This window comes from Rhamphochromis longiceps, linkage group LG11 (genome assembly GCF_057381845.1).
Source record: "Rhamphochromis longiceps isolate RC_006_pf linkage group LG11, R_longiceps_female_GT1.1, whole genome shotgun sequence".
Classification (NCBI taxonomy): domain Eukaryota; kingdom Metazoa; phylum Chordata; class Actinopteri; order Cichliformes; family Cichlidae; genus Rhamphochromis; species Rhamphochromis longiceps.
In genome coordinates this window covers 35,037,642-35,098,589 of record NC_140567.1, presented here as the reverse complement: position 1 = coordinate 35,098,589, position 60,948 = coordinate 35,037,642, and the positions used below count along the sequence as shown (strand labels likewise).

Genomic DNA, 60,948 nt, shown 5'->3' with positions numbered 1-60,948 from the left:
CTCATTTACAGTCCCATTTGAAGATACTGACGCCCGAAAATCTCAAAACCAACCTCAACTGAAGAAGGTACACTACCTTTAAGTCAAGTTCAGCTCTTCAAATGACCCCAAACGATACACAAGACTTTGATATGGCTGTATGTGATCACCTTTAAACAACATCACAATTACTTACACTTGCAATACAACAACATGAGGAGAGACCTGGGGACCTAAAAGTTTCACTAATGTGAACTTTACAAGAATTTGAGCAGCTTCAGATTTGTTATTTTCAGCTAAATAACACCAAAGTCCTTCTACAACCCTGCAAAGCTTACAGATTTATCTAAAAGAACATTTTTACCATCAAAATCTCCAGTGTTAAATTAACACTAGAGAGTGTCTATATGGGTCCACTCCTCTGAGTGTTAAATACAACACTGTTGAGTGTTAAATTAACACTTTGACAGTGTTATATGTTTAAAAGTAACTTAGTCAGTTTTGAAGATTAACAAAGACTAACACTGAGCAGTGCTGATTTTCTAACACTGGAATATTTCTAACATTCTGAGTTATTTTCCAGTGTTAGAAAATCAGCACTGCTCAGTGTTAGTCTTTGTTAATCTTCAAAACTGACTAGGTTACTTTTAAACATATAACACTGTCAAAAGTGTTAATTTAACACTCAACAGTGTTGTATTTAACACCCAGAGGAGTGGACCCATATAGACACTCTCTAGTGTTAATTTAACACTGGAGATTTTGCTGTGTACAAGTGCAGGTATAGAATCTGTTCTAAATCTGATGAAAATCTTTCAAACTTAATGAACCCTGAATTTGCCCTCAAATAAGGCGAAATTTGCCCATCTGAATAATACTTCCACTCCAGTCTTTGCTACTTCTCCCACAGATTTCAAGTCCAGGATTCATTGAATTCCACAACTTGCTCTGATAATGTCTCTGATCGTGCCCTGCATTGTTAGTGCACAGCGTGGCCCTGTCTTGGGGACCTTCCCTGTGTCAGTTCAGACTGTGTATGTTTAATTTACCAATGGTGCAATAAACAGCAACCCGGACTCTAACTCTTCCTCGCTTGTGTATTAAACTGCAGATTCTCCAACAATTAATCCCACCCAGCGAGGAGTCGTTAATATTCTGCTCCACTCCACTGGCAGATGTAAAAAGCATTCTCAACTGACACATATAATTACTATGATACATCCCGGAAAGGTTTCCGTGTCTGAGCGCAATTTCAAATAACCAAGTGCTGCGCGGCTAATTATTGATAAATAAAATTAGTTGGGAGAACTTCAGGTGGGCGGGGCCGCGCGCAGGTGTCTGCTGAATGCGTGCGAGCGCGTGTGTGCACAGAGGAGGGAGAGCGCGACGATACAGCGGAGCTGACCTGCAATCACCGAGAACAGCGGGGACTTAATGATGTTTTGGTCTGCTGATCAAATTTCACATTTTCGCACAATCATTTTGGGCACCTGCTCAGAAAACAAAAGCCTGGCTAAAACTGCTGGCCCGTGTGAACAACTCAGAGTGTGTGTGTGTGTGTGTGTGTGTGTGTGTGTGTGTGTGTGTGTGTGTGTGTGTGTGTGCGTGCGTGTGTGTGTGTTGCTGCTGCTTTTTTCTTTTACATGTTCTCTTTTATTGTTTTTATAATAGACTACATGCGGGCAGAGACACACGTAAAGTTTGTTTTCTAGTTCCCTTATTCGACACACACACACACACACACACACACACACACACACACACACACACACACACACACACACACACACACACACACGATAAATGAGTATTTATCTCCCTCTACTGGATCCTATCAGTAAAACCACTTTGCTGCCTTTAAATACCCCCAATGAGTGCCATTCACGCATAGAACTCTTACGCAGATCCAGTCTAGTCTTTCAAAAACAATCTGAATTCAATCTGAAGGACCGACTGTGTAAAATACGGTATAAATATGTAGTCACACATTTTGCCAGAAAATACTGAGCATTATCTGTCTGTGCTCAAATCGGTAATGAATATTATATAAAAAAACAGGAAATAAAATGTAGCAGATCGTTATTGAAAATGTTGCAGAAGTTGAATATGATCATTATATGTACTGTTTAGCATACTAACTTGTAGGATAGCATAGTTCAAGAGTCTAAGACTTCAAAGCAATAAAAACATATTTATAAAAATGTAACAATACTGTAGTGATTGTTCAAAGTAAACAGCAGCAGACCGAGTGCTAGAGTTCTGTGAAAGCGAAGACGAACCCCAGCACAGGCAAGGCCAAACACACACAGTCATTGGGCCTAACTGCTCCGATTGTTAAAATTTCCAACAGTTCTTGAAAGCAGCACTGTTATGTGTACGTCGTTTTCACCATAGGCATTATGGGTACAATATGGGGTGAGTTGCATAAGGTTAGAAGAGGCTGCAGTGTGGATGGAGGCTGTCGCCCCGGTCTGTGGTGGACACGGAGCCTTAACGCTGTGTCCTTCCCGCTCTGATGCAGCGGATCAGCAGCCTCGCCGCATGCCGGGAGTTCGGCGGCCTCGTGGCCTGTACAGCGGGGGTCTGTGCCCGCAAGAACAGCTGCAAGCAGCCGGCTGCGCACCGGCAGTGGGACGGTCCGGTTGTGCGTTCCGTGCGTCTTTACACCGTGGCGCCGGGCCGGAGGCTCGTGTTCGCCGGTGTGAAACACAGACTGTTCTGCTCGCAGCATGGAGCTGACGGGCCCAAGGAGAGCTCCGGCCGCCGGCCCGCTATCTCCGTGGTCGGCATTCCAGACCCGATCACATGGATCAGGTGTAAGGTCATCATGTTTGCACTTGATCTGTACTTTGAGTTAGACGTCAACTCTGAGGAGTTTGAAAGAGGTGTGAAGCAGGTAAATACCGACAGGCCGTTTTACTTTTTCATCAGTACTGTCAATAATAAAAAGCACATTTTTCATGCTTCATATGGACCATTGTTTGAAAGAGTTACCTTTAGTAGTAAATACACGTTTACATCTGATACATCAAGAGGTCATGGATTGGATAACGTAGGTGGGACAACACCACATTAAACTATACCTCGCTAAATAACATTTTGCTCTGTGCTAAAGTTTGCATCACATCACGTGACCTTCATCCGCCTGTTTATCTTCAGCTTTACTTTTTTTAATAGCAGTGTTGTCCCACATGTGCTTGTCCCCCCCCCAAAAAAAAAGCATTCCCCCCATAAACAAATGCTTTCCACCTTCAGTGAATGCACACGCAGCCAGGGATTGAACCACCAACCTTCTGATTAGTGGATGACCTGCTCTTCTATCTGAGCTACAACCACCCCTACTGAATGAACCTGCCAAGGTGAAAACTGGGCAGGTTCATTGTGCTAATGAAGAACACATAACACGACTGAAAGCAGCAGAGCAGTTACAGTTTCAACTAGAGACTTTTAAGATTGTGTATTTATTTATTTTTCTGGTTATTACCCAGCCTGAGGCAACATGGCAGGTTGTAAACCCGTTTTAAAGATGCAAACACACACTTGTACCATCAGGAATCGCGGCTTTTTATTAAATACTGTGGTTAAAGAGAATAAGCCACCTTTTTGTTCCTCATCCATTCCAGGCCTTGGTTCATGTCTCCAACAAGATGTCCAACGGCAGATATCATGAGCTAAAGGGGATAGTGTCCAATGAGGTAACACATCAAAGACATAACAAAGGTGTATTTAAAAAAAGCTGACTTTGTTGAGACGGTCTCACACAGACAGTACAGGACTGTATCAAACTGTTAGTGTTAATAAAATCTAACATTTAGTATTTATGTCAAATTAAGACTTTTTTTTCCCACTTTCAGTCTTTTTTTTAGTAATGATCGTCTTGTTTTTCCTTCCAGATGTTGGAATATGTTGAGAAGAGGTGTGGGTCTCTCACTGATGCTCAGAGGAAGCAGCTCGGTGTCCAAACGGATGATATTGTATTTGTGCTTCCAGAGGACATCTCTGTCGTCTTTGATCAGTATGGTCAGTTTGTGAAATCAGAACATGGGATGAGGAAGTGATATGAACAGCAGGACGGACTCTGATTTCTGTCTTTTTTTCTTGCAGGTAGGAAGTTTTGCTATATCGTCATGAGATTTTGGATCCTGTCATCACATGAAGGACCCGATGACCCTGAGGGTACAAAAATCTTCAAAGTGGGATCCAGTGAAGACGACGGCCCACAGAAGAAAATTGTAACTGCTGTTTATGAGTAAGCACTCATCTCGTCATCTGTCAACATCACAAACAAGCCAATCATCCAGAAGCATGGCTTTGAAACAAATATTTCCTCATTCAGCTCTGGCATGTTAGCAGAGCTGAAGCTATGTCTGCTCTTTCTTTGCTTAAAGAAAACTTTTGATCATTAATTTGCTGAAATGTGCCCAAATCTTTGTTTGTTTTACTTCTCCATATAGGCTATGCTGATGCAAAATTAAAGTGTACAAATATTTGCTTAGAGATAATCTTATGTTGGCAAAAGCTCAAAGCTACCTGCAGGCCTTCCAGCATACAAATCAAATCAAATCAAATCAAATCACTTTTATTGTCACATCACATGTGCAGGCACACTGGCACAGCACATGCGAGTGAAATTCTTGTGTGCGAGCCCCACAAGCAACAGAGATGTGCAAACACAACAACACAAACGAGCAAAATACAAGAATGGCCAACCTGAAACTAATAAATATATGTACAATATATAATAGTGTATGCATTTCTGGATGTGTATACTAAATATTTTCCTACGTGTGTGTGTGTGTGTGTATGCACATTTTTACAAATTAAATAGTTAAAAAAAAATTAAAAAAACAAATAAATAATAATAATAATAATAATAATAATAATAAAATATATAAAATATACAGAGTTGAATATGTGCAAAACAAGTGGCATTTATATACAGTGTGGAGTGCATAATGTTGAAGTTCCAGTAGTGAAGCTGAGGTGTCTATGACGTGTTCAGCAGTCTGATGGCCTGATGGAAAAAGCTGTCTCTCAGTCTGCTGGTACGGGACCGGATGCTGCAGAACCTCCTTCCTGATGGAAGTAGTCTGAACAGTTTATGGCTGGGGTGACTGGAGTCCTTGATGATCCTCCCCGCTTTCCTCAGGCACCGCTTCCTGTAGATGTCTTGGAGGGAGGGAAGCTCACCTCCAATTATCCGTTCAGAGCACCGCACTACTCGCTGGAGAGCTTTGCAGTTGTAGGCGGTGCTGTTGCCATACCAGGTGGTGATGCATCCAGTGAGGATGCTCTCAATGGCACAGTGATAGAAGGTCCTGAGGATGCGGGGGCTCATGCCGAATCTTTTCAGTCTCCTGAGAAAGAAGAGGCGCTGCTGCGCCTTCTTCACTGTTTTGTTTGTGTGTACTGACCACGTAAGATCCTCAGCCAGATGTACTCCAAGGAACCGGAAGCTGCTCACTCTCTCCACAGCAGCGCCGTTGATGGTGATGGGGGTGTGTACTTCTCTGCACCTCCGGAAGTCCACTATCAACTCCTTTGTCTTTGCGACGTTGAGGGTGAGATGGTTGTCTTGACACCAGTGGGTCAGGGCGCTGACCTCCTCCCTGTAAGCTGTCTCATCACTGTTGGTGATAAGACCCACCACTGTAGTGTCGTCCGCAAACTTCACAATGATGTTGGAGCTGTTAGTGGCTGTGCAGTCGTAGGTGTAGAGTGAGTACAGGAGAGGGCTCAGTACACACCCCTGTGGAGCACCAGTGTTCAGTGTGATGGGGGATGAGGTGATGCTGCCCAGTCTGACCACCTGGCGTCTGTCAGACAGGAAGCTAAGGATCCAGCTGCAGAGGGAGCTGCTCAGTCCTAGATCCTGCAGTTTCCTGTCCAGCTTCGAGGGAACGATGGTATTGAATGCTGAGCTGTAATCTACAAACAGCATCCTCACATACGTGTCTCTCTTCTCCAGGTGTGACAGGGCAGTGTGTAGTGTCAGGGCTATGGCATCATCAGTGGACCTGTTGTGGCGGTATGCAAACTGTAGAGGGTCCAGTGAGTCGGGTAGTGCAGAGCAGATGAAGTCCCTGACCAGCTTCTCGAAGCATTTGCTTACGATGGGGGTCAGGGCTACAGGTCGCCAGTCGTTCAATGAGGAGATGGTGGAGGATTTGGGTACAGGGACGATGGTGGCCATTTTGAAGCAGGCTGGGACTACAGACAGAGAGAGGGAAAGGTTGAAGATGTGCGTGAACACTCCAGCCAGCTGAGCCGCGCATGACCTGAGGACGCGGCCGGGAATCCCGTCCGGACCAGTAGCTTTGCGTGCGTTCACCTTCCTGAAGCACTTCCGCACATCCTCCTCAGACACAGTGTGCGCACTGACGTCATCCGCGGTGCGCACACTGTCCGGTCTCATGGTGTTCGCTGTGTCGAATCTAGCGTAGAATACGTTTAGATCCTCACACAGGGAGGCCGTGGTCTGCGGTGTGCTGGTTTTCCCTCTAAAGTCTGTGATCGTGTTTAGTCCCTGCCACATACTCCGAGGGTTGTCAAACTGTTGCTTCACCCTGTCCCTGTACTCACGTTTGGCTGCTTTGATCGTCTTCCGGAGTTGGTAATGTGCGTGTTTGTAGTCCGATGTGTTCGCGGAGGCAAAGGCGGTGTTCCGTGCCACCAGTGCCGCGCGAACATCTCCGTTAATCCAGGGTTTTTGATTTGGGAAGGATTTGACTGTTCTGGATGGGACGACATCTTCCACGCATTTCCTGATAAATCCACAGACTGAGTCTGTGTATTCATCAATGTCTCTGGCGGCCACGTGAAACATTTCCCAGTCCGCGTGATCAAAACAGTCCCGCAGCGCAGACTCCGATTGGTCCGTCCAACAGTGCACCGCCCTCCGGGTTGGAGCTTCCTGTTTCAGCTTCTGCCTGTAGGCGGGCAGGAGCAGGATGGAGCAGTGATCTGATTGGCCGAATGGGGCGCGGGGGAGGGCTTTGTACGCATCCCGGAAAGAGGTGTAACAGTGGTCGAGTAGCCGGTTTCCACGTGTGTTGATGGAGTTTTGGTGAGACTTTCTTCAGGTCTCCCTTATTAAAGTCTCCGGCTGTGATAAACGCTGCCTCTGGGTGTGCGGTTTCCTCGCTGCTGATCGCGCTGTACAGTTCCCTGAGTGCACGGTCAGTGTCGGCTTGTGGGGGAATGTAAACAGCCGTAATAATCACTGCTGTAAATTCCCTCGGTAGCCAGAATGGCCGGCACTTAATCATCAGGTACTCCAGGTCCGGTGAGCAGAAGGATTTGACCGGGTGCACGTTCGCATAATCACACCAGCTGTTGTTGATCATGAAACACACACCACCGCCTCTGCTTTTCCCAGTAAGATCCTGTGACCTGTCCGCGCGGTGCACAGAGAACCCCGGCAGTTGTATTGCGGAGTCCGGTACTTTGTCCGATAGCCAGGTTTCTGTGAGGCATATCACGCAGCAGTCCCGCATCTCTCGCTGGAATGAGATCCGTGCCCGAAGCTCGCACAGCTTGTTCTCCAGAGACTGCATATTAGCCAGTAATAAACTGGGTAACGGTGGTCTGTAAGTGCGCCGTCTCAGTCGAACCAGAACGCCAGATCTTCTCCCTCTGCGTCGGCGTTTGCGGCCTCCAGGGCCAGAGAACAAAGGCGTCTCAGGTGAGATGAATGGGGGGTCTGCAAACGGAGCGTCCGTGTTGCAAAACTTGAACTCCGGAAAGTTATTAGAAAGACCGTCTTTTATGTCCAGTAAGGTTTGTCGGTCGTACACAAGGAGACAAGTGCTGCTCGTGAAAAAATAAAGGAAAAGTAAAATTAAACACAGAAGAAAGCCGTTGCTTGGGGGAGCTCGCGACGAGGCTGCCATACTCGGCGCCATCTTGAATTATTATACAGCAGGTCTGTTTTTGTTGGGAGGGGAGCAGAGCTGCTGGTGGTGAGTTGAAGGTTTTTAAAGTAAATGCAGAAAGAATAACAGTGAAATGTTCAGAAGGATCCCATGGATGAGGGTCTGTGTTGTATTTAATGCCCCTCTTAAGGAAAGTGGCAAAAGTGACATGTATATTTCTACTGCTACTTCAGTCACTTGAAAGTAAGAAACAAAAATAGTACTGGTAGGAAAAAAAGGGTAAAACAATTATTTCTGCTTTCAATTTGCTTTAAAAACTCTTTTTCATTTTTGTTTTTAAAAACTTTTTAGAATTGTGGAATAAGACTATATAACAGATGAACATATTCACTGGGATGTCACCCATGGGTTGGTTGACATATTTTGAAGCCTTTTTGTTACCATTTGGGGGGGGTTAAACCAGAAGTGACCATATTTCATTGAGAAGGTGGAATTTTGCTTACTAGCTGGGTTAGCAGGAATATTTATGTAATATAGTTGTTAATAATATTTGACAGATAGAAGCTTCTTTTGTAGCTCCCTTATGATCGCCATAACAAATGGATCTAAATGTTTGATTTGGCTGATTTTTTTAGGCTGGATGTCCAGGTGTGCTTCCTCCCAGGAATTTGTGTGTGATCTTTCATTCATTAGGTGAATGTGTTAACCACTACACTAAAATCAAACCTGCCCCAAATCACCCACACAGTTAAATTTGAGCTTTACCAGCATCCAGAGATATATGAAATGGTAAAAATGGCCTGCATTTGTATAGCGCTTTACTAGTCCCTAAGGACCCCAAAGTGCTTTACACATCCAGTCATCCACCCATTCACACACCCATTCACACACCCATTCACACACTGTTGATGGCAAGCTACATTGTAGCCACAGCCGCCCTGGGGCGCACTGACAGAAATCTAATATCCCTGGGGTCAAATACCGTATTTCCCGGACTACAGAGCGCACCTGAATATTAGCCGCACAAGCTAAAATCAGGGGAAAATCCTGTTTTGTACATACATTAGCCGCACCTGACTAAAAGCCGCAGGTGTTTCAATGTTAACTTATCATATGTAAGAGAATATGCACAAAGCGAATTGTCAGGAAAGAGACGGCTGTTTGGAGACATCACTTTTATTAATATTTTGAAAAACAAGTTATGGGTACATATTTGCATAACTTTTTAGGGTACATGTACAAGTACCGGTAATTACAAGTACAAAACATGTACTGTGCTTCATAAATGAGTAACAAATGTAGTACATAATAACCTACAGCACACCAGAAAAATAGATTCAGACTACCTTTTAGGCTCAGGTGCAGTGACACGGCTTTATCAAGAAGAAAAGTCAGTCATTCACCATCTTTCTCTTCTTCCTGCGCACTAAAACCACCAAAGTCCTCTTCTCCAGTGTCGGAAACGAACAGGTTCAGGATGGCTTTGTCATCCACTCTCCGCTTCTCTCTTTCATTGTCACTTTCAAAACCAAAGAAATCCTCGTTGTCAGTGTCAGAGTCGAACACCCTCAGAAGGGCCGTGGCGGTGTCCTCCTCTCCATCATGCAGCAGTCCAGCCCTTCGAAATCCGTTGGTGATCGTGGATGTTTTCACACTTTTCCACGCTGTCAGAATCCAACGGTGGAGTTGAGCATAACTTGCTTTTCGCAAGTTTATCACCGCTCATCATCCACGCCTCCAGCTGAACGCGTAGTGCTACTTTGAAGTTTGTTTTTCGCGCTACTTCGTACGGCACTACGTTGCCTGGCGGATGGACATGTGACCAACATACCACTCTTGAACCTCGATCCTTCCGCCAGGCAACGTAGTGCCGTACAACAGCGGAACAAACAAAACAAATCCGCTCATGAACAATCCATAGAAAAGCCGCACCTGACTAAAAGCCGCAGGGTTCAAAGCTTGTGCAAAAAGTAGCGGCTTATAGCCCGACAATTACGGTATCATGTTCTTTTGGAGCCAGCCACAGTGGCCATGTGAGGACCTGAAGTTTATTAAGTTTCTGTGTTGATTCATTTTAGACTCTGAATTTGCAGGTTGGTTTATGACCAACAGCCACACTACTGCGGTGCTTATGGACCTTTAAAACTGAGACTTTTGGAAATGCTGCTAAGCTACTTGGAGTTTGAAAATCTTATCAGCGTATTACGCTCTTTTCACAGTCATCATCTCCTCGTGCTTCTAGTCACTTTATGTAACCATTCTTTAAAATCATGCATCTAGGCAAAGGAATTCATTTATACCATCATGGTTCTTCCTCCCCATCAAGAAATCAAACAGTTTCAGCTTCCTGTTTACGATGGCAGATGCATGTTCAGTGTACTTGAATGGTCATGTGACTGGTTCTGCTATCACACAATGTGTGCAGGGATGATGTGTGAAAAAACAAACTGAGAGGCAGCAACTTTTAGTCCTCTGTCACTGTTGATATATGATGCATTCAGGCACAGTTGTGTCTGTTGGTCAGTGTTTAGAACAACACCCACTACCGTCACATACCTGAAATGAAGCAAATCAATCTTTTTTTTTTTCTTTGAAAGCAACCTGGCTGTGCAGAAATCTGATGCCACATCATAAACCTTTGTTATTCTGTGCTTGATCACTGACTGACTGTAAAAGATAAGCAGTAACTTGTAACTTTATTTTCTATTATTTCACCAAATATCAACAAAGAATTGTGGCTTCTTTTTTTTGCCTTAAAGTGTTAAGAAACGTTGGCATAACTGCAATTCCTTCACTGCAAAGGTCTGCTAACTTCCTGTAGTTTGGAATCCAGCTCTGAGTATGTTAAATTCTTCAATAAAGTTTGCTGGTTAAACAAAAAGACAAATCATTCCACACCCACACAGTGCTAACAGTCAAAGCCTCTTTCTGTTCTCAGCCAGTAATCCAGTTGTTGGACCACAGTGTGTGGCTATTCTACCTAATACCCATCTATCTAGTTAGCCAGATTCTCTGTCCTATTGTTCCAGGTCTTAAAATCCTCTCTGAGAAATCCTGTTACACTTCAAATGTTATCCTGAAGGCTCACATGAAACCGACAGTTTGGCATGAAACAGGCGCCATTTTCAGAATTATATACAATTATTTTCAAGGTGAGACAAGAACCAAAACTTAGTTTGAATGTCAGGGTTAGTCGGTCCATCTTTTCTTTCAGCACTTTCAATAAACTTGTACTACTAATCTAGGATGTGCATGATTAACAGTGTGGGAAGTTTTTAACCATCTTTGCTTCGTGTCGTCGCAGATTCCACCGAGAGCTAACGAGGGGAGCCTCTTCTGACTGGACTGTTACCACTGTTTGGCACTGGCACTGGAAACTAGCTGAATAATCTGACTCAGCTTTGCTCAGATTTGTCATTTTTTGCTTTCGCATGGAAGGCAACCTTCAAAGTGAGAAACTGTACTGATCATTTTCCATTTGGATCACATTAAATGGGACCCAGAGTGCTGGAGCTGTGCAGACACTGAGTACTACTTGATGGTTTTTCTTTGATGCCCCTAAAGCCTTACATGTCAGACTAGAAGTAGTGGTACTGTACAGTCTCTCTGATTCACCTGTCGACCCCCGTCAGGCGTTTTTAAATGAGATTCTGTATATGCTTCACCATTACTGTTCTTATGGTCTGTTGACTATCTCGTTTGTGTTTTCTTATTGAAAATGTTATCCCTTTAATAGACACTCCAAAGACAAAAACAGTATATGAACAGATTGAAGTTATTTTCTGGATCATTGACCAACTTCATGTACATGCTTATTTTTTTGGGACCTGTCAAGTACATGCTTTATTAAATTGAGTTTGGTCATTTGTCATTGTATTACAGCTGTAACCATGATATCTTTTGTCACGTTCCAAAAGTTATTTTTATTAAATCTGAAAAAGAAACTACAAATTATGATGGAGATACACAGGTATTTTTTCTAGAAACTAAGAAGTAATAATGATCTGATTGGTGTCTGAGTACCAGTATGTTCTATCTATAAACTGCATCACCAATTTCTGTCCTTTCCCTGATGAAAATCAGGACCCAACAGATTCCATTTGTTCTACACCAGAGGTGTCAAACTCCAGTCCTCCAGGGCTGATGTCATGAAACTTGTAAATGTCTCCCTGCTGCAACACACCTGAATAAAATTAGTAGGTCATTAGCAAGACTCTACAGAACTTGACTGCATGCTGAGGTGGCAATTCAGTCATTTGATTCATGTTGCAGCAGCTCATGAGTGAATGAGCATGGTGCAATAAAAGTACATTTTTACACTTACATTAGGAGCTGCCACCTCAGCATGCATTCAAGTTCTACAGAGTCTTGCTAAAGACCTGCTACCTTTTTTCAGGTGTTTTGCAGCAGGGACACATTTACAAGTTTGACATGACATCGGCCCTCAAGCACTGGAGTTTGACACCCCTGCTCTACACCAATGGTTGCCTCTGCAGTTTCTTATCCCCACATTAAAAAGCCTTAAAGAAAACCTAAGGGCTTATGCTCCTTACTTCCTGCCTTATATATACTGCTAGAGTGGCCAAAGTTTAAAATAATAAAGTCAGTGTATGTAAAAGTAATCCATGTGAGCTAATAGCTCAGGTTTCACACTGCAGTTCAGTTTAGCATTTCTTTTTCTTTATTCATTTCTGCTTGCAGCTTCATCAGCAACTAGAACAACACATTGAAATCCCACCTGTTAGTGGTTAAATTGTTGCTAAAGTAGGTTTTGAATACTTGTGCAGACATGCAGTGCCAAATTTGTGGAGTACTTTGGTACTTTGTGGAGCACTGCAGAATAGTTTTTCCCACAAGTGACTATTATAAAGGCCAAGAGAAAACTTTGTTAATATTAGATCTGTATTCTGGTATTCAACTAATACCGGAATTCTGTTAGTGATAAAAAAAAAGCATCAGGGAAGAAAATCCACTTTCTGTAGCAAGCAGAAAGGGACATATGTTCTAGTAGATGGCTGCCAGCGACAAAGTTGAAGCCAGTTCTTGATGGGCCAAAGAGAGCATAACACAAATCTTGTACAAAATGAAAATAGTTATAATAGTATCGTTTTGCTCCAAGCAAGAATGACTAATTCTGCCATAAAATTCTCCACCTTAGCTTGTGTTTGTGCCCACAGTCACTGCCAGCAATGTGTCACTTGTCGAAGACATCACATTTGACAGGCTCGTGAATGTTGCGTGTCATCCAATTCTGTTAAAGCTTGCTGCAGTATTATTAATGTTGACAACATATCTGACAAACAGAGAGGATTCTGTCATTAGCGTCCGCTAATTCATGCATAATGAAACACGCTGAGGATTAGTCTAATTTTCCTGCATGGTAATACGCGGGGTCTGCGGAAGTTTGCGTGGGGGGGGGGGATTTTTTATTTTTTTTTTATAGTTCCAGTCAAGCATCTCACCGAGTCATAATGGGATTAAATGAGTGTGGTTAGCTTAGTACGTGTCAATATGCTCATGGATATGGTGAGAGTACATTAAACAATTTAACATGCCTGTGCATCACTCACTTTAATGGAAATTAACAAGAAAACATAAACAAGTGGTGAATATACAAAAGCTAATGTTTTTATTAGTTATTTTATTGTTTTTTTGTATGTTCTGACGTGTGAATCAGTCCAGGCTAGACGCCAACTAGTTCATTAATCTGGTTAGCGAAGCAGATTGCAAACAATTCCTCATGCTTTCTTTAATGTGTATTTGTATGTTTGCATGTGTCCCAGCTCCAGGACGCTTCAGATTCATTGTGCTGTCTCTGTCAGAGTCTCATTATAAGGTTGATTAATAGAATTACGGGATAAATATGTGTGGAAATCAAAGTTAATACTACTTCTAGACAGAAAAAAAAGAGATAAGATTCAGAGAACATACTTAGTATTTACTGACAGCTGCATTTTAATCATAACTGAACACTGCTTCACAGCAGCTTATTATATGCCAACAAAGGATGGCATGTTGTTTCCAATAAACAGAAAATGTTTGCTCAAACAAAGCACGCCTAAAAACACTAAACTTGATTTTCATTCACTTATTCATATACTGCTGCCATTTGAGAGGGTTGGCAACTACTAGGAGCAAGTTGCAATGTAGTAGTCACGTCAGCACATGAAGGGTCCAGGGACTGAAATACTGAAGCACCTGAACACTCTGATCAGTGGATAGAAACATCACTACAAACTTTTGACATAATACTGAAATGCTGACGTGGCAAATGTGCTGTTCCTATTAATGATGGGTGACATCAACTTCATACGAAGCCCAAAACATGATCAGTGTTTTTAAAACAAAAATCAAAACAAATTAATTGAACAATGAAGTATTTTTGATTAAAACTGTTTATGCCACTCAGCATCACAATTTCTCTGATATTCATTTGTGTGTGTGCACTTTTGTTATACTGATACAGACACGATATTCAGGCAAGATAAACAAACTATAGATCAAAACAAGTTTTGAATGGGACCCAAAAATCTGTGATGTTTGGTATGAAAAAGTACACCTGTGTGTGCTCTCTGAGGAAATCTCAAGAGTGCCTAAAGTAAAAAATGTGCTTAATAGCTGTAAAATCTGCTCTGATGCATAAAGGAGATAAGTTGTTTGTTGCTGTTCCCAGTGATGAAAATAGAGCTTCAAAGAACATCTCAGGTCTTCAGCGTAACATTGCATACGACCAATTCAATGACGCAAGAAATAATTCCATATAGTGAAAAAAATAAAATACCACAGCAAGTGCAGTATGTCTCTTCACATAACCTCCTTTTTGAATGGGTGTTCTGCCAGAAACTGTTAAGTGGCTTCCAGCAAATTCATTAAATAACATAAAAGGCAGCAACCTACAAAGCCTTAATCCAAAAAATAGGTCAAGATTTTTAAAAACAGTTTCATTTCTTGCGTCCTTTTTATATATTTTTACATTTTAATTTTAATTCAGGTAAGTAGATCTTTATCCATAAAATATATAACACGCGATTGTGTAGAAGATGCAGTTTTCATCAGCAGTAGTTTTTGTTTTGTTGAAGACTGTAGCAGCACAGAAAGGATTCAAATTTAACTCAGTCTCTTTGGAATATTTTCATATCAATGCAGATCTTTCATAGCTGACTCTGAAATCATTTAAACAGCCTATGCACTGCAAGTTCCCCTGTTGCAAAGACAGAGGAAATGCAAACAGCGTTCTTTCCTGCTCTTAAAAAAGACTTTAGCTGACAATAAGCTGTGAGAATTATGAGAATGGTGGTTTAAAAAAAGCTTTCCTAACAAACTAAAACAAATTTTTGTGAGAAGGACAAACTTCTATGGATGAGGAAAATTGTTAGTGTTAAAAAAAAAAAAAAACCCTTCGGTATTACATTGCTTTTATTTCCCTGAGAACGTTGCGGAAATTCTCCACACAAACCTCCCTGGTCGGTTGCTTCATTGACGCGAGTTCCCAGGCTTCCTCAAACGTCTCCTCCGAAATATTCACACCAGCATTCCTGAAGATTGTTGCAATCTGTAAGAAATATGTCAGTAACAGTAAGAAAGATTCAAGCAATGAAGTCAAGCAGTGAAGCTGCTCAGGCACACTGTTGTCTGCCATTTCTTACTCATCACTGTCATTGCTCTGTTATTCTTTCATAAATGGAGTCTGGCAGCCCCCAACTCTCTATGGTAAAATATTTTTAAATCTGGCAGGCTGATAACAGAAAGACCATAATATGTATAAAAGACTGGACTGGACTATAGACGGTAACTTTGACGGATTGGGGTTGGTATTTTGTTTGTTGAATCTTTGGTTATGTGTTTGGAACCAGAATGGCTCGTAAATGGACAAGAGTGAGGGGGGGCTACGCTATTAGCTAAGGCTACCAACCTGACTTAGTAAGCTGCATCCACAGATTGTTAATTAGTGCTAACATAAAAAATTCTTGCTTCAATTTAACTGAAAACTCATGAGTGGAGACCTCTTGGACAGTCTTGTTCAGTAACTTGAATTAATTGAGGTTAGAAGAGTGTCTTGGCACCTACGTGACACTCAGAGCAGCCATGCGCTTAATTATTCCTACATTTGGCGTTTACAGTTTAAACTAGTTATTTTTAAAAATGTTCTAATAAAGCGGGAAATTAGCTGTGGACACCAAAATGGTTTATATCTGCTCTACTTTAAACATGAGATTCTAGAGGAGCTGACACACTTCTGAAGCCAGCCTTAAGTGGTCTTAGAGGAACTGCACTTTCTGGTACTTCTGTTCTGACTTTATTTTTCAGCTCTCTGGAAGGACTCCTGATTACTTTCACCATTTCATTTGCATTTTATACTGTATTTCTACACCTTCCAGGGCTCTAGACTAACTTGTTGCCACGGTTGTGCTGGTGCGACTTTTCTTAGGCGCACCAGCACAAAATTTAAGAGCACCCAAATTTTTCAACTGCACCGCTTAACACCGCAGTTTTACACTTCGCACTTTTTTGGGGGGAAATTTTCTGTCCATACAGACAATATTGATTTGCAAATGATTAACTAACAATCTTGTCAACACAAAGTTCTTTATTTGGAGCACAGTTCTACAAGAAAGATAAGTTACTGAAAAAGTGCTTGTGCTTAAAATGCTTTGGCAATATTGTAGACAATGTTAAACTTAATCATCACATTGGCCTCCTTTGACGACCTGTTTGCTGCTGCCTGTCACTGAAAGGCAGTGGGGAGAGGGGACACTTGGACAGTGCATTTATCGCAGCATATAATGTGTTTTCTGGATACACTGTGCTTTTTCAGCGTTCAGAGATTGATGACTCCGTGTCAGAGCACTGGCTATGAATTTCAGGCGGATCAGGCCTTAACTTAACAAAAAAGTTATCAATAGTTCTTTTCATCTTTTTTTATTACCCACACCTACATCCACTTCTGTCAGGCCTAGGCTACTCACTAAGGCTGGGCATCGTCACTGATTTCTATAATCCATTCGATTCCGAATTACAAGGTCCCGATTCGATTAGATTAATTTTTACCCAGACAGTCAGAAATATTATAATTCTGATCATTTATCAGTACTGATACATGTGAGGCTTTATCAGAGGTGTAGCATCACAGCAGCAGATGCCTTTGTATCAAAGTAACTGAGGATAAAACACAGAAAAACATGAAGGAGATTTTCCTGGCCTGGCTTTTTCTAGCAGATAACCTTGAAAATATACTGCAGTAGTAATTATGCATATTTTGCATAATTTTAAAAAGTTTAAATTTCTTCAGTATTGAACAGCAGAAATTAAATGACCTCTGATGAGAAAGCCTAAGTAAAAAAAACCCCAAAAAAACAACAACAAACAAACAAACTAAAAACAACAGCGTGATTTTTATCGTGGTGAAAGCAAAACAGCAAAGGTAAGAGGGAATTCATGACGACATTTATTAAATGTGAAGCGTAGTTTGGGTCTTGTTTTGCTGCTGGTTCAGTAAATTTGGTTGGAGAGAGACAAAACCTGCAGCTCAGAATCTAGCACAAAAAAGACGTAAACACAAAGCAGACCGATGCTTCAGAATCAGCGAGCTGTCGGCTTTCAGCCCCGACGGCATGTCCATGCTGTCAGGTGAGAAAGCCGAGAAAGAGAAAGCTGATTCTGATGCGTCGGGTCCAAGCTCTGTGTTTACATCTTTGTGTGGAATCCGTTTACCTGCTCTCATTTACTGTTTGGTGGTTGTTCAAATAGTTTTGTGAGCTTTAACCTGAGATTCTGCCGCAAAATACATTTATATTTAAAACTCGATTCAAGATTTAATGAATTGATATCGCTTTATTCCAGCTACTCACCTCTCTCTATCCACCTGTACTTTCAAATGTACACACGAAATTGAAAAATTTGGTTGCTGGTCGCACTCTAGAGCCCTGCCTTCAGTAATTTCACATTTAGACGTATTTATGCATGTAATTCTTCCACCATTGTGGGGGGACACCAAGTCATTCCTAAGCCAGCCAAGACATGAAATCTCTCCAGCAAAAACTGTCCATAAAAACTGAACAGAATCAGTGACAAAAGGCAGCCCTGGCAGAGGTCAGAGTTCAGCATCCATGAGAAATGAGTTTGACTTACTGCCAGCAAAGATTCTGAATTGATCTTTAAAAAACAAAGAAAAAAGAAAAACTCAGACATAAGCCTTTCTTAGGCAGATACATTATATGGGCCAGACTTTGATGCAGTAAATGAGATTACCCACATCAGTGGTGTTTATTTTATGGAACAGACCCCATTGTTGTGCATCAACTGACCTATAGTGTAATAACTTTTTAAACGCTTATCTCACTTATCCTAACTTCAAAAGCACAATGCTGTAATAACTTTTTTCCTCTGTGTCAGAAAAAAAATGTACAATTGTTTCTGTTGGCAAATAATAATAACAATAATGTTCTTTTTCATACAAATAATAAAAGATGGTGAGATTTGAAAGATAGACAGTGCCACCCCAGTCTCATCTATAGGCTGTACCTCCTCCTTGCTGCGAGGACAGAAGAAATGTTCCTCATAAACACCTTGCAGGGCATGAACTGATGGATGTAGAAGATCTCCAGCTGTGGATGTATCGCCATAATTGTTTTTGTCACTGACTCTTTTAATGCGAGGAGCTGGAAGATCTGAGCGCACAGATGGGATCCCGTATGTACGTCCATCTATTTAAAGAGAGACCAGATGATGTACAGGGAAGGGAGTAAAAAGTAAGCAAACTACGTAAAACATTTCTAAAATACAAAAGGATGTTTTTAAATATGCACAATCTAAAATATCTCATGTATTTGATTTTATTAAAAATGGCTGGTTTTGATGAGTTGGTACGACAGTGATTTGAACTGTGTCATGAGGAAGATCTGTGTTTAAGAAGAAGTGAATGACAGTGGATTCCTGGTATATTCCTTCCTTAATCTTGTCCAAAGCGAGAAGCAGCTTTAATAGCGCAAAACATATTTGTCAGCTTAAAGTCTCCTGACTTACCTGATGGGAAACGACCAGCGCCTGCAGCCCCGATGAGGGAGGAGGTAGTTCTGAAGTGGTCTGGGGCTGCCCTTGTCTGCCTAAGGCTTCTAAGAGTTTTCAGTGAGCTGCCTGGCTCAACAGGCTGCAAGTCCTCAAGATCAACCAACCGACAGGCATGAAGCTGTGCTGTCACTCTTTCTATGTCACCTGGAGCTGAGCTGGTTTGACGCTCTGCAGATAAATTAATCAGACCAAAATGTAAAAACTACTTAAATCTGTCGTCTTTTGGCATTCCATATTGTCGGTGGTATCAGTGCAGTTTTAGTTCTGTGATGAAGCATAAAATCAACCGATAGATTAAATTGCCTTCTTCTTACCATTTGCAATAATGCACTGCTCTCGAATGTTGATGGGCATTTTGTCTTTCCAGTTGAGAAAGTTGGCAAACTCCAGAAAGTTGATAAACCCGTCCTTGTCTGTGTCACAGTAGTCCATCAGGTCATCCAGGACCGACTCACTGACGTTCAGCTGGAACTGATGACACACTGCACGCAGGTCCTCTTTGTCAATCATCCCCTTTCCTTTCTGGTAATTAACATAAAAAACAGATTCATAATCCCTATAAACACATTTTGAACATGTAGAATCTGTAGGCAATGGGCAAAATATTTGGTACTGGTTTCTAGTTTCATAAATAACAACCCTTTGAACCCATACAGACTTCGGTATGTGTTTAGAAGTGTGACACAAGTCTGCAAAATGAGAATTAAAGCTCTATTACTTTGAAAATCATCTTACCACAGAGTCACACATCACTGGCTTTATCTTAAAACCAACAGCTTGACTTCCTTACTACCAGCACTTTGACTTATCAAACACAAGTTGGCAACCTGTTGTGAGTCTATTCATACCTTGTCATAATGTCTGAATGCCTTTAGCAAGGAGGGGAAGTTTTCAAAGTTGACCTTCTTGAGGTGATGCCTCACTGCATTCACCAGGCTGCGCTGTCTGTCTGGGCCTCTCGTGTACTGCCGTGGACCTGTGGAGTAGATCAGCTCTCCAATGCCTGCAAAGGAAGTATTTGTTGTCTTCAACTGAAAAAGCTTTTTCTAAGGACACACCAAATATTCCCGTATGTAAGGCGGGAGAACATTTTTATACAAAATTTACCAAAATCATCCGGTGGTAAGACCATTCCAAACGTGTGATCAGGCAGAACAGGCAACGTTTTTTCTCTCCTGAAGAACATGAAAAGAAATGGGAAAATTAAATAAAATCTTAGTGAGATAATTACAGGTCTCATATGTTTCATTACAGACAGTTTAAAAAAAAAAAAAAAAAAAAAAAAAAAAAAAGTACTTGACGATGGTTTTGCCCATTTGTTGTGCTATCTTCTCTCTGTTCCCAGATCTCTTCCAAGCAGCTGGATTGTAAAACCTAAGAAAAAAATATGAACAATTCGAGTTGGCTTTCACTTTTTAAATTAGAAGGACAAGGAGCAGATATGCAGTGTTAAGGAAAAACAAAAGAATTTGCTGCATGGCCACTTTATTTCGGTGCTTACTTCTGTGATTCACCCAGCCAATGAAGAGTTTTGCCAAGATTACGGCCATCGTTGAAATGAGGTGTGAGGATCCCAAACCTGCTGTCTTTACTGTAACGAGTCCTGTCATAATTTCTATTAATTTGTTCACCTGGAATAAAGTAAGATAATCACACTGTGGTGAAAATGATGAAATGAATTCCAGAAATAGACCGTTAGTGGAAAGAGTAAAGACAGCATCAATAGTATGATTTTCTTCATTCTTACCAACAAAATAGGCATTACGGCTACGGATGTAAGCATCATGTGCCACCTCAGCTTCCCTCTCTACCTCCTGTGCTGTTTTTGCAGGGTTAATAATCTCACGCACACCCAAACCTTGATGAAAGGAACGGGAGATAGTCAGAAAATATATAAAGAAATATAAGAAAAATATATAAATATAAGAAAACTTAGAATGTAAAACAAAAAATGTAAAAGTTTTAAAATGTTTCAATGACAGCACACAACCATTACAAACTTAGCCTCCTGGGACCTGGTGTCCACATATGTGGACATCACATTTTGGGTTGTCTAGAACAAAATACTAAATTTTGCCCTACAAGAGCCCGATATCCACTTACAAGGACATTATACTGCCACTGTTCTATCAAAATTTAAAGTGAATGTCCTCATATGTGGATCACATTTTTCTTAGAAACAAAACTCAGGTAAAAAAATAAAAGAAAATCACGTAATCCTTTGTTTTTACATTCATCAGGTCCCAAATAGCTCAAATAGCAAAGAGAAATTAAAAATGCATGCCATGAGTTTCGGTCTTAGGAGGTTAAACCAACTTTCTTGTTGTTTTATTAGCTTTTGACTTATTTAATGTTATACATACCTTTTACTGTTTTTATGCCAAATGTAGTTTTCTCATTACACAATGGGGGGAGTTCAGAACGTTGGACACATGATCTGCCTAGAGGAGCCTTCTTATTTGAGGCATATACAGATTCACTTAGTTCTTGTAACTTCTGCTGGAACAAGGTCTTTGGGGATGGATTTAGCAAGCTTTCACTCTGTAGGAATGATGTAAAACGATTATTGTCAGTCAGTATTCTAAATGTGTCATTGTATACTTTAAATTTTCTACTCAAAGCAACATTGTGCACCAGCTTCCAAACACGGTGACATCACAAAACAGATGTGAATACAGAGAAAACTCCAGAAAGCAAATAGAAAAACCATCATCAATGTCTGCTTCTTAGGAAAATTCAATTTGAGGGGTAACATAAAATCATGAAAAAAGCAAATGACTTACTTAGGGAAACCACTATAATACAGCAGTACAATAAATGCGTCTGACAGGGGTAGATCGTTTTTACTTCCAACATACAAACGTACAAATACATCCTCTTGCACCGCTTCGCCTCTAATGCCATGTGCACACAGGCAGGTCAGAAAAGAAGGAAAATGGAAGAGAAGGTCCAATATTAGGCTTTTTCATTCTACGACAAAGCCAGTAAGTAGTGAGCCAGTGCTTTTTCAAGTGTTGTTGATCATTTCCTAAGTAATCCTACATTAATATTTTCCATCCCTTATAATTTGTTGATCATTATCAATCTCAGTTGATATGTGCTCAAGTCCAAAAGAGCATCCCAAAACACAGATACTGTATGTGTGTCTGTGAAGGTTCTCAGTCATCCAGGTCATTGTAGTCAAAGGAGCTTGGAAAGAAAAGGGTCTGGACTTCTTTAAGTTGCTTGAAGACGTTTCACCTCTCATCCGAGAAGCTTCTTCAGTTCTAAGGGTCAAATGGTGGAGAGTCCCAGATTTAAACCCAGTGGGAGTTTCCCCCCAAAGAGGGACAAAGGACCCCTGATGATCCTCTACCTAATCACATGAGCCAAGGTGTGAAAGCGGGTGTGGGTCACAATCAACCAGGGTTTCGGGTGAGCTCATTGTGAAACCTGGCCCCACCCTATCATGTGATTTCCTGAGGTCAGATGGCCCAGGATGTGAGTGGGCGTTAAGGCGTCTGGGAAGGGATCTCAAAACTGGATTATAGATGGCAGAGAGTTGGTGTCGTAAACCACCGCCTCTGTTCAAAGATGGTCGCTCACAGGGGACGTAAATGGCTTCTTTCACTCCTCTTTCAAACCATCTGTCCTCTCTGTCCAAAATGTGAACGTTGGCATCCTCGAAAGAGAACGCCCAATTAAGATAACCGCATGTTTTAAGTGCTTCCTTTACATGTGTGTGTTCCTTCTTTTTCCCTTCAGGCTTAGAGGGAACATGTTCTGCCCGGTGGTGTAGGGTCCTAATTACCCCAAGTTTGTGTTCCAGAGGGTGATGGGAATCAAAGAGGAGGTACTGGTCCGTGTGTGTGGGCTTCCGGTAAACTTCAATGTTGAGGTTGCCATTCTCTTCAATGTGCACAGCGCAGTCCTGTATACTGTATGTGTGTGTTTTGAATGTGCACAAAAGTAGCCTTATATCTGATATCTGCACTCTAAAGCTTGTCATAAATCATGAAGAGTACAAACAAAAGTAAATCATACACATTTGAACACAAACTTAACAGGGATAACAAAAACAGAATAAGTGAGAGCCTCACTGTATTTTAATCCAGGATAGTTTGAACTTTTGCCAATGTTTTTGACATTTTTTTAATCATAAATTGATGTACAAAAGGTAAAAATTCACATATGAGCATCCTCCAAATCTTGAAATGAAATCTATTACTACTTTATCAACTGTAAGGTGGTGAGACTTCCTTCCTTCCATACTTAAGTCACTAAAGTCAAAGTCAAAGTCCAACTTAAACAACAGTACAGTTGTACACAGTTACATACAGGATATTATTTGTAGCAAGTGCTAGTTTAAGTGCTAGTTCAAGTGTAACTTTTTATTGTGATTGCACAGTCATACTTTGTAAAATAGTGAAGGAAATTGTAGTACTACCATACATCAAAGATGTACAGCAGTATAAACAAAACAAAATAAATAAATTCCATATATATGGAATAAAAAATATACAGTGTGTCCAGAAAATTTTATATACTATATTATATTTAATTTTCTGCACTGTATAAATGCCATTTCATTTATTGTGTCAATTCCATTTAAGTTATATGAGCCTTAAATCCACTACCAAGCAGAGCAATACATGAGTCATTGGTCATGATCTAAACAAAATATCAACCTATCAAATTTCAGTTTAGTTAAAAACCTTCCCTGTTGTCCCTTTAACAATCACAGGAAGCTCATACTCACAGTGAGGGGTGCTTTGGTGATGACACCATGAACAAGAGTGCTGCCAACATCTGGGTCATTTGCCTTCCCTGTGTGGACTCGGGTAGTTCCTGGTCCGGGCTGGTTGCTATTGCGGAATTTCCTCACCACCGGTGGAGTCGTGGGCTGAAATTTACAGGGAAAGAGTTAACCCACAATTTCACACATTTTGTCTAAAAAAAATAATAAATCTGATTAATAATCCCAACAGATGTAAAACAACTGTTTTAAACTGAGATAATAGATAGAGACGTCCAAAGAGCTTCAAGTGATTTTTCGGGGGGGGTTTCACTTGGAAGTTATACTTTCCAACAATTATCCCCACTTCCGGATGCTCTGAATGCCATGTCTAAACACATAAAAATGAACTCACTCTTTCCACTTCTCGTAAGCAGATTTTGACACTGTCTCCTGGAGGTATTAATTTCCCGGCCTGCATTAAAGAAAAAAAAAAGTTCACTATGGTTAATATTAGAGAAATAAAGGTCTATTTTACTAAAACAATACAATAGCAGTACGATAGCACAGGATAAGCTATCTTAAAATAGACTTACTTTCGGTATATTTCGGATTCTGTCAGTACATTTCACTTCGCTAGACGTGTTAATGTCAGTCATAATGAATTTAGATAGAGCCTTTGTAAAGTTTTTCTCTAACTAGGTATGGGAAGTTTTTAAGGCCAAACGGGTTTCTGTCGTGCTCGGACGCAGAGCTGTGCACCTGTTTAAGTACCGTTGCCTAGCAACATAGTTCAGCAATTCAACTTAATACTCTAGTTTGGTTTAAAATACCTTTCAAGCGAATCAAAGATTGTGATAACCAGTGGGGAGACCATGTGAATGACTAACTTGTCCAAAATAAAACACATTGTCTAATGTATTTATTGCTTTGAGTCAGTGGCATTAACCTTGAACCGCAATCCCTGCTTTTAGCTCACTAGCTTAAAGATAAAAAAAAAAAAATGTAAATACTCTCTTTTGTTATTTTGGAGACAGACATATTTCAATAAATTTGGTATGAATCCTGGCGTGTGATTGGTTGGCCACCCTGATACGCAGGCGGATTGTGAATTCCAGTCATACGATCTGTCATCATCCTTCGTACAATGCGAAAAGGGAAGTTGAAAGAAGTGGGAGAGCGAGATCGCTGAGCCTTATGAAATCTAACGTTTCAGCAGCTGGTTGGATACTCGACACACTGTGAACATACGTTGAAGTACTGCAAATACTGTCCTGGAGATACCTTTACCATTAACTACGCTCCTGTTTTTGATAGGTAAGTAGCTAATATTAGCTTTAGCTGACTAGCTGTAGGCTATCTGGAGGGCTCCTCCCGATGCGGCCGCAGCTGAACAACGTTAGCCTGCCCAGTACCTATTATTTGGCTAGCTAACATTAGCTAGCCGACACTGGAAGGGCCGTACAACTTAGCCTAGTTAACGTTGTTCTGCTGATAAATCTGAAGGTATCATCACGTTTAGATCACCCACACATTAGCATTAATCCACTTTTACTCTCACAAACAGTTGCAGTTCTCTTTCAAACGCTGCTTGATAAGCTACTTCACTAATTCACCGTCACGGAGCTAACGTTAGCTAGCTGTCACTAGCTGTACACACCCAAATCTCCATCATCTGAGTTTGAGCATTTTCAGAACTTATGTAAGTGTCATATTTAGTGCGTATAAGCTTGATTGGTATGCTGCTACCCGCACTCACGCCAGCGTTAATCAAGCGAAATCATGCTTTATAACAAACGCAGATTGGGTTTTGGATTAGGCATTTTGAACTTATGAGCTAGCTATGTTGCTAACGCTAGCAGTTGCTACCAACTAAAACGATCCACTCGGCAACAACACAACAAGTTATTTGTGGTGATCTCTGTGTCGTAACGCGATTTCGACGCTCGAAGTTGACAGCAATTATTTTTGGAGCGATGTTCTGTGTTTAGTTTGATGGTGGAAATGGTTAATGTCTAGGTTACAGAGGTAATCTGTTGTTGTGGCTGTTGTTTGTTTGACTACAAAATCATGAAAGACAAACAACAAAACCACTAAATTGACCCAAATACTTTTTCCCACACATGTGTCCAGACTGGTGGACATGTGTCCTCTTTCTGTCTGCCTCACGTAGTTGAAGCCACACACACACACACACACGTTGTTTGTGTGTGAGTGTTGGGGTTTTCACTGCCAGAACAGTTGTTGAACTTGCCATTTGTAATTGTTGTTGAACTGGTACAGGGTAATAACGTTAGAGGCACAAGTATAAATATATGTATGACATCAGTTTCCGAAACTTTGAACATGCTGTCAGGCAAAGTTTTCTCTCTCTCTCTCTTTAAATCTGGTATTGCTGCTTGTTACTATAGCGGACATCCAACTAATGTTTGTAGCTGAATGAGAGTCCGGTAATTTGAAATTATGTGTAATGTGTCAATTTGTACCAAACTAGAGTAAGTTTCCATTCATGTTTACGGGATTAGCCGTGGCATTTTGCCTTTGGATTTGGACTTCTTATTTTAAAAGAAATATAGTTAAAACAACATTATAAAATTTAACAGATCAAATATCAATTGCCCTGATACGCAGCTCTAGACGCATCTCTATGCATTTAAAAAAGTAGTTTCCAGGAGCTTTTTATGAAGAGTTCTAAAAGCGGTATTTTTAGATTTAGGAATAGTGGTGTGGGTCATTAACCAAAGGCTAAAGCTGAATAATTTAAAACACTGATCAATTGCAGGGTTTGTCCTGGTTCACAATCTGCCTTTTAGGGTTGACAGTTGGTCTGTGTATTGATAAAATGAGCATGTTACATTACTTAACCAGGGGGATGCATTTCCCTTTTTCTTTTTCTTTTTTTGTTTTTATTTTACTTTGGTGGCTTCCAGAGATTTTGTCCTCTCCCCAAAGTGTATTAAATACAGGAAAAACCCTGAACTGGCACTTTGGTTTTTGCAGGGACTAAATGTTTTGCAAAGGCAAAATTACCACATAAATTCTTATTATCTTTCATTTTTGTATCAGTTAATAAGATCTTCTTTTATAATGACACCTTGCTTTATTTTCTTTCTCCTGCTCAGGTGTTTTTCTACAGTTTTTCACATCCCGGGGACAAGACCAGACAGTGTGACATGGCAAGTAGAGGCGGAGCCACGCGACCCAATGGGCCAAACGCAGGCAACAAGATTTGCCAGTTCAAACTCGTGCTTTTAGGAGAGTCCGCGGTGGGAAAGTCAAGCCTTGTACTTCGTTTCGTTAAGGGTCAGTTTCATGAATTCCAAGAGAGCACAATTGGAGGTACGTAATCCTTACGTCATCATAAGTCAGTGTTGGCGTGTTTGTTTTTGCTCTGTGAACAGGCCATCTCTGAGACTTCCAGTAAACCACATAATGGAATATTTACTAAATGTTATGCTAGATAACATAACGGCTACATGCAGATAGCTGTACTAAGAGTCATAGTCCCAGAGCCTAAAGTTCATTTAAGAAGTAAGGCTATAGAATCATCAAGGTGTGTTGGAGTAAAACAGAGAAAGTATCACCAGGGGAAACTGGAACTCCTCAAAAGAGCATGTAGCCAGTATGAGATTCAGTTGGGAAAAGGGGGAATGTGAGGAATTGTCAATATAAAAATGCCTTATTAGAACAGGCAGCTATGCAAATATTTTGGTCCATTAGGTTACTGCGTTTTGGTTATCTTGATAATCTCACCCTCAGCGCCAGGTGACACCTTTACTGTACTCACTACTGAAAATAATCCAATCATCCTGCCATTCCACCACTACTAGTCTGTGTCCAAGGCTGTGTGTTAAGATAAAAAAAAAAGTCCTTTACAGTCAGTGGTCTGCTGGCATTAGCTGATTGGGTAAAAACAACATTTAAGTGTTATTCACAGTTCTCATTTCAGTTAAAACAGAGCATAGTTTTCAAACTAAGGTTTAACATGTGGTTTAAAAGTGCCTTTGAGCAAATCACACCCATTTTGATTTTGGATGTTTAATGTCATCCCCAAAGTCATTCCTTTGGTTTCCAACATTGGGCCATGTCACCTTGACTGAAACACATTTGTGTAGCTCAGTATTTAAAGACCCACTTGTCACTGGTCCGTCTGCTTTGTACCCCTGCAGCTGCCTTCCTGACTCAGACGGTATGTTTGGACGACACAACAGTCAAGTTTGAGATCTGGGACACGGCCGGTCAGGAGCGCTACCACAGTCTGGCTCCCATGTACTACAGGGGTGCACAGGCAGCCATCGTGGTCTATGATATTACAAATGAGGTTGGTCAGATTCCAGGCTTATGTCTGTGTAGCTGTTGGCACACCTGTTTTCATTTACCTTTGCTAGCTCAAACAACTTTGTTGTCGAAGATGAGGAAGTAGTGGGGCTTTCCACCTTAATATTTCTAAGCAGTGGTTAAGCTAAAAACAGAACCTTATTTTGGTATCCTGACACATTAAGAAATGACTCATCACTCAACAGACAATGTTTTGCAGACAGTGCTTAGACCTTAGATGTCTCCCGGGGGCATTGTCAGGGACGCGTTATATGTCAGCATATTTTCATGACAAAGAGAACATATTATTCTCTGTTTAATATGTAGACAGTGTGCAGGTTAACGATTTGTCCTGTTTCCAATGTTTGTCTGCTTCAACAGCCCTAGAGGGAACCTATTATGCTAATTTCCAGCTTCATGCTCCTATTCTTAACTCAGAGTAGCTTTGTGTGATTCATAGTTCCAGATCCTCCTTGTTTACCTTCTGCTGGACATTAGTGGGTGTAACCTCTCAGCTCTTGTCTAGTCTCAGCTGAGACGAGCTCTTTTAACTTGCTTCCTCCGCCCTTTAACAATAAGAACTTAAGTTGTGTAGCACCTGTAAATGCAGAGTTTACAAAGTGCTGTGACAGCCAAGCAAAAGCAGAATACCAAATTCAAACAGAAAGTTGGACATTAGGTGGAAAACGTTAACCTTAAAAATGGAAGAATTCTAACAAAAAATATGGAAGAAAATTAAAAAATGAATCTCAAACAATTCTCAGTCCTTGTAAACAAAACGTTCTAACAGCAGGTGGGTGGAGTTTGTGTTCAGTCAGAGCTGTGGGCCTGATGTGACCATAAGGCTGATTAATACTGACAACATACAGGGCCAAGAGTAGAACAGAGTGGCTGAAAGAGAGTAGCCTGAAGTCTGAGATTTGGGCTCACAGGGATTACTTTCACAAATGTCGATGTCGATTTTTGTGTGTACTGTGGAGATCCAGCATAACAATATCCAATGAGAGAAAAAGGGAAAAGCACGATAGATAGCATTTTAAACAAACTGATAAATAAATGAAACAGCTGCCAGTAAGAGAGCAGCTAATCTAGTTTTATCGTACATATCATATTACCTGAAAGTTGCATTGCTTCCTGGCCTGCATGACTAAAATGTGGATGTAGAGAGATTATTTTTCCTTTCATCTACTGTATGTATGTGGATAGGTGTGAGTCATTCTTGTGTAAAAGCTAATACAAGTCAAATCGAATATAGAACAGAGCAGAGTTTAAAGTCAGCATTATTCTCTCCTGTAGGTTTTACTTTAGTGACAAAGTCAGTAGTCGTTCCCCTTATCTTTTAATAAAAGCAAAGCACAGAAAGCTATAAAGCGCTTTGACATTTCTTTATTATTATTAAAGGTGGTAATCTTTTAAAGCACAGGTGTCGAACTCCAGGCCTCGAGGGCTGGTGTCCTGCAGGTTTTAGATGTGTCCTTGATCCAACACAGCTGATTTAAATGGTTAAATGACCTCCTCAACATGTCTTGAAGTTCTTCAGAGGCCTGGTAATGAACTAATCATTTGATTCAGGTGTGTTGACCCAGGGTGACATCTAAAATCTGCAGGACACTGGCCCTTGAGGCCTGGAGTTGGACATCCCTGTTTTAAAGAGATCGGGCTGAATGCAACATTTGTTTATTGTGCTGCATAAGTCATTGTAGTACAGCCTCTGCACACTGTGATGTTTACTGTAATATCTCATCAAAAGCATCACTATAATGATTGTGTCCCCTGGAACTTTTTTTAAAAGATAGACAAATCGGACATCATGGGAAAGTCTCCCTGTTATCGTCCATCACACAGGCCTTATTGCTATTTTCACTAATTGAGCCCCTCCACTTACCCCTCCCTGATCTGTTTTCCAGGAGTCATTTGTACGGGCAAAGAATTGGGTTAAAGAGCTTCAGAGACAAGCCAGTCCAAATATCGTAATAGCCCTGGCTGGGAACAAGGCTGATCTCGCAAACAAGAGAGCACTGGACTTCCAGGTTTGTCTTCTTAATTAACTTCAAGATGTGCGCAGAGCCGCAAAGTCATCTTCAAATAAAGTAGACTTTGTGGCAGGATTTGTTGAAGCTAACAGTAAATAATTCTTGGAATAATTGTCGTTAATAATCTGCCGAGAGAAAAACATCCTCTGCTTGGAACATGCCTACTTGGCTTTCTCTGCTGCTTCCTTGCTTTGTCAGTTCAAACTATGAAAAACTAATAATTTTGGTGTAACCTTCACAGGATGCACAGTCATACGCAGATGACAACAGCTTGCTTTTCATGGAAACATCAGCGAAGACCTCTATGAATGTGAATGAGATTTTCATGGCCATTGGTAAGTGTCTCCGCCGCAGGACTTCAAATATGAAGTGAAATACTGCTCGTGACCTTCAGAGCCAGTCACTAGCTGTAGTATTTAAGCACACTGAAATGTCTCTGAAGTATCCTTACTAACAGGAAATGATAGTGGCTGTGCACCTGTCGTGTTGTGTAAATAATATTGTAGGATTCATCTCAGGGTGTGCATTTGTATGATAAAGTGCACAAGAGGCTCTTACTGCCTTCATCCAAGTGTGCATTTGAGTGCAGGTTGTGTAATATTAGGCTACCGGAATGCACTACTGGGCAGTCGGTTGGCTTCAATCCATAAACCTGGCAAATATTAAATGAGTGTGTGCAGTATTTATATGCAGGTGATCATCTGTCATTAATGAGCTGGATCAGTGAAAAAAAGCCGCTGCAGAGTGTTAGCAAGAACCGGCGGGTTTTAAAGTGAACTGTGTGGTTTGTTAGCAGCTGCTAAATGACTCGTGTATTCACAGATAAATGGTGGATACTTGTAACGCGGGATGTTTGCAACTAGGTCCATAGCAGTTAATCCATCAGGTTCTGAAATTATATGTTGTATAGTGCTCACTCAGTCGTCCATCTTTATCCCCGATTGTTGAAACTTTGTCAGCAACCTCGAGTAATGTTGCATTTGAACAGATATTGTAATCTGAATCTAGTTTTGGTCTCAGAGAGTTGACGCGCGGCTAAGCTTTCATGTTGCTGAAGGAAGTTTGAGAGATGCAGTCGGGACTGTGATGCAGCTTCTGAAAGCTTAACTATATTTAGTTGAGTTTTGTATTTATTTAGTCTACTCGGTGGAATGTCTTGCAGAATGTGGTGTGCCAGCTGGCACTGTAAAATGCAGTTTGAGGTGTAATCACTGAGGCAGTACACAGTTTGTCCACCAGAGAGCGCTGTCAAGTTATTTTTAAATTGCAAAAGGTCTTGATTAGTTGCTCTCAGTTCTGTGGAAGTGCTTTTTGCTTTTTCATCCAGATGTTTTAACTGATGATGGACACACACTGTGTGAGAAATTCTAAACATTTAATAGGCAAAATAATATATTATCAGAAAGTATTTGAGAAGACTATAAGCGGATCAGTCTTTATAAAAGGGAGGGGGAAAAAATGGAAACCATTTGGCTGTGAGAGCGCCACTGAGGTGTGGGGCCACACCTATCTTCCGACTAAACCTTCATTTTGATCCTAGCCACACTCCTCTAAAGTGTCATGACTAGGTCATGGCAAGTTATGACATCGTGTTGACAAAATCTATCCCTGGACAAATTAACACCCGCCAAAGTACTTAGAGACCTATTGTAAGAACTAGCACAAAGGTGGTTTTCACATGTGGCCATGATGAGACAATGACTCACAGAGTAAAAACAATACCAGTCATGTCTGCATGGCTGGTAAGAGCTGTTAGCTGCATTCCTGCCCTGACATTAGCATTGTTGCAACAGTTGGGGTGTGACTGTTCACACAGACATATAGGCTGTGCCAGAAATCAGTGCTAGATACTTTTCAGGGGTTTTCAAAAATACATTTTAGGGCTCATATTATTTGTAAGTTAATTAATATCTCAAAGCGACTTCTCATAATGGTTCTTCACCCTGACACGCTGCTTTGGGAAGGAAATTTGGACTTTTGTGGAGGGGCAAAAACAGAGAGGGAGGTCGTGACAGCATTATTGCAAAACCGACTCGAACATGAAAGACATTTTATCTCGAATATATCTCTGAAAGCTAAAATTACAACTGGAAAAAATTATTAGGTATTATCTAAAATGTATCAAAAATAATGGGCTTATTTGAAGTTACTCTTCAAATAATTTTTGATGTAATCACCTGTCAGGTTGTGGTCTTTGCTTGTCTAAAATTTCTGTAGGTGCATTACTGATCCGCTGTCTTTCTCACTGCAGCAAAGAAACTACCCAAGAATGAGCCTCAAGTGACCGGAGCCAGCACCGGACGGAACCGGGGAGTGGACCTGACAGAGACTGCTCAGCCCACCAGCCGCCCATGCTGCGCTAACTAACCCAGCTCTTCCTGCTCATGCTCCCCACACAAATGCACTCTCCTCCTTCTGGCTCCTCCCTTCCTTCTCACCTGAACAACATCTGGACATCGGGCTTCTTGGCTTTCTGACGTCAGACCTGACTTCAACCTCACTCCCCTGGAATAGCTAAAAGACTCTGTATAGCTGCATTTCTAATACTTTTTTTTTTTTTTTTGATGTTCTCTCTCTTTTTTCTTTTTTTTTTTAAACTTTTTTTAAGAAGTGTATATCAGTATAATGGATGCATGTATCACTACAACGCCTAAAGGAAAAAAAAAAAGACAAAAAAAGAAAAACACATTTTTATCTCATATTCACTTGGAAGACTAACCCTGGTTAAGAAAGATGAGCGAGCGAAAAACCCGTGAGCGTGTGATTATGTTTTGTATGAGTTTCTGATGAGAAGGTGTTGCCACTTGGCAGGGTCGGCTTCTTGTTGCCCGTGTGTGTGTGTGTGTGTGTGTGTGTGTGTGTGTGTGTGTGTGTGTGTTAATCTTTTCTTTTTGGTTGGGTTTTTTTTTTTTTTTTTTCTGTGCTCACTATTTGGAAAAAAACAAATTGTCCCCATCTTGAGGTGCCTGGATTCTCAGACTGTTTGTTGTGAGCCACTTGGGTGTCTCAGTGGTGCCAGGAAATGATTATCGTGCAAACCAACAACCCTTCCCTCCCTCTTCACATCTGTTACACAAGAAGATGCATCCCTCCAGGACTTCATTTAGGGGAGACTGTGGAAAATAAATTTGGGTACTGTTTGGTGTTTGAATAAATTCTAGCATGAAGAAGAAGAAGGAAAAAAGAAACTGTCTTTATAAACATGTGACTCCTGAGTATGTGCAACCATGCATAGAGCAACGCTTGTCAGATTTCTGTACATCATACCCAACAACAAGCCTTCGTGGTGCCGAAAATGTGGAGTTTGACCTAAAATTTGACCTAAAGAAGGCTCTTATGTTGTCATCACAGTGTCATAGTAAAAACTTGGAGTGACATAGAGAGAGAAATCAACAGGAAACCGTAAGAGTGCCGAACATTCTGTTTTGCAAAGACTTGAATGTATGACTAGCGATATGTTTAAACTTTCAGCTTATCTAACCTGCTCTGTTTCCATTCAGGCCAGTAGTCAACCTGCATCAGTTTGGGTAATGTAGATGAACGGAGGGGCGTGGTTTTAAAAATTCAGACAGCATACAAACAGAAAATTGGACTATCACCCCATGTCACGAGTCTGTGGGGGGGAAAAAACGAAAAACTCTAATGTTGTTATAGGGTGCAATGTCGCAATGTTGTCTTCTTCCTTTAGTACAGCTTGCAGAGCTCGCAAGCTCACCAGGAAATTTATCTAGAGATGCCGAACAATTGTACAGTTCAGTATAGGTCTGCATTTTTTTTCTTCTTTTATTTACATTCTAGACCTTGTCACAAACTGGTCAAATGTTAAGCAGTGGTGGTCTTTTTAGGTATATGTAGTGTTATTAACAAAATCCCTCTCTGGTGTCTTGTTACTTTTCTCAGAAATGGTCCATGGTCGTGTTTGAAAGGAACTTTTATTGCATTGCACAGTGTTGATCATGTTTTAATTATTGATGACTGCCCTTCGATTTTATATGATGGACTGTATTGGACTTGCTAACCTTATGGCTATAAGGAAGTAGCATAATTAACCTAACTGGTGGTCTCTCTTACAGCTCAATGAATTTTAATGATGTAAAAACAGCATTACTAGTGATGGGCTGATCATTTTGAGTGTCTGAATACAACTTAATAAATCCAATAAAGAGGTCTGTTGTACAGCTTTTTGCTCTGAACATGTTGTGATATGCGGAGCAGTCGGACACTGCATGTCAGGCCCATATCCTCGTGAGTATATGATGCAAAATGTCCAATTTGGCCACATGTCACATTGAGTCATAAGGAATCTCAACAAAAATGACTGGATCTATATAAAATACTTAATAACTCATAACGGTCTGTGTAATCCTAATAAACAGGCAAATCAGACCAATCACAATAACCTCTTTGGCCTATCTTAGCTTGATGTCAAACAGAACTGACATTACACCCCTCCCATTGTAGAAGAGTTAGTTAAGGTTGCGTATAATTACCAGGTAATTGTTTTCTAGCATGCCAAATAAACTAAACACAAGCTGTCAAGATTAAAATGATGGGTAGAATATCAACTTTGCAGGTAATTTTGTGAAATTAAAATACTGAATGCTGGATGTTATGGAGACACAAATGTCTGATGTGCCAGAAGACCTGACCAGTGTTCTGCATTATCTAAACCATTTAAAGTCCACACCTCTGTGGCCAAAGCATTTGGCTCCTTGTTTGCATATGCCATCAGCTTTGTTTGGTTTTTGTAGTACAACATGCACATGTGTAAAAATACACCTATATAAACATTACTGACACTAACATTCATATTTTTTCTTATAGACACCATATATACTAAAAAGTACTTTCAGCTGTTCCCTCATTCACAAGGTCAGCGCAGCAAGCAGTGACATATTTGAGGTGGCAGAGTCCTGATGGCCTTCCCGACACACCTTCCAAGGAATTTGCATTTCCTCCCAGGATCAAGTGAGTAAGCTCCTGCTTGTATGAAGTCACTTGTATACTGTACATATTACTCATATAATTATTCTAAATATGCAATAATTATTATTCCGTATAGTGGATATAAATGATTACTATATAAGTTAAAAATTCCTGTGAATTTAGCTGTGCATCTTCCTTCTTTGCAGTGACCCACAAATCACTTGACATAGAAAAGGTAAAATAAATAAATAAATAATGCTGAGATATCCTGGTTTATATATTCTGTAGTACAGGTCAGCATCAAAGTCTCAGTCATTAAAATCACAAATTATTAAACTGATCTTAGTTAGGTTTAATTGCAATTTCAATCTAGCGGCAGAATGACTTGCAGCTTCTTCAGGCTGCAAGTCAAAATGATAAAGTGATACATTTTGATGCGTCATTGCTGTGTGAATGCTGCATCTTTAAAAAGCTTTAAAGTGACTGGTTATGTGTATGTGGCTTTTACTATATGGTTAATATTACCAGGAAAAGTGCTCATGCACTCATCAGTCCATTCATTAGCTACACTTTGCTAATGCCATGCTGGTTCTTCGTTTGCCTTAATTCTTTATAGCATAGATTCAGCAAAGTGTTGGAAACATTCTTCGGAGATTTTGGTCCTTCTTGACATGAGATCATCATACAGTTGTTGCAGATTTGTCAGCTGCACATCCATGAACCCCTGTTCCACCACATCCTAACGGTACTCTTATTAGACTGAGATCTGCTGAATGTGGAAACCATTTGAGTACAGTGAACTCACTGTCATGTTCAAGCACCAAGGTTTGGACGATATGAGCCACCACTGTGTTCATAAAGGCATAGACATGGTCAGCAACAATACTCAGGTAGGTGAAATGATGCTCTTTTGGTACTAAGGGGTTCCAAGTGTGCCAAGAAAATATCCCCAACACGAGCATCCCCAATATTTACACCAAATTCTGATCCTACCATCCAAATGTACATACCTTAGGTTACTTGCTATCAGTTGAAGAAGTCCATGTCTGACCTCTGACATCCACAAGATATTTTCACCCAGAGAACTAACGCACACTGAATATTTTCTCTTTTTTGGGCCATTTTCTGTAAACCCTAGAGATGGTATGCATGGGAAAATCCCAGTAGATCAACATTTTCTGAAATCCTCAGATGAGCCGTCTGGCACCAGAAACTATGCCACTCTAAAAGTCCCTTAAATCACATTTCTACCCCCATCTGATGCCTAGGTTAAACTTGAGCAAGTCTACAGGCCTAAAGGCATTGAATTACTGCCATGTGACTGGCTGATTAGATATCTGCGTCACTAAGCTGTTGAACAGGTGCACCTACTAAAGTGACCGGTGAGTTCAAATGTAGTCTACTGAGGTCAACAGCTTGTTTTGTACACACATATTAAATTTCACACCTCCAATTTGTCACACTTGAGCTTTGAGTTTTGGTCTACACCCATCCATTCACACCACCATCCAACCGAATTTTCTCACTTGAGCTCACTTCTTGTCACTTCCAGGCCCGTGCTTCAGTATATATTCCCATCTTCAGCCTCTTCTCTCAGCATCTTGCTCGATGACATCCTGACACTTCAACAATCTCTATCCTTAAAGTCCACATAGATGAGTCATGTGAACTCTCAGCCTGATCACGTTTGGATAGGACTCAAATTACAGTTCTTAAAACCTTATTAACAGCTTGTTCATCGAGTTCTGCCCACACACTGCAGAGGCACGGAGCGGCAGATAGAGAGAAGAGTGGTAAGGCTGTATAATACAGGGATAAATATCCAATTAAATTGGAGGCTAAAGTGGCAAAAAACCTCTTGGAGAACTTGATGATGCTCCTCAACTTGACAGCGCTGTGATAAGAGGTTGATTGCACAAAATTACAAATCATTCCCTACTGGTACAAAGTCAGTCATTTAAAGATTTCAACTTTCACTACAACATCATGGAGAAAGAGTTTGCTCACAGTATTTCTATAAAGTCTTGTCAGTCCACTGAACTGTCAGACGTTCTCAGAAGCACTGTTTCTCCAATTGTAGTAAAATTTGAAACAATGTATATTTTAAGATACTCCTGCAGGAGGTAGAACAAAGCACAGCCACATTTTTGCATATCCTCAAAGGTGTCTGAAGGAATTTTAAGCAAATTGTCATTTAAAAATATTTTACTGTACAATCAGTTGCATCAACAGATATTAAAAGAAAAGAAAAGAATAATAGATAAATACATAAGTACAAAATAGTGCCAAGCTGTTATGATGTGCTCTGTCTGAACTCATGTTAAAAATGTGGATAAACCAAATGATTCACACTACTTATGTCATTTCTAGCATACTAATTATACACTAGTTATGTATTTTACTTCATGTAGTAAATTATTTACTCAACTAATGTATAAGATAAGTAAGAGGTGGTTCATCTTTCGATTGGCTTTCAGAAGATGGGCAAGAAAGTGACTTGTCCATAGTGTTGGCAGTAGAATTGAGTCCAACAGCGTGGAAAAGTAGAACTTAAAGAATAGACTAGAATCCCAAATACAAAAAAGACATGCAGGCAGACAAGTGGAGGATGCCATCCTGTACCTCCTACATAGAGCCCACTCACACCTGGACAAGGGAAAAGGCACAGTCAGGATCCTGTTTCTTGAATTTTCAAGTGCCTTTAATACCATCCGGCCCTGTCTGCTTCGGGAAAAACTAAACAGGATGCAGGTGGACCCCTGCCTGGTCGCTTGGATCTCAAACTACCTCACCGACAGACCACAGTACGTCAGGCTGTGGTCAGCAGCACAGGAGCACCACAGGGAACTGTGCTGTCCCCTCTTCACCCTGTACACCTCTGACTTCTGCTACAACTCTGAATTATGCCATATTCAGAAGTTTGCAGACGACACAGCCATCATGGGGTGTATCTGGGATGATCAAGAAGAGGAGTACAGGAGTCTGGTGAGGAACTTTGTCACATGGAGTCACACCAACCACCTGCAACTCAACACCTCAAAGACCAAGGAACTGGTTGTGGACTTCGGGAGGTCCAGAGCAGGTCCACTGCAGGTCTTCCAAAACTTGTGCATTCAGATCCAGAACAAGCTCAAATGTCAATTGTTATCGTTACATTTTCATGCAAATCAGTCCTTCAAAAACAACTTTTTTAAACGAACCACTATCAATATTGTAGCAGATGAAACGTGAAGGTGATGTCGGGACTGGTTTTTGTATCTACAGATATAATGCTCACTTCTCTGGCTTCAGTGAGGTACATTTCTTTTTGCCTAAAGACGCCAAAGTTTTTGATTGATTGATTGATTGATTGATTGATTGATTGAATCTTTATTTTGAACATGTTGAAAAAGTACAACAAAATAAAATTAAAAGAGACAAATGAACAAAGCAAAACAAAAGGAAAATGAGCAACCACAACTCCAAATAACTTTCATGTTCAAAAAGGAGCAGGAAGAAGCACAAGCTTATTTAATCCCACCCCTTTCCCACTATCTAGTATCAATAGACTACAGAAATACCTCCTTGCAATTACATTATATGTCATGTGTATTTTTTTTTAATATATATATACATGTATGTTTCTATCTATCCATACATACGTATATACACATACGCACATATACACATTTTCAATAACCCCATTAACACCTCAAGGATACACAACCTACAAATATATATATATATATACCCATACCAACATACCCGTGCACCCGCACACACATGAAAATATTAGACAAGAACACCCTATCAAATCTCTACCTTTTCCCTGTACCCTGTAAAAACCATATCCTTAAACCGCTTTTTAAACTGCGCCATGCTCGGACATTGCTTCATATCTTTACTTAGTCTGTTCCACAGCTTCACTCCACACACAGAGATGCAAAAACCTTTTAATGTTGTACGGATACGAGGATGTTTTAAATTTAATTCCCCCCTCAAATTGTATCCCCGTTCCCTTTTAGAAAACATTTTTAGAATATTGTCAGGAAGCAGGTTATTTATTGCTTTATATATAATTTGTGCAGTGAGAAAATGAACCAGATCTGTGAATTTTAGAATTTTTGATTTTAAGAATAGTGGATTTGTATGATCTCTGTAACCAGTTTTATGGATTATCCTTATGGCCCTTTTTTGTAATATAAAGATTGATGATAGCGAACATTTGTAAGTATTGCCCCAAACCTCTGCACAGTAATTCAAATACGGTGCAATCAGGGAACAATAGAGAATGTGGAGTGATTTGTGGTCCAGAATGTGTTTTACTTTACTCAAGATTGAGACACTTCTTGAAATTTTGTTATGTATATGATTTATATGAGACTTCCAGTTTAATTTATCATCTATAATCACACCAAGAAACTTATGTTCAAGTACTCTTTCAATTTCCACACCATCTAAATGAATCTGCACTTGTGCATTTCTAAGGGAATTCCCAAATAAGATTATTTTTTGTTTTACTTAGATTTAGCGATAGTTTGTTCCTGTTAAACCATTTTTTTAATTTTGCACATTTCTGAAGTAATTGTATCCAGCAGCTCCTTTAGATTCCCCCCAAAACAAAAAATATTTGTGTCATCTGCAAATAATACAAATTTTAATATATCAGATGCCTTACAAATATCATTTATATAAATAATAAATAATTTTGGACCCAGTACAGAGCCTTGTGGAACACCACAAGCAATGTCCAAGCATGATGAGGAATGGACAACCAGCTTCACAAATTGTTTCCTGTCACTTAAATAATTTTTCACCCATTGCAGTACAACCCCCCTGATCCCGTACCGTTCCAGTTTATTAATTAATATGTCATGATTGATTGTGTCGAATGCTTTCATGAGATCCAGAAATACTCCAGCTGCATACTGTTTCTGATCAATAGCATTCGTAATCTCTCAATTGATTCGATTAATGCCAGAGTTTTTAAAACTGAATTTAGCTGTCAACCTTTCCACAGTTACCCGGCAGCAAAAATCACTTTGTGAACCATGCAGGATGTGACCATCTGCAGATTTCCAAAGCAGAAAATAAAGAAGAAGTAAAATCTTGGCCACAAACCTAAACAACATGTATTAAAGACTCTGTAACTCCACTGGCCCAACAGACGTACTAGTTTTTAGTGCTATCTGTAAGAATGTGAACTGATTGCGAATGATAGAAATCTGGCCCGTCATATTCTTTGGCGCTGCTCCCAAGGTAGAAATGGAAACTACTGCTCCATTCAGTAAAAGGGAAAACAGCTTCTTCTTATTTATTGAGTGATGGGTACTGGAAATCAAACTCAATTTGAGTGTAAACGTTTAATTCACAAGTGCAATAAACTATGTCAACAAAGAAAATTTGTCTTTAAAGAAAACAAAAAAATGCACATCTAATTTTACGTTGTTCACCAATTAAATTTTTAGACTTTGAAATGGAAAGCAGCAAAATGATTTTTTCTGAGAAATGCATTTAATAAAAAAAAGATCAATAATCAGTGCAAACCTTGCTCCACAATATCTTAATGTTTAACTTTCCTCAGTTAAACATCACCAGTTAAATTTAAACAGAAGTGTCACATAAAACAGGCAAAAAAGCCAAGCGATCTTGTATCAGAAGGATGGATGCGGGATTAAAAAAAATCTTGCTGGTTTAAAAACAGATCGATCCCCACACCAAACGGCTTCTATATAAGCTTTTTATTTGGTGTCTAACATTTAGAGCACAAGGCCCACCCTTAGACGTCTCTGAAGTCTGAACCTTTGCCATTTCATGAAGGGAAAAAAACACTTCAGAGAGGCCAATTTCAGGACCATATCTGGTAATCACCGCAAAGATCCAGGAAACAGAAAACTCCACAGCTCTCATAGGTATGTCCATCCCACACAAAGGATCCTGTAAATGATTGAACCTGTTATGGTCATTTTCAGCTCCATCTATTTTTATTTTTCCTCTCTAATAGAGTAGCTTTGGATGATTCTTCTTTAACCATACTGAAAAAAAAGTAAATTTTAGCTCCCTTTTAACTTCCCTGCCAGAGATGATTATATTTAGGTATAGTTGACTTGCAATCATCTCTATGCATATGCATATCTTATTATTTTAAACCATGTTTATTATTCTGACAGATACCAAGAACAACAAAATATCAGGAAGAAGAAACATGAGAAGCTCAAGAAGTACCAAGGGCTGAGAGAGGAGCTAGAGAAGATGTGGAGTGTGAGCAACAGTGGTCCCCATGGTAATCGGAGCACTCGGGGCGGACCCCCAAACTAGGTGAAAGGCTTCAAGGTCAAAGATTCCCTTCAGGGCCAATGGGGAATTATATAGGTCTGCAAAATGTATTTAGCACACAGTATTAATACATCAACTCGTTTTGTTCTCATTCAGTTAGACACACGCAATTCATCCTTTACCACTTTCATCCAGTACTGTCTTTCATGCTGGTGACCATGTGGGGGCAGCAATGCACTGTATTTATCTGCCATTATCCTCAGTCCACACATCCAAAAGGAATGTTTGACAATAAATACATTTACTGCATTGATATTCACTTCAGAGGCAATCTGTTTTAGGATACATTACGTCTGCAGTTTTTAAGTAGAGTAATTTACCGGAGCAATCGCGTTAGAAAGTCAGCAAGTACCTGCAACGAGAGAAACGTTCATTATTCACAAGACCTCTGAATTTATCAATAAGTGAAAAGACAGTATGTTCATATTGGGAAATTGCACATAAGTCCACAGGAACACAAGTCACTGCATGTCCTGGCTGCACTCATGGAGCAGGACGGTTTTGTCTACTATGTGTAGGTAAAGAACAAAAAACGATATGAAGTCTATTTGGTGCTGAGCCCAAGAGAAATCAGCCATTAAATTAGTCAGTGAGTTTGTTTATATAAGCCATAACATGAAACCGGTTTAGCAGCAACTTTGATTGACTTTGATTATTAACTATGTATCAAATATCACTTTGGTGCTATTGGTGTTGCCAGAAATATTAGTTTTCCCAGGGAAAATGTTTAGAAATGCAAAAGCTTCATGCTCTGACGGCAAAAATGTTTTCATTAAACCGGTCACTGCAGTGAACAGCAAAAGAGAAATATGAAAATGTTATGAAATATAATAGCAACCTTTTCCACCTTTTCCTGCCAATTAACAGAAATGTCATCAGACAGGAAACATCAAAGTGTTGTTTTCTTGCCCGCATTTCATATGCTGAGGCAGAGCACAAGGTGAGACCTCCTGAAAGTCACGGCTGTTGCCTGCTGTGATCTCCATAGCCGACGGCATGCGTCACCTGTCCTGGCTGTCACCGGTAACCCCGGGATGTCGCCACGGTGACAGCCTCATTACAGTGATAACTGTGCTGACTGAAAATATTTCCGTTATGTTCCTGGTGATGTTGTGATGTGCAGTGTTCCAGTGATGGCCCGGGAGGGGCACTTCTGCAAACTTTTAACCTCGGCTACAGGCTGTGAGATATTTCATCCACGTACAACCTGCAGGCTAAAGAGGGTGCAGAGGAAACTGTTACCACAGCGACAAACCACAGCAGCCCCGGCTCATAAGCGCCTGTGGTTTATCACCATGTGGATAGCGCTTATCTAACCCACCCAGCTCTCCAGTGTCTCCCACCTTGGTTACACACGGGCCACATGGTGACATATTTCCATGCCAAAAAAAAAAAAAAGTGTTTCATAATGAGACTGATTTGTTCTACCTGAGATAGAGTTTGCAAAATGTGTGCTGTCATAAGCTGAGATGGGTTTGGACAGAGTTAAGGGTTTGAGAGATGGAGAAAATGTATATATTATAAAGTACTTTTGAGAGATACGTTTTTTGGTTTCTGCTTTAATTTAAAAGTTGGCAACTGAGAGAGAAACTGTCATGATCCTGGGATTTTAGATGCTGTTGAAGTTTAGATTTTCCTGTTTTGGTAAGCTGAGTTATGGGTTCCTGTTTTGATGCCTTATCATTCTATTACTCTTCAACTTAAGTTAAGCTTAAGTTTGGTTTTTTCCTCTAATTTCTGCTCGTCACTTCTCCTGTTTCCAATCACCAGTTAGTCCTTGGTGTATAACTAGCCCTGCCCTCCCCTTTTGTCTTTGTCAGACCTATCATCGTGTTTCTGATCGTGGTTCTGTTTCTCATGGTTATTGTGTTTTTAGGAACTTTATGTTTCAAACTAAACAAACATGTACTAGAGTCTTCTTCACATCACTTCATAACAGAAGCAGGAATATGGTTACAAAGGTTATGTCGCTTTATGGACATGGCATGACTTATTGCACCCATGCACAATAACCTGTGATTTGGTCAAGACGGAGATCACATCAGCACCACAATAATGATAATAACACTGACTCAGTCTGCTATTATTTTGAAATTTAATGGAGTCAAGCTGCCAAAGATATCAGATTTTAACTTAGTAATTATTGGTGTCAACCATTTTTACAGTGATACAGGACATATCTACAGGACTTAGGAAAAACAAATGGCTAGCTAACCAAAGCTAACCATATTAAATACTTTAAAACATAAAACATACTTTTCTTATAAAAAAAAAATCAACATACCTTGGAGCTAAGGAGAGCTGTGGTTATTCAACCAGACCAGCTACAACCTGCACACTGCAAATTATCTGGTGCTTGCCATGATTTAAAATCTTATTTTTAGACAGGCCAGATTATTTGTCTTGTTTTTAAAAAAAGATTTACTTGTTTCTAAGTCTGGATTTTAGATAATAAACTTAAATTGAGAATAACCATATAATTGTGTCTATATTAGTACAGAAATCCAGAAATGGGAAGAATAACTCTTAAAATAGCCTACATTAGGTCTCTCACCAGATGTCTCTCAAAATATCACTTGTTTCAAGATAGAGTGACAAACTCAATTTGCTTGATTTAGGAAATTCACAAAAGGCACCTGTTGAAAATATGATTTATTCAAAATCATGTCTGACTTCAAAGTTGTACATATAAGGGAAAAAAATTAACCACAATTTATGATACAAATCACATTTCAAAGACAGCTGTTTGTCCCAGCATGCCAGCATTATGTGGTACAACATTGACATTGGTTTAGCGAACATTTAATGACTGTCAACTGATATCATCACAAACTACACTAAGCCAATACTTGGTGCAACCCTAATCTTAAGGGTGATTTCTATGGGAAATAATATCAGAAAGACTGTATTTGATTGGCACAAACACACTGTCCCTAAAACTAATAGAAAAGTATGAAGTATAATCAATGAGCTCATGGGCTAATTCTGTAGCTTGAGCAACAATGGGCACAGTTACTTCATATGCCAATAAGTCTTCATTTAAATTCAAAGTTTCATAGCGTTGGTACTCAAAAGCAATAAAAGATGAGTCAATCAAAAAGATATCCTTTATCAGTCCAAACACAGGGAAAGTGCCATCCACATCTGCAATAATCATGGACTTCCCAGCAATGTATTTATTGCCATTTAGAACATACCATTTCACTGAGACAACAGACTGCATGACATCTATTCCAAAAAATTCTTTAATTTTTTTCCTAACATGTTCATTATTTTTAACAGCTGATACTGGCCCGAATTCCTTTTCTTTTGCAAAAATAGGATGTTCAGTGCCTATTTCATTTTGACAACACTCAAGAAATTGATTGTGGTTTGCAAGGGATTTACAAACATTTTTAAAATTTAACTTAGAAGCCCACTGTTTAAAATAGGAGTGCTTTGCCTCAAAGCGCATGCACATACTCCTTATTAAAGGTCCAAGGGATAAGATTTGACTGGGAAGATGCAACATATAATGTTGCTTAGGTATTATATTGGCTTCGGGAAAAAGTTGCTTGAACTGATACAGGTGTTCTTCAATCATACTTCTCAGTTGCAATACAGTTTGTAAAGAAATAATGGGAGCAAGAACTATTTGAACTATCATAATTAACTTTCTAATAAATACAACATACTCACTCTCCACACCATACAAAAGAAAAAGTAATATTTTTAAAAGAATTAGCATCTGTCCACAAGACTGTTTCAATTTGTTGTCGTTAGCCACTAAAGTGCCAAAGGTAATAGGACATGGTTTATCCCGTATTTCAAGAGGTGAGTAAGGAAAATTTTGAATGTCTGAATTAAACTTGTCTAATTCCAATTGTCCTGAGAGAATTAGGTGTTTTAATACAAACTTAACTTCCATTGATGCAACACCTTCAAAAATAACATGCATTATGTCCTGTGGAGTTTGTTTGATCAGGTCAAATGCAGGAACATCAACTAGTCTGCTTCTTCTATTAATTCCATAAGTAGTTTTGAGGGACGCTTTCAATAAATCTGTGCTTGCTTTATCTATTTCAAAACACTGCCTGATATGTTTCTCCAGAGTTCTTTGAACAAACTTCTTCTCCTCAAAAACACTTTGCATATCATCAAAGTTGCATTCACAGTGTCTACATTTGCTATAAGCAAAACCAATCCCTTCTTTAAAGCCAGCAATCTCATGCTGGGCTAGCGTGTCTCCGCAAATGGCTATAACAGCACCAAACAATTCAATTTCACCATTTGACATTTCAATCCTTACACCATTGTAAAGCAGTGATAGATCTTGAAGTATTCTTTTCAGTACAACATCAATACCCCACTGAGAAATGTCATTTGCTTTAGCAATAGCAAGAAGTCGTATTGCAGCTAACTTTGACCTAAATTTTGGATCAATATTTCCTAAAGTATAATAAAACATGACCAATTTGTTTGCAGAAGCATGGGACCCTAAGGGGTTACATATTTCAATTTCATCTGTGTACAGTATTAATTGCAATGCATTTGGCCTCTGAGAAAACAAGGGGTGAGATGTAAAGAGGGACCCGTCTCTAAAATCATAGAAGAATCCCTCTCTGCTTCTTTGTGGTGCAGTGTTCAACATGGTAAAGATTCTCTCATTAGTCATTAACTGCTTTAGACTTTCAATTAATGGTACATAGTAAAAACTTTTGTTCCTTATGGACATGACCCTTGAAAGACCTTGCTTTACCCAACATATCTTCTGGGATACTACTACTTCCTCTGCGTTGACTGGACAGAACATTTCCCCTATGGCTCTACTCTGTCCATATGCAATGGTGGAGAAAGGATCCATGAATTTATCAAATGTAGCCAAAGCCTCATCTTGAAGCTGAGTGGTTCCCTCGGCATTATCTTCAAACACTGTCTTCATTCTTTCCTTGAGCGTATCCAAAAGAACAGCCTGATACTGTTGCACTCCTGAGATGATATGTTTGACCGTTCTCTGTGAAAACGTTTGAAACAAAAGTAACTTATTCTGCATTTATATAAAAAAATAATAATTCTGAATTCCATTATGAACAAGTAAGACATTGATTGCCTTATGTAATGTATTGATCCATTAAGACTATAACATACCTGTGATAAGTGGCACTGTTCTTGAACACTGATAGCAAAAGCTGCAGCAGATCTGGTAATATCGTGTCTGGTAAAGGATGTTGTAGCAACAGCTTCTTCCTTTAGAGCAGAAAAACAAAGTTACTCCAAACTCCTGGCCAATTATAGAAATTCTTACATAACAGGTATAATCAGTTACACCTAATGATTGGTCCACTAAAAAACAAAGTGCATGACAGTGACTAGTGTTACAGTTGTGAATATTCAATATAATATAAGATAATATAATATTCATTCTTTGGAATAAAGAAAAAAGAAATGGAAAAGAAATCAAAGACAAAGAAACAATAAAAAAGGGGTTGTCCATTGTTTTGATGAGGCTAGGGATTGGATTCATGAGAATAAGATTTTATCTTTTTAAATAATGAATTTTTGTTCGCACTTAGATATTAGTTTCTTTACATGTTTGTTGTATTTATTAAATTATTTATGTATTTTTAAATCACGTAATTTAGATTTGCACTTGGAATTTATGTTAGTATTAGTATATGGATATATTTTATTGTATGCATTTATTAATTAATTTAATTTTCAAGAAAATAATTCTTATCCATGTTTTGGCAGTATTTCTGGCCAACAGATTTTTTTTACAGTGCTTCCAAATACTCTGTGTCTTACCTGAAACCGTATTCACCACTTATAATTCTTCCTACGAGATACCCAAATTGCTGCCACATTGAACGATTTAAGCGCGCTGAGAGTGTCTTTGATGCAAACTTCACCAGGAGACATGCCAGCCGCAGAGTGTGTGCCTTCTCCGGCTGCAGCATAGCCTGTGCTATCTACACTGAACTGCTATTCTGTTTATTTATTTTTTATTTCATCCTGCAGGATGAAATTGTGATTTAAAATCCAACCATAGTGGAAATCGCTTGTAACAGTTTGAAGAACAATATCTAGCGATATAATATCGCGAGATCTCGTTAAATTTCTCTTGATTAAAAATGGAGAAAAGGATTAAAAGTAATATAGGACCAAATACGAGGAGTTAGACATAGCTAAATTTGTCATCAGAAGCCACACTACATTTTATTTAGTTTAACACTTACCGTGATCGGGCTGTCAACAACCTGAGGCTCCTGCACTTCAGCCAAAGATCCACCAGTTGATATTTCCACGGTGCTGGTTGTTGTTGCAGTACTACAGTTGGCAAAGACTGAAACACCAAAATTTTCCGATCCTAAAGAGTGGGATGTTGGGGGGATCCTCCATCCTCTTGGTGGGCTTCCATTCGTCAAATACAGAGGGTGCGTCCGTTTAATGTGGCGAAAGAATGAGTTAAAAACTCTGAAATCTTGTTCACAGCCATCTATTCCACAGTAAACCCAAAAATCCTGCCTTCGACCATGAGCTGCATTTATGTGGCTAAGGAGCACCTTCAGAGTTAAAGAAACAAAGATAAAACAGATCATACATCTCCAGAGCGCCATGGTGAACTGTTTTCGCGCTGTAGCAATGCAGCTTTACTTTACCGCTCTCCACTGAAGGCCACAGATGAGAGTGTGGGACCATGGGAAAGGTAGGCGATTTTAAAAATATATGTATCCTTAATTATCCAATTTTTCAGGTTTAAATTACATCAGTTATATTTATTTTTAGGCAATAAGTGTTTAAGACTGAATTTATATTTTTATTTTCTTTTTTTTTACTTAAAAAAATTTAAATATAAATAATTTTCTGCATGCGCATTCTCAGTTCCTGTCGTGATGTTACTTTCACGTGGGACAAACTCTTTTCCCCTGCTTTGTTAACCATCAGGACCGTTACGAAGATCAAAATTATTTATCTAAACAAAGCGAACAGTAATTTAAGGTTGGTAACATTAAGTTGATTTGAAAAATACTATGGTACAATGGTGTTATTAAGATAAAGTCGTGTTTTGTGAGGGCTGCTGCTAGTTAGCAATCTAGCTAATGTGTTAACTTTAGCTAAATGATCTTATTTAAGCTGTAGGATATTTCCAGGTACTGTGGGTGGAGGCTTTGGAACAAACTAGAGAACTGCTGTCACGGCATGGACAAGTTTGATGATGCCATACTGTCTGTGTTGCAGGGTAAGTCTTATTTTTCAGTTATTTTGGTACGTTAGCTAAGCAGCCTTAGCATCTGTTAGCATCATTTCTGAAACTTAGAGCTAGGATTGTACTCTACTCTGAACTTTATCCACATTATAGCCTTGAGCTGTCTTTGCCTAAATAGACTTGGAACATCATTCTTGAAGACACCCAAAAATAGTTTTATTGCATTCCCAAATATTTGATAAACTGTTTTAAGTTTGACATTTTATCCTGTTAATATTACTTATTGCTAAAATACATTTACTGACAAAAAATGACCTCAATATGTTATAAGCCACGCCCAGGAAAAGAGAAATAAATATCACTTTTGAAGTTGTTTTTCTCTTTTACAGCTGCGAATATTGATGAGGAAACTTTGAGAAGCTTTACCCGGGATGACCTAAAGGATCTTTTTCCGGGCCATGAAAATTTCTTCCGTAGAAAGAAGATTTGGGATTTTATCAGCCAAAAGGTAAATACACATTATACCACTAAGAAGATGATTACTGTCCATATTGTCTAGCATTAATTTGCCTAATTGTGTATTTTTGTTTATATCCCACAACTGTTATAGTTTAAGAGTACTGACCAAGATGCCAACACTTTCCATCGAAGCGAGAGTAACCCCTTAGGCTTTGATGTGTCACAATGTCAGCCTCAAACTTCCACTCCCATTTCCTACACTGCGGACAAAAAAATGAAAATGCCAGACCCACCAGAGTATGTGGTGTATACAGATTCAGAGTTGGACATGGTGCGCAGTCAGTACTTTGCATTGCTCCACAGTGGAAAGGAAAAGGACTGTAGGATGTCGAAGGAGCTCTGTTGCAGACTTGTAAGGAACACAGTCACCAGCATGGTTGCAATCCTCCGTGCTAGTCCCATGGGGAAAGAAGTAACATACCCCTCCAAACTCGAAATGAGAGCAATGTCACAGAAGATTGTCGACTATTACCCCATGTTACGTGATGCTGACACACACATGCCATACGTAAGTCATTCTTTACCCACTACAATATCTAAAATTGAGTGAGATAATAAAAGGATGTACAAAAATATATTATTTTACCACAGCTGACCATCTACACCAAACTGTACAAACGACTCCAAAATATGAAGTCTCCAAGGAAGAGGCAGGGCTCCATGCCACAACGAGGCAGGCCCAGGAAGACTCTTTTCAGCTCAGATGACACAGACAATGGGACTGAAGGTGACCTAAGTGGTGAAGCAAGTGGTTCAAGTGACTATACCATACTTCTTGAGAGCAATGATGACCTCAGCGAGGATAACTCAAATGCAGGTGTGTACTTTGGTCTGCTGTACTAATGACTTTTGGACATCTAAAACTTCAAAGAGACCACCCATTCTGTTCATCTTCTGTTTTTTCCTCAGAGAAAGAATCCCAATTGCCGCTACCCTCCACTGTACCAACTACGTCAAACAATACTACGCTGGCTTTACCACTATTATTCAAGTCAGCCTCATGCTCTGCACCCAGGCCTGATATAGGTCCTTCAACTGCACCTCCAGATGATGTTGTTGGTAAGTCCACCATCACCCTTATCTACCTCTCAGTCTGACTGTTCCTATTACAGCTCTTTCCAAAATATGGTTGAAGCAATGAACCCCGTTCTAAGTGTTTATTCCATAAATCATAGTGGTTTGGCATTAACTCGAGTTGGTGTGTAAAATCAACATATGATAGATCCCTCATTCCAGTTTGCCAGTTAACCATAGTAAGTATTTTAACATTTTGTGTTGTAATGGGTGTTACTCAGTGCTGATTATTTACACATGTAAATCCTCATGCTGGTCACATCTATCATGCCTTATCACAGTGTTTCTGTCATAGATCAAATTACCTAAAATATTTTTATCCATCAGCTCATAATCACTGTTCACACTGATGTGAACGATATACACAGTAAACAACCTTTACCTTATTTTCACCACAGTTTTATTCACGGGCATCTTAAACTTTCGTTTTAATATTTGATTCTGTTCAAACTAACAATTAACATAAATCCATGATCATTATAAGAAAAGGACACAAAGGGAAATGATCAGGACATATAGGGTCAGTTCATTACTCAAACATATTTAACCTAAACATTAATTCTCATAAATATTATACTTAAAAACAACCATGCAACCTTACTAGAAATGACTGATTAGAAAAATCTGAATTTTGTGAAGTCTAGTTACACCATGTCTTACAATTGCTCTTTGCTTTCCCTAGCAGACCATGACAGCCTGAAGATGCAGGCAAGACATTACAAAACCTTGAGCAACATGTACAGGAAACCCAATGCAAAACCCAACCAAAGTGACGTTGCTCAAAATTTGGACCTGGAGTTTGAGGCCAGACGAGCTTTTATTGACGCAGATGTTACAAGGGAAGAAGACAGGCCTAGAAAAATACTTGAAGCATACCCGTGCTTCAAAGACATACGAAATGTAAGTTCAACTACCTTCAGTTAAATTTCTTTGCTTTCTCTGGATAGGTTTAGTTAGTTCTTGACTAACTGAGCACAACTTTGTCATAGGCGATGGATGAACTGCGTCGCATCATTGGTGGCTCCAACTGCAAATACAAAGATCAAATGAAGGGTCGATGGGCAGAGTTTTGTTCGAAGGTGCAGTTCTATGGCATTTGGAAGAAGGTCCTGAAACCTCCTCTCCCCTTGGATGTACGTGGAGGTAAGTGGCCTTTGCATACATTAAATCCATACATCAGATATGTTCGGATTGCTTTGTTGAGATACTTTTCTCCGTTCACAGTGGATTTTACTGTCACTCTCTTCAATGCACTTCCATCTCTTTTTCCTTCAAAAACTACACCACCAAAGCGGCTGGGAAGTGCCAGTGAGGCTCTCCTTCATATCCTCAAGGTGCGAACAGCTGCAATACCAGCCACTGTAACTTGTACTCTATTTACTTGTATTGTTATTATTAATATTATTATTTTGCTTTTCCTGCTTAATAAGAGTGGATTGAAGTTCAATTCAGCAGGGATTAAATTACTCCTTAGTCAGGATTTCTTAATTGTTATTCAAAACCTACTCCAGAGAGGCAGCACAGAGCAAAAGCACATTGCAGTTAGGATACAAGTAGAAGCAGTGAAATGATATATTTAAAAAGGCCTTCAAAAACTAGAATATGTAACAAAGTTAAAAGAAATAGTTTTAAAAAACAAATGAGAAAAAAAGCACAAATAGACATGATAAAAATGCTGCAAACTAGAGAAAATTCATGCTCAGAATTAATACACAGCAAAATCTCCAGTGTTAAATTAACACTTTTGACAGTGTTATATGTTTAAAAGTAACCTAGTCAGTTTTGAAGATTAACAAAGGCTAACACTGAGCAGTGCTGATTTTCTAACACAGGAAAATAAATCAAAATGTTAGAAATATTCCAGTGTTAGAAAATCAGCACTGCTCAGTGTTAGCCTTTGTTAATCTTCAAAACTGACTAGGTTACTTTTAAACATATAACACTGTCAAAGTGTTAATTTAACACTCAACAGTGTTGTATTTAACACTCAGAGGTGTGGACCCATATAGACACTCTCTAGTGTTAATTTAACACTGGAGATTTTGCTGTGTACATTTCCAAAATTTCATATTCATGATATTTTATATTTATTTCTTCTATTCCAACAGTAAATCAGTTGGAGCATTCTAAACTGTTGATATTGCTTTTTGTGTCTTAAGCTGTTTGGATGCACAGCAACCCTTTCATTGAAAATCTTGAAGAATTTGTCCTTTTTTTGTGCTTTTCTAGCCGGGTGAAGATGCAATGCTATACCTGGAGAAGCGGCCTCTCTTTTCCCCAGTGCTGCTTTTTGATGGAACAACCAGCATTGTTGCTGTAGGAAACATACCAGTGACCACTCTCCCCTTGGAGGATTTCTGGGAAGGAATGTTGGTGTTGATGGCATATTACTACACCTTGCACTTAACATACCCAAAATGTGTTGCAACGGTCCTCTCTGTCATACAAACTGAGGTAATCACTGATGCCATCCATGATCAAGATGCCACTAGTGCATATAAGAAAGCAATAGCTGAGTGGAAGTCGTTCTTTGAGAAATAGGTGAATACCAAGCAGGATTTTATCAGGTCATTTGCAGTTTGTTTAGTTTTGTAGTACGTTTGTACAACTTTGTTCCTAATTTGCCTAGCAATGTCCTGAGAAACGGCTTTACTTATAATGCTTTACAAATGAAAGTTGTTGTTTTTTCTTAGTGACACTTTACCTGAGGCATGTAAAGTTTTAAGTCAGTAATGCCATTATTTACAACATTGTGAGACTATGTGACTGTCACAAAAGTTTAAGGCCAAAAATGTAATTTCTTTTCTCTGTTTAGGCCTTTTAAAGGGTTGATTTAGACTTTTAGGGATTGTGCAGCAGCCCTATATTGTTTAAAAAAAGGATTTTGTTCTCATGAGAGAAATAAATGTTGACATATATCACTCTTGTCCTGGTTGTGATTTCAGTAGAAGCCAAGGAGTATTCTAGGAAAAAGGTCTGTTTTAAGGTTTTTTTTGCCTGGATTTAATATCGATTTGGCTCTATTTTAAGATAAGCCAACCTGAATCAAGAAACAAATTAATCATACTTCACTAATATTGAGTAGTTTTTCATAGTATTAGAACTATTTTTCTCGTTGCAGTGCATTCATTTGCTGCAAGTAAGAATTCAAAACATAAAAAAAAGACTGTAATTTAGCATATTTAACTTACTTTTGGGACTTGATATCAAGTAATTTTATCTTAAATTGAGCTTTTTAAAGCTTATTTTAACCCTCTTCAATTCTCAAATGTGTTCTTTTATTTCTGGATTAAAAAATCTTATTTCAAGATTTCTTATTAAGTAAAATAAACTTGCTGCATGGACAGATGATTTCACTTGTTTTCAGTGCTTTTTGTATCAAATGTAGTATTTATTTCCTAAATATAGACTAGCCATTTTTGCAGTGCAGAAGCCTGAGATTACAGACACAACTCACAGTTGCTCTCTTTAACAGAGCAGCTAACCTTAGCTCGAAGAGTAGAGGCAGCAAGCTGACCACAAATGGGTTATTAAATTAGCAATTAAGTTCTCAATAGTTCACTCAACTTCAGTGCTTCTTTCAACAAGCTTAACTGCAGCTCTCACTCAGTCAGGTTTAGTGAGTTTGCTGTGGGAAATGAGTCTCTCCTGCTGTGTGAGAAAAGTTGCTGCAGCAACAGAAAAGTGGTAATCGCTTTACTTTAGTCAACCAGAAAGTGTGCAGAGAAGCTGAGGGTGCACTAAAGTCTCCACTGAAAGAGAAACAGACAAACTAGGAAGATGAGAATTGTTGACATGTGTTTATTAAAATTCTTTAATTATCACAGTTATCATTAATACAGATGTATTATAACAAAGCACTGTTTGTTTGTTCGTTCATCAGAATTTTTAAGTTAAGAGACACTGAAAGTTTTAGTGTAAAGTAGGTGCTAGCATCTCTGTAAAACTGTATAACTGTTACAAGTTAATATCCACTTTCATCCAAAACTCCACAAATTTGAAAGATGAGCACTCACTGTAGTACTAGTTGGTCCAGGAGGAATAAAAGCCTGAACTCTGAGAGCTTTAGTCCATCTCTCCACCAACTGACCTGACTGAAATAAGCTCCATAAGCCTTACCAGAAGATAAAATCACTCTCTAAGCTGAGCTGTTTTCACTCTGCAGGAAGGTTGTATTAAGAGATTGTGATCTCCCCGCCACCGCCCACCACTGCCACCTTGCATAGTACCAGTAGATCTTTCATCAAGTATTCCCAGCTCCTTAACAGATACTTTCCCTCCATATGGGCCAAATTAAATCTGCTAATGTCTTCTACCTGGGTACTTATTTGGTTCCTTGAGGTGAAATGGAGCAGTGTAAGTATCTATACCCATCCTACAGGCTGATGTATGAGTCAGTCATTGTCATGAAAGCTCTCCTTTTACTAGTTCCCTGTCCTTGAAATTTATAGCACCTCGCAAATGTGTTCATACACGACTGCTCATGGTCGGACGGTCAGACACACTCGCCGTGTGTTTATAGCTCTGTGTTATTCATCAGGGTCAAAGTATTCGTCTCGCTTGACTGACATCTGTTTGAGCCAAATATTAATTGCTTGATAATTGATGTGCACATCATATAGGCAGGGATATTACTGAGGGGCTTAGGTCACTCAGTAATGCACGTTAATGGTTACCAAATAACCTCTGCAGTACTTGATACTGAATGCTCAGGCATCCCAGAAATGATGACTGCTTCATGTTGAATGGAATAAAATAGCATTTTATTGTCATTGTACATGTGCAATGGAATTGTGGATTCAATAAATCATTGAATCATGTCGAATAATAACTCTTTATGTTCAACACTGAAAGCCATGAAGGACTAAAAGTGATAGGCTTGACTTTCACTCATTTGTGATCATTTACTTTGAGTACTCACGCCATAAATGCAGTGTACCACAGATAACTCCAACTATAAACACTTCATTTACTAAATTCCTTCGTTTTAAAACAGTTTCATTTGATATTTTTCCTACTGCTTGTGATTGTGTCCGTGATCCAGAATATCCATATTTAGATGAAAGGTTGGGATGCGAAGCTGCCGCTAACAAGCTTAGTGAGCAAAGTGTTTTTTTTAAACTGACGGTGCACATACACCATCTTACTGCGTCCTACTGCTGGTGCTAAGTCTAATAAAATAACCGAATTTTGAGCACTTTCTCCTCCAGTCCACATGTGTCCTCTGGCATGATACTGAAATATCCAAGCTGCATCCATTAGAGTGTGTCTGTGTGTGGATAATTAAGGTAGAATATGCTTGGGTAGAAAAGTGCTTTAGAAGTGCTTGTGTATTTACCTATAGAGAGTAAAATTGTGAACCTGTGCGTTTAACGAATGAAGCTGGGGATTGGTCTGGTGTTGTTACTCCAAAATATTACATATTCTTACTTTTTAGAAAATTTATGCATTGCATTCATTAAATAATCCCTGGAGACATCAATTCACTACACGTGACATGACTTTAGCATTAGAGTGTTACACAGCCTAAAATATATTGTTAATTTTTAGTTAGCAATATAAACCCCTCTTCTAAATGTGGGAATGGCAGATCTTCAGTCCTCACTGGATCCTTGTCTCGCAACAGTTAGTGCAACCTGGCTTGAGTTTATGTTTCCGCTTCCCTGTGAGAGAGATCCGTACCTGTTACTTGAGCTTTTGAAAACTGTGGAGAGCCACAGGCGAGTCTGGGAGTGTCACAGCTGCTCTGATCATTTGGAAACTTTTGTTATTCGCTGTAAATAAACACACTACACTATGATTCAGAGCGCTGTGTGTGAGTCCTACCTGTGTCCAATCCATGATAACAACACTGACTCCAGATCACTGTTTCCTGCTGAAGATCAGGTTCTGGCTGTTTAGCAGGGTTCAACATACAGTGAGCTTTAACATCACTCTGGGTTCTTTGCTAACTTTGTACAGTGGAACACCGGCTTACGAAGACCCCATTTAACGAAAAATTCAAGTTACAAAGGCACTTAACGGCAATATGCCTGTGTAATGAAATCCGCTGGCTCTGATTGGCTGAGCCCAGAATGCCCAGAATGCCTTCTGAATCATGTGATAACCCCTTGGCTTTCGTACTTGCGTTTCACTGTTCCACGTGAAAGACGTATTGTTGTTGCAGTTAGTAATTAGCCTATCGTGCATTAACGTAAATGTCAATTTTAGTTTTAATGTTTAGAATTAAATTCCATAATGTTATGTACATGTACGCGTATGTATGTATGCATACGTATGCTTTCTTCAGCCTCCACCATCTCTGCCACCTCCTCCTCCACCAAGAACTTCGTCTTCAGCCAGCATCGCCTCACTCAAAAGGCGATGGAAAAAGGTGCTTCGACTTATGAAAATTTTGACTTACGAACGAATTAATTTTGTAAGTCGGGGTTCCACTGTGTATATATATATATATATATATATATATATATATATATACTGTATGTAGTTACTTTAATGTGGTGACGTCCAGTAAAAACAAAACTAATGCCTCAAGTCTTCGAAAGTTGTAGATTGCTCCTCCTCCCAGTGAGCTGATTGTATGTGCACGGATTTTTGTTTCTATCCACCCATCCTGCAGATAATTAAGTCAACTTTGCAACACAGGTAATAATCTAGCCTTGTAACCGTGATGTGATTACTGATTTTAGCACAATAATGGGTTACATTACTGTGTTGTAGCAGTGGAGCTGAAGTTGCCTGTTAGAGAAGATGATCATCTGCTTGTCCAGTCAGGGGATAACAGTTTGTTTAATGACCTCCTCTCCACCACAGCTTCATAATTGTCCTGATTGAAGCCAATCGCAAAGCCCAATCAGTAAGGGTGTTCCAATCACCAGCTTTGTTACATTGCATTGTGTGGCACTCCCTACTGAGGGACCTCATCTGGACTACTTAGGTCCACTTTTCAGGGTGACCGTGGCTCAGGGGGTTGGGAAGCGTATCTGTAACTGGAAGGTCGCCGGTTCGATCCCCGGGCTCTCTGTCCTGGTCGTTGTGTCCTTGGGCAAGACACTGGTGTTGGCCAGAGGGGCCGATGGCGCGATATGGCAGCCTCGCTTCTGTCAGCCTGCCCCAGGGCAGCTGTGGCTACAATCGTAGCTTGCCTCCACCAGTGTGTGAATGTGAGAGTGAATGAATAGTGGCATTGTAAAGCGCTTTGGGTGCCTTGAAAAGCGCTATATAAATCCAATCCATTATTATTATTATTATTACTCTCATTAGCTACAAAGTTACCATACCTGACATACATGTGAAATGAAATCCAAGGTAACATTTCATGAATAAATAAAGTTTCTTTAGATGGTCCAGTCATGTTTTTTTAATAGTCACAAAAAAAATCAAACAACCATCAGTTTTAAGTTCTTGCACTGGGTTTCTGTATGCCTTTGGTTCACCCTCAGTAATGATAAATTCTGAGGGTCTGAATTGATCAACAACCTCTGGATCCTACAATTCCCTCAATTTCAGCCCAGGTTCGAGTTTTGTTAAAGCCTCTTTCCTGGTCACTATTTTTCAGCTCCACATTATATCCTGTTCTTTCTGTTAAAATTCGATGAGTCCAAGTTGAGATTTCTCAGCGGAGTCATTCAAGTTAGGCATCAACGGGTAAAACATTTCCCTGTCATAACGTTCAATTGGGGGAATCGGTGCCCTGTCTTTAGATTTTTCTCAGTAACCAGAGCAGCTTAGAAATAAAATCTTATGTTTTTCCTCACACGGATGCATTAGCTCTGGGGGAGCTGGCTCATTCATTTTCCATTTTGTAAAGATCATATGCTTCTCAGTTTTATTTCGTTCCTTTTCCAGCTGGATGCCATTGTAAAGTCATCACTAAGAACTTCCATTCAAAGTCAGGAAGAATTCAACAGCAGCATTTGGAGCTGTTAGAGGACTTCTCATTCACTGCCCTCAGCAGGGTCTATGCAGCTCTTTTAGGCACCTTCAACATTGATTCACAGAAGAGCACAAAGCTTTCTTTACACTGCCGTGTGAAAAAGGTCTCATATGTGCTATGCGGCCATCATTGGTTGATTCTGTGCTATTATGAATGTACAGTTCGTGGGCTGCAAACACCACCAGAGTCAAAGGGAGGAACGTGGTTACACGTGTCAGTCACAGTTACGAGAGCAGGCAATGCTGTCTATATTCATGAGCACTGTGATAACATAGCTGTCAGACTAGGCCTTGAAACTTTTTTGATTGCACTCGTAGTGTTCATGTAGCTGCGTTGTCAGCAGAGATTTTTCAAGAGCCAGATGGAAGGTAATATCCAACAGGGAGACACTTCAGTACCTTTATGTTATTCAATTTAATCTGCAAGTCGGGTCTGTTTTTCAGTTTGGTTACTTTGACCAAAACACATTTAAGTTCATTTTAATTTATACTAAACAAAACAAAAACAAAACATTTACACATTCCTGAGAGCAAATTGATACAATAGTTTTACAATGGTGTTGATAGGGTTAAAAAATATATAATTTTGGGTCAAAATGTGTAATCTGTGATCATAAACATTTGTAATCTGACTGATTGTGACTGATGAAAAATACAATTGTGCACAGCTGACTTCTGCTTCTTTCTAAATGTATATTTTTCACATAAACATTTATGTTGTGCTTTGTGTTTGAGCGGTCGAAGTCACGAGAAGCCAAAAAATCGTAAATATCTCATTAGTTTTTAAGCTGATTGCTTCTGGTCATGAATTATTAAGTTTTCCTTTTACAAAGTTGAGCAAACCCTGTCAGTGGGTCATTCAAATGAACTCAAGCATCATTAACGCAGCCTATTTAAAGCAAGCAGTGATACAACTTCCAGCCCTAGAAACAAATGTAAACACTTCTCTGTTTATAGAGTAAAACTGAGGCTTTGTCAGTGATGGAGAGGTTGGAAAGCCCCTGACCACACAAAAACAGCAACTACGCTGTTCATTGACAGCTTGGAGGCTCTCCTCTCCAAGGACATTTCCAGGACTTTTTTTTTAATGGCATGAAAAATGTTTTGTATTGAATATATTGGCAAAGTGGTGCAGCAAGTACAGTGTATGCAGGCCCTTTACTCATAACAGCACACAGGCTTTGGCACAGCCATATACTTAAATGTACACCATTTCAAATGCAGGGATGAAAACAGTTCGAAATATTCCAAAATTACCTAAAACCGTAAACATAAAGAAGCAACAAACTCTGTCATTATGTTCAGGCTAACCACTCATGTTATTATTGTGCGACAAAGACATAAACGGAAGTTAACAGCTAATGCTTCTCTATAGTACAGTGAGTCATTTTATATTGATATTATAAAGTCAGTTTGTAGCTGTGTTTGCACTGCAGAATTTGTGCATATCACAGGTTTATTGTCCTTTTGCAGTAAATGGCAAACACCAGAAAGGCTATTGGGATAGTATTAACCCAATATCACCAAAGGTTGTGCCTGATTTGATTAAATATGTACGAGTGTAATAAACTTTTCTTATCCTATAGGCGTGGTGATCTGTACATGACACTGCTCCATTTTACAAGTTCTACGCCAAAAAAACTTTGACAGCAGTGGCCTAAATTAGCTTCTTGGTACCATGGGAATTTGTTTTCATGGAAGGTTGGTGAACCCAACTCAAAATGAATGTATATAGGATGTTCTTATTGCAAATCTACCATTGAATACTGCAGGTGCTGCTATTAAAAATCATTCCAGTGTGACTGTGTGTGGGTGGATATGGATGGGTACATGGTTAGTGTGTGTGTGTATGTGCATGTGTTGTGCATTTCTGTGTTTGTACAGTTTGAGTGTGCGTATATTAAGTCACCTACCGTTTGCACTGAGCCTATTTTGAGCTTTAGTGAGTCTCTTGAAAAAACTGCAAAGGTGCTCTGAGAGCAAACCTTTCAGCGACTCCTCTGCACACTTCCCCTCTTGTTAAATCTTTATCTTTTGTTACTGGAGCCTAAAAGCACTCATCAAAAACACACAGGACACTAAAACCAGGGCGCTTTTAATGCAGGTGTTATTTCAGATTCACAAGCAGGACTGTGTTTCAAGAGGATCGCTGGCCGGGAGCGAGTGTCTTTGTAAACCGTGAATGTCCAGATGAAGTAAAAATGTCAAAGCCTTAATGGACTTGAATGTTAATTGAGGCATTTATCACAATGTTGAATCAAAGCTCTTACAAGGACATGGAAATGGGCTGCCCGGACCTCCCTGGCCCTGCCTGGAGTCCTTGAGGGATTGTCAGTGCAGCTCATGTTGAGTATGTGTTACAACATCCTGAGTGCTGTGGCCTTTAGGGGTTCTCCTCTCGACCGGCTGCAAATGAAAAATGAAAAACAATTCGATACAACTAATGAAAAGTAATGAACTTCTTTCGTGTCGGAGTGACAGGAAAACACAAAGTGATGAATCTGACAGCGTAACCTGGCCAGCGAGCGCACTCCAACTGTGCCAAGCAGGTAGCCTGGCTATAAATCACTTCCCTGTAGAGAGAATTGAAATAAGAGCTGAAGACCACATGCAGCTGAAGATGAAATCATCAGTTTAACAATTCCAAAAACACTGAATGTTTAGTTTGAAATTTCACTGTGATTAGTACCACTGATGCGATTCAGTTTAACACTTTCCTTTCTCATTATTAACTTATATTTATTATTGCATTTCTTGCCCCTTCTGTATTCCTGCTGTTTTTGTGCCATGACATTTTCCATTTTATTTTGTGAATCCCTTTATGTGCACGTCTTTGGTTGTTTTCTTTCCTTTGTTTTCTGCTCCACCCTAATCGTTTCCTCGTGTATAAATAGTCCTTGATTTTTGTTTGCCAGCTATATGAACCTATTCTGTATATACAGGATGGACATAGCTAACATGACAACAGCCACTGGTTTGTGAAAAGACCATTTAAAGCAGGGGTGGGGA

At 39.6% G+C, this 60,948-nt stretch overlaps 5 protein-coding genes across 7 annotated transcripts; 3 read left to right on the top strand and 2 right to left on the bottom strand.

Moving 5' to 3' along the window:
* The first annotated feature begins 2,363 nt into the window (after positions 1-2,363).
* Positions 2,364-12,475, top strand: LOC146659850 (m-AAA protease-interacting protein 1, mitochondrial). The gene is made up of 5 exons (XM_085423802.1): positions 2,364-2,875; positions 3,603-3,674; positions 3,873-3,999; positions 4,084-4,228; positions 11,158-12,475. Exons 1-5 carry the CDS (start codon positions 2,495-2,497, stop codon positions 11,240-11,242), a joined length of 810 nt encoding a protein of 269 aa, XP_085279928.1. The 5' UTR covers positions 2,364-2,494; the 3' UTR covers positions 11,243-12,475.
* An 829-nt stretch (positions 12,476-13,304) lies between these two features.
* efhb (EF-hand domain family, member B) lies at positions 13,305-24,382 on the bottom strand. Its single transcript, XM_085423801.1, has 13 exons — positions 24,231-24,382; positions 24,050-24,109; positions 23,659-23,802; positions 21,284-21,461; positions 20,668-20,778; positions 20,422-20,551; positions 20,217-20,294; positions 20,028-20,095; positions 19,769-19,923; positions 19,235-19,442; positions 18,876-19,088; positions 18,375-18,556; positions 13,305-15,405 (listed from the first exon to the last, which is right to left on the bottom strand). Exons 1-13 carry the CDS (start codon positions 24,291-24,293, stop codon positions 15,259-15,261), a joined length of 1,737 nt encoding a protein of 578 aa, XP_085279927.1. The 5' UTR covers positions 24,294-24,382; the 3' UTR covers positions 13,305-15,258.
* Positions 24,383-24,757: 375 nt separating this feature from the next.
* Positions 24,758-34,165, top strand: rab5ab (RAB5A, member RAS oncogene family, b). The gene is made up of 6 exons (XM_085423800.1): positions 24,758-24,951; positions 26,757-26,973; positions 27,804-27,955; positions 29,859-29,981; positions 30,226-30,319; positions 32,236-34,165. The coding sequence occupies exons 2-6, from the start codon at positions 26,808-26,810 to the stop codon at positions 32,349-32,351; spliced, it is 651 nt and encodes a 216-aa protein (XP_085279926.1). The 5' UTR covers positions 24,758-24,951; positions 26,757-26,807; the 3' UTR covers positions 32,352-34,165.
* Positions 34,166-42,398: 8,233 nt separating this feature from the next.
* Positions 42,399-47,821, bottom strand: LOC146659847 (uncharacterized). The gene is made up of 4 exons (XM_085424212.1): positions 47,441-47,821; positions 46,353-46,451; positions 44,904-46,218; positions 42,399-42,439 (listed from the first exon to the last, which is right to left on the bottom strand). The coding sequence occupies exons 1-4, from the start codon at positions 47,819-47,821 to the stop codon at positions 42,399-42,401; spliced, it is 1,836 nt and encodes a 611-aa protein (XP_085280338.1).
* On the top strand, positions 47,701-53,272 carry LOC146659846 (uncharacterized). Of its 3 annotated transcripts, none has more exons than XM_085423797.1 (10): positions 47,701-47,910; positions 48,356-48,444; positions 48,801-48,919; positions 49,022-49,438; positions 49,522-49,747; positions 49,840-49,989; positions 50,687-50,904; positions 50,994-51,147; positions 51,229-51,338; positions 52,234-53,272. In XM_085423797.1, exons 2-10 carry the CDS (start codon positions 48,405-48,407, stop codon positions 52,543-52,545), a joined length of 1,746 nt encoding a protein of 581 aa, XP_085279923.1. In that variant the 5' UTR covers positions 47,701-47,910; positions 48,356-48,404; the 3' UTR covers positions 52,546-53,272. The 3 variants fall into 3 exon arrangements, with proteins under 3 accessions (XP_085279923.1, XP_085279925.1, XP_085279924.1); XM_085423799.1 differs by lacking the exon at positions 47,701-47,910 and adding an exon at positions 48,062-48,203; XM_085423798.1 differs by lacking the exon at positions 47,701-47,910 and having other exon boundaries at positions 48,219-48,444; positions 50,690-50,904.
* The last annotated feature ends 7,676 nt before the right edge of the window (positions 53,273-60,948 follow it).

What these genes read in the sequence shown, in the direction of transcription:
- LOC146659850 (XM_085423802.1), top strand. Translation starts at nt 2,495, where the DNA reads ATGCAGCGGATCAGCAGCCTCGCCGCATGCCGGGAGTTCGGCGGCCTC. An exon ending in TTGAAAGAGGTGTGAAGCAG is followed by an intron (nt 2,876 to 3,602) that starts GTAAATACCGAC and finishes CATCCATTCCAG; the next exon opens with GCCTTGGTTCATGTCTCCAA. An exon ending in ATTGTAACTGCTGTTTATGA is followed by an intron (nt 4,229 to 11,157) that starts GTAAGCACTCAT and finishes GTGTCGTCGCAG; the next exon opens with ATTCCACCGAGAGCTAACGA.
- efhb (XM_085423801.1), bottom strand. Translation starts at nt 24,293, where the DNA reads ATGACTGACATTAACACGTCTAGCGAAGTGAAATGTACTGACAGAATC. An exon ending in GAATCCGAAATATACCGAAA is followed by an intron (nt 24,110 to 24,230) that starts GTAAGTCTATTT and finishes TCTTTAATGCAG; the next exon opens with GCCGGGAAATTAATACCTCC. An exon ending in CATTCAGACATTATGACAAG is followed by an intron (nt 19,443 to 19,768) that starts GTATGAATAGAC and finishes GTTAATTACCAG; the next exon opens with AAAGGAAAGGGGATGATTGA.
- rab5ab (XM_085423800.1), top strand. Translation starts at nt 26,808, where the DNA reads ATGGCAAGTAGAGGCGGAGCCACGCGACCCAATGGGCCAAACGCAGGC. An exon ending in AGAGAGCACTGGACTTCCAG is followed by an intron (nt 29,982 to 30,225) that starts GTTTGTCTTCTT and finishes TAACCTTCACAG; the next exon opens with GATGCACAGTCATACGCAGA. An exon ending in TGAGATTTTCATGGCCATTG is followed by an intron (nt 30,320 to 32,235) that starts GTAAGTGTCTCC and finishes TTCTCACTGCAG; the next exon opens with CAAAGAAACTACCCAAGAAT.
- LOC146659847 (XM_085424212.1), bottom strand. Translation starts at nt 47,821, where the DNA reads ATGGCGCTCTGGAGATGTATGATCTGTTTTATCTTTGTTTCTTTAACT. An exon ending in AACAGTGCCACTTATCACAG is followed by an intron (nt 46,219 to 46,352) that starts GTATGTTATAGT and finishes ACGTTTTCACAG; the next exon opens with AGAACGGTCAAACATATCAT. An exon ending in TCTTTTGTATGGTGTGGAGA is followed by an intron (nt 42,440 to 44,903) that starts GTGAGTATGTTG and finishes CACCCTCTTTAG; the next exon opens with CCTGCAGGTTGTACGTGGAT.
- LOC146659846 (XM_085423799.1), top strand. Translation starts at nt 48,073, where the DNA reads ATGCGCATTCTCAGTTCCTGTCGTGATGTTACTTTCACGTGGGACAAA. An exon ending in ACCTCCAGATGATGTTGTTG is followed by an intron (nt 49,990 to 50,686) that starts GTAAGTCCACCA and finishes TGCTTTCCCTAG; the next exon opens with CAGACCATGACAGCCTGAAG. An exon ending in CCCCTTGGATGTACGTGGAG is followed by an intron (nt 51,148 to 51,228) that starts GTAAGTGGCCTT and finishes CTCCGTTCACAG; the next exon opens with TGGATTTTACTGTCACTCTC.